General features: G+C 35.6%; 4 protein-coding genes and 1 long non-coding RNA gene across 6 annotated transcripts in view; 4 read left to right on the forward strand and 1 right to left on the reverse strand.

Annotated features, from left to right (window-relative positions):
- The first annotated feature begins 32298 nt into the window (after positions 1-32298).
- Positions 32299-32841, forward strand: LOC115984481. Its single transcript, XM_031107504.1, has 2 exons — positions 32299-32567; positions 32676-32841. Exons 1-2 carry the CDS (start codon positions 32299-32301, stop codon positions 32839-32841), a joined length of 435 nt encoding a protein of 144 aa, XP_030963364.1.
- A 141-nt stretch (positions 32842-32982) lies between these two features.
- LOC115984482 lies at positions 32983-33567 on the forward strand. The gene has a single exon (XM_031107505.1). The coding sequence runs from the start codon at positions 32983-32985 to the stop codon at positions 33565-33567; it is 585 nt and encodes a 194-aa protein (XP_030963365.1).
- Positions 33568-38006: 4439 nt separating this feature from the next.
- On the reverse strand, positions 38007-38816 carry LOC115984483 (protein casc4-like). The gene is made up of 2 exons (XM_031107506.1): positions 38808-38816; positions 38007-38717 (listed from the first exon to the last, which is right to left on the reverse strand). The coding sequence occupies exons 1-2, from the start codon at positions 38814-38816 to the stop codon at positions 38007-38009; spliced, it is 720 nt and encodes a 239-aa protein (XP_030963366.1).
- Positions 38817-55662: 16846 nt separating this feature from the next.
- On the forward strand, positions 55663-58769 carry LOC115987765. The gene is made up of 4 exons (XR_004091212.1): positions 55663-55966; positions 56494-56683; positions 56791-56835; positions 58299-58769. It is a non-coding gene; the product is annotated as an uncharacterized LOC115987765 (long non-coding RNA).
- A 5694-nt stretch (positions 58770-64463) lies between these two features.
- Positions 64464-72089, forward strand: part of LOC115987747 (UPF0481 protein At3g47200-like) — a 13037-nt gene continuing 5411 nt past the window's right edge. The window contains exons 1-2 of one of the 2 annotated variants that reach the window (XM_031111341.1): positions 64464-64546; positions 64634-64782. In XM_031111341.1, coding sequence (XP_030967201.1) covers positions 64714-64782 — 69 coding nt within the window. In that variant the 5' untranslated portion in view covers positions 64464-64546; positions 64634-64713. Of the gene's footprint in view, positions 64547-64595; positions 64783-72089 lie in introns of those variants that run through there. The other variant, XM_031111340.1, reaches the window with a different exon arrangement.

Below are 72089 nucleotides of genomic sequence, written 5' to 3' on the forward strand. Positions count from 1 at the left end.
ATTTGAATGATAAATTCATTTGAACCGTAAATTTCTAATATTTGATTTTTTATGTGGATTGGAATAAAACTATAAAAGTTCAAGAAAATTTATATGTATAATCTTATTATACTTTGGATCCAGGTACATATTGACATAGAAATCAGTTTTTGGGACATACCACTGGTCTATGTACACATGGGTCTAATAATGAGGATATAGCGTAATCAAAATCGTAATCAAAATTATAAAGATGGTTAAAAATATAAATATGATTAGATATGTGAATCGGTTAAAATCAATGAAATTTTTTTAATCTTTTTTTTAACTCATTGCAAATTATAAATTCTGATTTTTTAGAACTCATAGTAAATTATGATTTTTGATGTTTTGAGACTTGATATTTGTAAAACTAATGTCAAATTATATGTTACTTTCCCATCCAACTAAGAAACAATTTCTAAGCTTATATAATTTGATCTTATGTACAATTTATTATTTTGCTTATCTAAATTCTTGATAAGGCCAATTAAACTTTTGGTTACTTATTAAGTTGTCAAGCTCATCCACTTTTTTTCTCAAAAAAAAAAAAAAAAAAAAACAAAGCTCATCCACTTTTCCCCTTCCAAATTTAGATTATGAAGAACACAAAGTTTTGGTACATTCGTTGATGAGATTATGCACATTAAATGAGTTTAGAAATTTGGAATAAGATTGGACTTCTAGTATTTTGAACTTTTTTAAGTATTGTATTTTCAACTCATGAAGTTGAACTTTTTGTTTCTATTGATACTTTGGAGATTTTAGGAAATTGAAATATTGAGATTAGTTTTGGATTTTACTTGATGTAATTTTCTCCTCTTGGAATAGTTACTACTCTATAAGGTGGCTTTACGTACTTGTAAAGTGAAAACTTTATATGTCTTGTTGTCATATGTACCATTCGTAACCTCGATACACCCAAATAACTTTCCCAAACATATATAGAGATTAGGTGCTCAAGTTATTTATGAATGTTATTAAATATTAGTCATATTATACAGGCTTATATAAGCTTAATTAATCAAGTTATTATCGATGATGCTTGGCTAAAAGTCAGCTCCTGTCCACCATCAAGGTGCATGAATAACCCAGCACGAGTCATGACTCATAAGCATTGCATTCAAATGATCCCGAGGGTTGTTTTGTTTGGTAAGAGGAGAATCCTGCTTTCATTGAACATCTTTTTGTAATCAGGCTCAAAATGTATATTATTTTCAGGCCAACTCTACTTTACTCTTCATTCCTCCTTTAATTCAAAGGGACAAATTTAAGCATTTGTGTGAATAAAATATCTATGGTTTTATAATAATAAAAATAAAAATAAAAATAAAAATCACAAGTTCTAGAGAAAGGGAAACCTTCACTCCCAAGGAATTAATCACAGCCCAGGCCATTAATGATTAATGCAACGTGTATTACCATTTAAATTCAATGGTGGGACTTGCCTAAGAGTTTCGTCAAAGGGGCAAGGGCATGCCCCCAAAAAAAAAAAAAAAAAAAAAAAAAAAAAAAAAAAAAAAACAAACAAACAAACACTTCAGAAGAAATTAAAATTTTTAAAAGAAATTGAAAAAAAAAAAATAGTGTGTTATTCCTTCTAGAAGTTGGCTTTGTTTAAGAGGCTTCTGCGTGTTCTATAAGCCTATAAGTTGAAGGCCAGTGTCTAAGTCAACATAAAAACTTCTTTTTTAGTCAAGTCATTCAACGGGGCAAACTTAAGTGTGCATGCATGTTATACCAAAAAAAAAAAAAAAACTTCATGGACGTAAAAGTGTGCATTCTATGACTTATGAGTTATGAGTATTAGAAACTGACCTACCATTTAAAGGCAGCTATTGGCCGGTAAACATGAAAAAGCCAAAAAAATCAGCTAAAAGTTTTCAAACTTCCATGGATAATGATGGTAACAGCGGTTTTGGATTTGCCCATAACGTACAAGAATAATACATGAAACGATTAATTAGCATATTGATTAATTTGATTAATGATATTGATTAATTTTCTATGGAAAAAAAAATTCATATTGATTACTCTAGTTATTAGGGTCAATGAGTAAATTATTCATTTTCAAAATCCTATTTTATTGGGTTTCTTTATTTAAATTTTCATCAATTAGAAGCCTAACAAACATCGATCGCTTCCCAGTCCTCTAATTTTTCTACTTTCTTCAATTTTTAAAATAATAAAAATAAACTTCAAACAATTTCCATTAAAATTTCTTTATCCTCTACCTTTTATTTTTGTCTTCCACCATCACTACAGTTACCATTAAAAGGGTATGATGAATATAAGGAGGATGTGATTAGCAATTAATTTAGGTCACAGTAACATGTTATGGGATTTGGAAAGTTGTTCTGATCTTATCCTCTCATCTCCATGTTCTTGAATTTGTTCTTTCAAAATCCTCATTTAACTAAAAGAGGCTAAGAGTAAAAACTTCACTCTTATTTTTGTATAATTTGAGATTAGGTAATTCAAATTTCAAACTTCATAGGATTGCCTCTTGAAAACCCTACTCTCTCTTTTTTTTTTTTTCTTTTTTTCTTTTTTTCATTATTATTATTATTGTAGGCGCACAGTTTGAGTCCTAAGCCCAAAAAGTAAGTGGATCTAGGCCCAATTAGCCCAATACAATGAATTTGTAGAAAGTTTGTTGGAAAATTAGGTTCTAATGAATTAGGTAATAATTATAATGGATTCAAATGACAATAAAGTAAAAGTGGATTGGTCTTATCTCAAGAAAACCGTACTCGGCACAGTTTGAGAAGATTAGTTCATATATGTATTACCTGAAGTTGGTTACAAATACAGTACTAATGGATACAGTGTTTCTTTCTTAATACTCTGATCCCCTTCTCTCAAGACTTCCCCTCTGTTTTATACTATCTACCCCTTCCATCTATACTATCCACGTGTAGGTTAAATTGTTGGTATTGATTCTTGTCCCATCAGTACTTTTCTGAAGTCTTTGGTTAGTAGCTGTAAGGTTAAAAACTACTGTTCAGGTATCACTTCCTCATTAATGCGACCAGAGAGTTAGTTGCAAAACATTCAATGCGGTGGTAACAGATTTTTCTTAGATATTTTGTAGGTATCCTCTGTCATTTTCCTTCCTGATACTTATCTTCAACCATAAAATGATCTGAAACGTTACTCTTGATGGCAGATTGCACCCTATAACCTCGGCTTTGCCCAGCCAAGAAGGCATTCCTCCTCAGACCGCCATCTTGGATGGTTTTGATTAGACTTCACATCTTCGCTTACTAACATGGATTCCTATGAAAGTGTTTACCAATCCTCGAATTACCTAATGTTTTCGGATTGGGCTCTTGGCCTAATATATACATAGATATGTGCTCCTGGGCCTATCATCCCTACAATTATTATTATTATTATTATTATTATTATTATTATTATTATAGATTCTCTTCGAAACCCTATTTGGTTTAATATTAAATTGATGAGTTTGTCTTCTTCTTCTTTTTTTTCATTTAACCATTTTTTTTTTTAATTAGGACTATGTTAGTGAACCATGACATGAAAAAAACTCTTGACCCCTCGTTCCAATGCCAATTAAGTAGTCTAGATGTATTTGGGTAGTCTAGATGTGCTAGGTACTTAATTAAGTAGTTTCTTTAGAAGATAATTAAGTAGTTGGCTAGACAATTGTGGAAAATTAAGTAATTGTAGAATTTCTAGTAAAGGTTCTATAATTTTGAACTATCCTTAATCTAGTAGTGGCACAGTAGTGATGCCAGGCTCAGTAGTTTTAAGTAAATTAAGTTATCTAATTAAAATTCAATCATGGTTTCATTGACTAATGAATCATATGATTGAATTTAATGATCATTGAAAAAAATGATAATATTTTCATATATTGATCAATTCAACCATATAGTAGAATTTTAATTGAAGAAACTAAGATTTAACACTTTAAGAACTGCACCTAATTTTTGCTCCAAAAAAAATATAATCTTTTGGTTGATAAAAAGCACAAGAAACAAAGTAGTGGGGGCCTGAAACAAATTTTTTCTTGCTATTTCCATCCAATGCTCCTTTTTTGTTAAATCAAAGTGGAAAAAGTCCTTTTACTCAAGCCTGTTCCTTCTCCACCTCTCCTTTCATCATTTATTTCCTTCTTAACCAAATAAACTGTTGGCACATAATTTGTAGATAACATGAAGCCTAAGAGACACTCTATTTCATTCTTCAATTATGATGCATACGCTTTTGCACATGTGTCTCCCTTAATGAGCCAATAGAACAAATAATAGACATGTCTAAACTTTCAACCTTTAATTAAATTAATTTATTATTATGCATCTCCATTGTATAAAAATTCTCAATTTATGCAGAGAATCAAAAAAAAAAAAAAAAAAAAATCACATTTCTGCTTGATCTCAAATTAAAGTTGTGTGAATTTTAATACATTTTTTGTTAAGCTTTTAGATTTTTGTGATTTATTTTGAAGGTTTAAACAAAGCCAATTTATACTAGCCTTTGTATGCACTTGTTAAGCTTTTAGATTTTTGTGATTTATTTTGAAGGTTTAAACAAAGCCAATTTATACTAGCCTTTGTATGCACTCACGCACGTGCTCAAGGCTCTTTCTTATTTGGGTTTATGTTAAAATTTTCCATTCATTTAAATTTGAGGCTTTTATATTTGTCCAGAGGTGTTATGCATTTGCCAATCATTAATATAGCCCAGAGTGATACGATTAGGTTAGCACTAAAAATTGAACACATTCAAACACGAACATTAAATGAAATAATATTTATGCATATGCCAAAATGAATCATTGAAACAATAAATAAATAAATAAATAATTTAACTAATGTACTTCAACACTTGTCAACTAACCCATCCTAAAGAATATATATATATATATATATTAAAGAGTTTTTTTTTTTTTTTTTTTTTTTTAATACATGTGAGTTAGTCATTTTGTAATTTTTGTTCATGATTAAAATTTTACTTATGAATCACATAGAATACATTTTAGTCACTAGATAAACCATAGATGCAACATATGTGACATCTTATGTAATTTTGGTTAATATAAGTATATATTCAGTCAAAAAATAATCTAAAAATTATACGGTAAACGTTTATGTCCTTAACATTTCAATCTTTAACATCTTTGCACTAATGTTATGTAAGTGAATAAATTATTACGTAAAGAAATCGAACTCCAAGTAGTATTAAGTATTCAATCATTGAATAAGATTATATATATATATATATATATATTTATTTATTTATATATATAATTGGGTATTTCTCTCTTTAATTAAAACTCTTATCTTATTTTTTTTTTTTCCCAATATCCTTTTCATTAATAGGGCTTGTGCTGCACAATGATAAAATTGGAAATGTAGAAAAAAAATAAAATTAAGTATTATATTAGGAGGAGAGTCAGGAGACTACAATTCAAATTTCCCTCCTATGTTAGCATTTTTTTTTTTTGTAATTTCTTTCTCTTTAATATGATGGATTTTATTATGTTTTGCAGGAATTTTGGAATTAGGGGACTAGGAAAAACCGAAAGTGGCTTTCAATAGGGTGTGCGCGGTGTGGTTTTCGGCCAAAGGTCGGTTCAATGATGGATTTTATTACCACTTCACCACTTCCGCTCATCATCACCAGAGGTCGGTTCCCCGGCCTCCATCGGTGCGGATTTTGAGCATCAATGCGGCTCGGTTCAGTTGGTCTTTGTAGAACATACCCACAAATCGAAATCCACACATCACAACCATAGATTGAAAACCCACATCCCCAAATCCCATAGAGAAGCAAAGTTTAAAACCACAAAGGAAGACAGTAAGAGCTAATACCTTAACAATCTAATCAAAGGAAAAAGAACCGATTTGAGTGCATCCATATCTCAATAGCGACCAAGATTCAAGAAATACTGACACCAAATTGAGAGCGAGAGATGGCGGTGGTTAGGGTTTGGGTTTGTGAAACAGAGAGCTTGCTATAAAAAAACAAAGATCTTTTACTATAAAAAGGAGTCTGAGAAAGCATTTGTTGTGAAGGGGTTTTTGTTGTTTAAGTGAAAGAGATATTGCTGATTTCATGAGTAATGACCCAAAGGCTGAAGCCCTAGGCCTTAATCCCAATCAAAATTAGTAGAGAAATTTAAGAATAGCCCGTATGGACCAAACTTATAGTCCAACAAACAAAACCCATGTTCGGTTCAGTCGGTCAGCTTGTGGAGCGGTGCGGCTTAGTCGGTTTCAGGACAGAGGATCGGTGCAGTTTGGTACTTGCACACCCTAGCTTTCAACGGTGAAAATTATCTTTCGAAATTTTTGGTATGTGAGTTTTTATTTGAAGCCGCGAAAAATAGATTGGACTAGTATGGAGATTGGACAATGATTAAAGAAATATTTTTTGGTTTGAATATTTAATTTAATTTTTCAATCTGAATTTCAAGAACGAACTTTTAAAAAACAACCGTTTTTAAAAACGATATTTTACACATTGTGGGAAAGATGGTAACCCCAACATTTATGAGTCATCGTTTTTTATTCCTTGAATCCTCTCTTTGGACTTTGATTTGTTAAAGTAGAAGGCTGAAGTGACATAATGATTAAGCATTTAAGCTTGTGGATTGAGTAGGTCACTTGCATGGTTGATTGAGTTTTGTTTTGGCCTTTCTGTTGAAGAAGACTATGACAAAGGTTGGCCTTACTGATAAAAGTTCTGATTCATTTAAAAATAAAAACTATTATTAAGTATCACCATTAATATTTACTGTCATAGAATCGTTAATATTTATTTCTCCATGAGATAAATTCTCTTTTTTCTAATCAAATATTCAAATATTTTGTTTATTATGGAGAATGGGGATGGTGAGTATGACTGTCCAACCCATCTAAAGACCCGACTCACCTGAAGGAACCAACTAGATCTGATTTGACAACCAGCCAACCCGATCATTTCGGCAACTGGCAGTGGGTCATTAGCTCCAAAAATTGACTCTAGCATGTTGGTTTCGGTTTTCCTCTCCCAAAATTTGAAAAACCTGAACCAACCGATGTAAGATTTGCCAGCGAAAATTTTCAGATTCTAGCCAAACATTTTCCAAAGTCTAGCAAAAATTTTCAAATTCTGACAAATTTTTTCCAGATTCTAGCTAAAATTTCCAGATTTCAGATATCGACAACATATCAAGTAGATCTGGTGAGATTTCAATTAGATCTGGCAAAATCTCATCGAATCCGGTGAGATTCAGCCAGATTTAGCGAAATATCACCAACTTTTCGCCATTTTCTCACCGGTATCTTAGATCTTTGACTCCAAACGAACTGCTCAAAATCTATTGCAGGGCTGAACCGCTTGATCTGATTGGTTCTCAATCAGCAGCAGGTTGATGGCTACTCCACCCGATCAGGTAGGGTCAATTGTGGGTTGAGCACAAATCCAACCCAACGGGACCTGTGGACAACTCTAATGGTGAATATGCATACCTAATTGTCTTTGTGGGAGTGTCACAAGGAAAAAGCCAACATAAAAGGAGTGCAATAAATTTTCAATAGGAAAGTTGGACACATCAATTTATAAGTTTAATATAGTAAAATTTGTGATCTATGTTGCAAAATTTGTAATATATGTAGCATTTCACATTTCTAAGATATTTCGATGAATTATTGCTATATATGGTGTAAGGTTTTTTGTTATTATGCATATTAGCACTTTATTGTATTTTTGAAATGGAACACTCCAGCTGAGATGACTCTTTAGAATTTATGTTTTAAGCCAAAGTATCAAATATTATCATTCACTCCCATGGTTATGTTATCCTGTGGGTTCCTTATTTTGTATCACCTTTCATAATTCTTGCTCAAGTAGGCTTGGGAAAAATAGTAAAGTAAGAACTAGCCCAATTAGCCCAATATGAAAATTCCAGTTGTTCAAGATGAAATCAGAAACTTGCTCAAGCGGATTTGGGAAAAATTATAAAAGGATATATTCATTGAGTGAATTGTAGCCAATAGAACAGTGATGGAAGATCAGATAACAATGTGGAGAGTCATGAAGCTCAGGTACATACCGTAAGAGTTGAAGGGACTGGCAAAGTAAAGTCCCTAAAGAAATATCCATCGTTAATTTCTAACAAAAGTAAGCTTACAAGGAGAACTTTAAATTTGATTTGACAATGAGCTCTAGTTTAAATAATACTTCTTCTCCATGTAAGAGTAAGGTGTGTAAGAGTAAGGTGAAGGGTAAGGTGATACGGCGTTACCCTTCTTTTACATATTTTGGTTTATACAAATGTTGAAATATTTTACATTTGCAAGAGTTACTAGGGAGATTGAGTTAAGGCCTTGCCTTCATTAGATCAATTTGACTCCAAACGATTGTATGATGGCTAAGTGACATGCTTTCAAATTGTGGTCGTCTAAAAAGTACATGTATCTGACACTTCACTGATTCAGAAGTTTCACAAAGTTTGATGGCTAGATAACATGTATCTTTTCATAAATGCAGAAGATTGTATTTGCAGTAGTTATCAGTCTTCAATTTAAAAGATCTTCTTTATAAGTAAAAAACTGACAAGGACAGGACCAAGAGAAATAAGGACAAAACAAAGAAAATAATGATCGACAATGGCCAACCAGGAGTGATATGAATGTCAAGAAAGCATAAACAAAATGGTGCCAAAATAGAAGAAACCGTAAATACTAGGAAACAAAGGCATTAATCGTTATACTGATTACTGACAAAGAACAAAAGAGTGAATTGACAATTGCATAAAAGAGAAAGATTCTTCTCAAAAAAAAAAAAAAAAAAAAAAAAAAAAAAAAAAAAAAGAGAGATAGATATTAGTTTTTTTTTTTAAATATATATTAAGAAAGAAATTATTATATGAGGGATAGATTAAAGAAAAAGGAAGTAGATGAGAGGAAACCATTTTAGACATGACAATAACTTAATTGGTATCTCTCTCTCTCTCACTTTGTTCTATATATCAAATATGTTAGAAATTCAAACCTTTAATTTATAATTGGGTTGTATTAACAGGCACCATAAAGTGCCTATTAACAATACATTTTTTAGCAGCTTTTCAGATTTTTTGGCAACTTTTGACAATTTTTTTTATCTATTTTGGTAATTTTTTTGACAATTTTCATTTTTTTAAGTAAAACCCAAAAAGGGAAATTTTTACAAGCATTGTGCAGTACTTGTTAACACTATGTAGCTCTATTTTATCAAAATTAACCATTTTTGCAGACAACAAAAAAAATTATATTTATGTTCAAATTTCACAATTTTTTTTTAGTTCACTTCAGGTACATAACAGATATTACTAACTTATAAGCAAGATATTGTTGTAAACTATCCATAAAATTGGTTTTTGTTTTTAATGAAAAATACATTAGGTTGTTAAAGCTATTAAATTTCTATCTATTATCATGCTAAAAAAAGAATTCTATATATTATATTATAAAAAAGAACTTAAAAATGAAATATTCAAAATTTCTGAGGTTGAGTATGATGACATCATAATAAATCAATAAATAAATAAAATACATCAATTTTATAAAAATGAGCAATATTGGTTGAAAATATATAAAGAAATTAGAAAATTTTCAAACTTATTTTCACAACTTACATTAGAAAAATAGGAAATTATAAAACATAGAACAGACAGTAAATTACCATTAATATTTATAATGAGAAATGCTAAAAATATTTTAGAATTATCAAAGAGTGCAGAGAGTGTAGAAAATAGAGTAGAATGGTGAGTGTAGAGAGTAGAATGCGAAAAATGTGTTTTCTTTTACATTCGTTGCAATGCCCTTCTTTGCTACAGTACTCCTTTCATTTTAGGCGTCAATTTGGCAACAGCTTTTTGTTTGGATATTTGTGGAAATGTATCAACTGTAGCCAAAAAAAAAAAAAAACCCAGACTGCCTATTCATTCAGTTTGTGCATGCTTTTGCTTTTACTTCGATTCTGATTTCTATTTTACTTGAAACATCACCGGCACACACCTCACTTTCTTGGTTATTCGAAAGGGTAACTGACTTGGTTATGTAATGGGTGCCATGTTGTATATGGGGTAATACCCATTGGGAGTTAGGTGTACTAGCATCTATGGTAAATCAAGATCACAGATTTCAGAGATGGTAGAGACTGTGTGGTTTTTTAGCTGACAAGAGGAATCATAGTTAAGGTAAATTTTAGCTTTGAAATTCGGTTGTGGGGTTTCAGAGTGAGAGAAAAAGCACACCATGAAAGACAGCAATAATGCCAATGTTCTTTACAGTTTTTTAAAAGAAACCCTCTTTTGTTTCACGAATTTGGCAACTGGTTGAGTCTGAGTTGCAGGTCAATATTTAGTGCACGCTTGGGTTTGCTGTACATTGGTTATTACCTTTGTTGCTTTGTATAGTCCTAGGGTTTTATATGTGTTCTTTTTTTTTTTTTTTTTTTTGAGAAATGGGTTTTATATGTGTTAAGGCGGGTTTCATGCTGTGTTTTGTTTTAGGTGGAATACAAGTTTCTTACTGATTCAAAAAACAAAAAATAATACTCCTAGCTTGTAACTTTATCATGATTTTTGTAAAAATTTTTGGAAATTTTGATAAAAATTTATTATGGGGCCAGAGAACTTATAACCCGGCCCACTTTCCACTAGGACCTAGGGTCCGTGCCGAGGAAAGTAGTTGCCGAGGACAAGTGGTGAAAGACCAAATAGCCCAGAGACACAGCCGAGGATGACCATGTCCTTGGCATCCCAAGACTTCAAAGGGAAGAGCGACATCTCGTCAAAGGCTGCCTCCAAAATGTCCCCAGAAGAATAGGCGAGTAGAATGGGACCCATATGGGGGTACGGAGTGGGGGTGGTTCAAGGTAAATATGTCACCTCCGCATTGAATGCGCCCATAAACGTCCTAGCCATATTAATGAGAAAAGACGCTTGAACAGTGTAGTTTCGGTTAGTGCAACTAACAAAAGGCAGGGGGAGGTGGCTGATGGGACAGGTATTTGAATAGGCACCTGCCTGATAGACAGGTGGAGGGTCAGGATCAACCGAGAAGGGCTATATAATGTGAAGACTTATGCGCCAAAAGGGGGGCTTCCAGACCATGGAGTCCTAAGGAAGGAGAATAATAAAGATATGAAACTCCTTGGACGAGATCTAAGGACCGGAGCTACTCATGACGTACCGGAATAGATTATTATTAAACACGTCAGGTTCATCCTTGTGCAAATCGCTATGGAAACCCTGACCAACCATCGTTCGGTGACCAAGGTCTACCCTTTCAAACCCACGCTCTACAAATTATATTGTTTAGGCCTTTTAACGTACGAACTCAATATCATTTTGGGGTCGTTACGAATTGAGTCCTTACAATTGGCCCCGTCTGTGGGAAAGGCTTATGCGTTGGCACTCCATCACTTCCAGCGGACCGTTGTTGTGCCCTAATATAAAGTCCCACTAGGGGCTACGCTTCGAAGAGTCAGTAGTGTGGACGATTCTAGGGGCTTCCAACCTCAGATCAACGTCCCGCACCTTAGCCGAGGGGCTAATCCCCCCATACTTAAAGAAATATCTAAGTTTTGGACAGAACCAAGGTATTGCATAGTCCTCGGACTCAAACCTATGGGGAAACCAATTACTTAAAGAAATATCTAAGTTTTGGACAGAACCAAGGTATTGCATAGTCTTCGGACTCAAACCTATGGGGAAACCAACCACCTAAAGAAATATCTAAGTTTTGGATAGAACCAAGGTATTGCATAGTCCTCGAATTCAAACCTATGGGGAAACCAACTATTTAAAAAAATATCTAAGTTTTGGACAGTTCTCGGACTCAAACATATGGGGAAACCAACTACTTAAAGAAATATCTAAGTTTTGGACAGAACCAAGGTATTGCATGGTTCTCGGACTCAAACCTATGGGGAAACCAACCACTTAAAGAAATATCTAAGTTTTGGACAGAACCAAGGTATTGCATGGTCCTCGGACTCAAACCTATAGGGAAACCAATTACTTAAAGAAATATCTAAGTTTTGGACAAAACCAAGGTATTACATGGTCCTCAGACTCAAACCTATGGGGAAACCAACTACTTAAAGAAATATCTAAATTTTGGACAAAACCAAGGTATTGCATAGTCCTCGGACTCAAACCTATGGGAAACCAACTACTTAAAGAAATATCTAAGTTTTGGACAGAACTAAGATATTGCATAGTCCTCAGACTCAAACCTATGAGGAAACCAACTACTTAAAGAAATATCTAAGTTTTGGACATAACCAAGATATTGCATGGTCCTCGAACTCAAACTTATGGGGAAACCAACTACTTAAAGGAAATCTGGATACCAAGTTGGTCCTAACAACACACATGACATCTCGGATGATGCCTGTATCTCCACTGAAGTAGGTTCAGACACGAGTTCAATGCCCTATGGGTGCGAGTGAGCTAGCATTCCGAAACATGATCCTAAATATATCATATGCACAACCATTCATACATATTAAGATAACTAGTTCAAAAATCATAAGGTCTGTAATAATAGTAAGTATCGACGAGGGCAACTAACATGTAATCCAAAGGAAAAAGGAAGGAAAAAATTTCATATATGTGTTCAACAGGTTCAACTACAAGCAAACTATAAAGTTTTCAAAGTAAAAGGGAAACTAGGTAATAATTAAACTAAAAATAAATATGGAGGTTGGCCGGGGCTTCTACTTCTTCAATTTTGTGTCAACCCCTTTTGGGGAATGCTGAGCAGGATCGGTGTCGGTGCTCTTGGGGACCTCAGCAAGGGGAATTGCCTGCAGGGGCTGGGTAAGGATGGCTGGCTCCTCGGCACCAGGAATATGAGCACTGACCGTCAGCTCAGCACCTTCCTTGGGCATCTCGGGATTCAGACCTCTAAGTGTTTTCGTCGCATCAAGAGGCTTTCCTCCATCGGTCGACTCGCCGGAGGGGACGATGATCTGAGCAGCTTCTGACTGAACAGAACTAGCGCATAGCCTCGAAGCTGGCGGAGGCAGTCTCGTGGATGGTTGGAGGGTAAAATTCGCTCTCCGCCTTCCATAGGTCGGACGAAGCCTTCACCCCAACTTGTTTGAGGGCCTCTTTCCAAACCTGAGAGTAGTATAGCCTGCATACACCCGGGATTTGAGCTTTAATAGAGGCCTGGGTTTCAGCTACTCTCGTCTCGTAACCCTCCTCCTCGGCCCTGTCCCTAGCAGCTTCGGCCTCGTTTCTAGCAAACTCAGCCTCTTGCTTGGCCCTCACGGCTTCGTCCCGGGCATACTCTGCCACGCCCTTGGCGTTGTCTGCCATGATCAGTTTCTTCTTCAAGTCACTGATCTACTCCTTAGCTATCTGCAGTTGCTCCTCGGCGGCGAGTAGGCGCTTTGTCTGTTCCTCGGCTTGCGTTTGGGCGCCCTTTAAACCCGCTGGGGCACTATCCCTGTCTCGGGTAGCATCCTTCAAGTCTTCCCTAGCCTTCGCGAGGTCAGTCTCGGAAGCTTTGAAGGTCCACGAAGCATCTATGCGTTTGGTGCATTCAACCTCAGCAGCCTTACTCTGCTTATTAATTTCTTCCTCCATCCTATAGGTGGTCTGGAGAGCCTGTCAAGTGAGATAAATACATCGTGAGTGAAAGTCAGGGAGCAAGAGTTAATAGAGTTTTAGGTTTCAAGAGTCTTACCATACCCAAGTACCTCTTCGCGTTGAGGAAAACCTCCTGCATCCTCATGTTCTTCAACTCTTCCATATCGGTGGGAAGCAGCATGGTTCTCCCTAATGCGTCGGCCACATAACCGCCCTCGCCATCTCCAAGGTCCCTCATGGATACGGTTTCCAGCAGTGGCTCCCCGTGGAGCATGGGGGCGGGAAGCCAAGCACTCGGCTCAGATTGGGCTTCAATCCCTTTCCCCTTACCTTGGGCGGATTGAGCCTCGGTCCCTTTCCCCTTACTTTGGTGCCCAATCTTTAGCTGTTTTTGGGCTCGCGAGGTCTCATCCCTCTCCTGAGAGGATTGGGATTTTCCCCCTTCCATGGGCTCCTTCCCCTCGGGACTCCTCTTTCTCTTTGAGTCTGTGGGCTCCGGCCGAGGAGGCAGAGCTGATTAAGGAGGAGCAGGAAGTTGGGGACGAGGAGACTATGGCTGTGACTTAGTAGACGAGGACCTAGTCTGGATGGGCTGAGGCTAAGGCGGGGGAGTTGGAACACTGGATTATGGTTTTCCCTGTGCACCCTTCCCCAATTGACCCTCAATGAGGTCGAGTAAGCTAGTCGGAGGCTTTCTCTTCAGACCCATCTCGGCTCAGGAGGATATTCCCACTGACAATAGTTCCACTTCGGACAGGTCTGGGTCACCTAGATCACCAGAAGGATCCTCGGATGGGTCGGCTTGGTCAAATGCCCCAAATCCCTCCTCGGACTGACCCAACTCGCCTTCGTCCTCCGCTACTTGGTGAGATGGGGAGGAGTCCACCAATGGGATGCCCTCTGGGACAGAAGATCCTTCGGAGATTAAAAATCCCGATTAAACTACGGTAATTTTTGGAAGCCGAGGATGGTTAGCGTTGATCACGTGCCTTGGGTTGGCAAATGACTTCTGAAGGAGAGCGTACCCTAAGATTTTGTGAGCGGCTCTGACTTGACCATCCTCGTCATTTACAAAAATTGCCGCTTAAAGAACAGTCTCCAAGTCCACCTGGTTAATCAAGTGAAAGTGTCAGTGAAAGGCGTTTGGATCTGCAAGAAAAAGACATGCACATGGTTAGTAACTGAACCACATCAAATTAAAATGGCGCAAAGGATCGGCACCCTTCCATTCTCTATATCTCACCTGGTTCTCTCTCCACCATTGGGCATGGAATGCCATCATGCCATTCATCGGATACGATAAGGAAGTCCTTATTTAACCCCTTGTTGGAATCGGGGAGGCATTGGATTAGTCGAACCCTCTCGTCTCTCGTCTTCATGTAATAGGATTTTCCCTTCAAATTTTGGAGATTATAGCACCAATTCACTTCATGGTGGGTCAATCTTAGCCCCATCTTTTCGTTTAAGGCATCCACACAACCCAAAATCCTAAACATGTTGGCGGCGCACTAGGTGGGGGCTAATTGGAAATGCCTAAGGTAACCCTTCATTACCGACCCCATGGGGATTCTCATGCCCCCCTCTACGAAGGCGAGAATAGGAATTACCACCTCGCCCGTCCTTCTCAGAATGTGCCACTCCCCCATCTTACAGTGCCTCAAACTCACGTTGGGGGGAATCCTATAATCGGCAATGAACTTTTCCATCGCCTCTTCAGTATCAACCAATTTCCTCAGTCTCAATTTAACCATCTCTAAGAGTTACTAAACAAACTCAACCAATGACGGGAGAAGGAGAGGAATAAGAGAAAAATAAACCCGGAAAAGAAAAAGTACGAGTTAGTGAAGGCATAAAACTTACAGAAAAGAGGAAAGGTGCCTCAGACAGGCTTTTTGTGCTGGAGATAAACTTGAATTTGGATGAAAGTTTGGAGGAACCCAGGGTATATGCGCTAAAACTCTTAAGTGCAAAAGTGAAGAGACAAATCAGTTCCAAATATCATTTATACCTCCCATCAAAAGTAACTGCACGAATTTTCCCGCCCATAAAGGCAAAGAGATCTCCACCGTTAGATCACCATCGCGCCATTGAACGTGGGAAGCACAGAACCGCCCGCATTTAATGAGGACACGTTTTGCCTTCCAAAGGTTCCAGGAACGTGTCTCGGGCAGACGAAGAGCCTCAGGAACCGATAGGTGACAAGGATTGACAAGTTTTGATAGAGGCCTGATGTCATCAAAACCCTCCTATCCGGCCGAGGATCCGGACAGCAAGATTTTGAGGAGTTATTGTGAGGCCAGAGAACTTATGACTTGGCCCACTTTCCACTAGGACCTAGGGCCCGTACCGAGGAAAGTAGTTGCCGAGGACAAGTGGTGAAAGACCAAATAGCCCAAAGATGCAGCCAAGGATGACCATGTCCTCGGCATCCCAAGACTTCAAAGGAAAGAGCGACAACTCGTCAAAGACTGCCTCCAAAATGCCCCCAGAAGAAGAGGCGAGTAGAATGGGACCCACATGGGGGTACGGAGTGGGGGTGGTTCAAGGTAAATATGTCACCTCCGCATTGAATGTGCCCACAAACGTCCTAACCATATTAATGAGAAAAGACGCCTGAACAGTGTGGTTTCGGTTAGTGCAACTAACAAAAGGCAGGGGGAGGCGGCTGATGGGACAGGTATTTGAATAGGCACCTGCCTGATAAATAGGTGGAGGGTCAGGATCAACCGAGAAGGGCTATATAATGTGAAGACTTATGCACCAAAAGTAGGGCTTCCAGACCATAGAGTCCTAAGGAAGAAGAATAATAAAGACATGAAGCTCCTTAGACGAGGTCTAAAGACCAGAGCCACTCATGACGTACCGGAATAGATTATTATTAAATACGTCAGGTTCATCCTTGTGCAAATCGCTATGGAAACCCTGATCAACCATCGTCCGGTGACCAAGGCCTAGCCTTTCAAACCCACGCTCTACAAATTATATTGTTTAGGCCTTTTAACGTACGAACCCAATATTATTTTGGGGTCGTTACGAATTGAGTCCTTACATTTATAATATAGTTTTTTTTTTTTTGAAAAAAAAAAAAAAGATGTAAATGAATACAAGGATGAATGTCCCTAGGCAATAAGGCTACTGGTTACTGGTTACTTATCATATAAGTGAAAGCTTAAAGTGATATTTATCATAATTCTCTTAATTATTCAAAAGTATAGCGTTACATAACTAAAAATGTATCATATCATCAAATATTAGTTTTTTTTTTTAAACTTTAAATTTTGAAACTTTAAATAAAAAATTCAATCACCCTTCAAACTTTAGTGGCGTGTTTTTTTTTTGCACTTTTGTTGTTTTAATTTGGTTTTTGGAACTATATTTTGTGCTAAACTATAGTATATATTAGTTTAAAGTAATTATATACCCCAGCAGTGTATTCGGCAATAATGCCAATGTTCTTTTCTGTTTTCTCCTCATTTGTTTCACGAATTTGTCAACTGGGTCTATAAGCTCATTGGCTTGTGTCAGCCCTAACATCTCTTATCACCTGCTGTTGATTTGTCTTTGTCAATCATCTTTTACTTGATCATATTTTAGCCAGGGTTTTATTAAGACATACATTCATAGATTATTTTTTAAAACTTTTTTTTGGAAAAATAAAAAAATTGACTAATTTTTTTTTACAACTTTTCAATTTATCATAAAAAATTTCTTAAAATAAATATTTAACATGTGATTTAGCAACACATTAACAGAACCCTTTTAGCAAAAAAATGATAAAATGGAGTATTATCAACCAAAAAATAGATAAGCCCAAAGGGTAATTGACTTCTTTTTTTTTTATTTGGAATAGGGGAAGGGAAAACCTAAACTCAATGCTTAGCGGAATGGAATAAGGACTTAAACTCACACGCCACTTGATTATATAGAGGGTGCCATTTTGTATATGGGGTAATACCCAAAGTGGGTTGTTATTACTTATTACAAGTCAAGTTTAGGTGTACTAGCATCTATTATAATAAAGTAGTTGTGAGGATTCAATCACAGCGGGTTCTTTGTTGTCTGTTGGGTAAGTTCAATTGACCATTGTAAGAGCATCCATAGTAGTGAATCTATAATTTTAGCTATTTAACTTCACCAAAACTTACTTTATCTATTTTACCTACATATATGCTGCAGTAGTGAATCTATTTTATCTTTCAACACAATAAAATAATATATCCAACTACAAAAAAAAAACCAACCACAAACACCTCTACTATCAGCCACAGCCACAACCACCGCCAACACCACCACCGGTCCACAGCAGGAATAAATAAAAAAATTTAAAAAAAAAAACCGAAATCTCCAATCTTTTTCCACAGCCACAATCACCACCAACACCACTAGCAGTCCACAGCAGCAAAAAAAAAAAAAAAAAAAAAAAAAAAAAAAAAAAAAACCACCAATCTCTAATCTTTTCCTCAATCACGGCCACAACCCAGCCACCACCACCCCACAGTAGGAGAAAAAAAAAAAATCCCAATCTCCAATCTTTTTCCACAGCCACAACCACCACTAGCAGTCCACAACACAAAAAAAAAAAAAAAAAAAAAAAAAAAAAAAAAAAAACCCACGAGGAGTAAGCACCAATCACGTCAGCGAGCTGGGTTAGCAGAAGGGGTGGATCGGCGGCTTGGGTGATTGGAGTTGAGTGAGAGATCGGAGTGACAGAGCGGCAACTTGGGTGATCAGAGTTAAGAGAGTGAGAGATCGGAGTGAGAGAGTGAGAGGCCGGAGTGCAAGAGTGAGAGACCAGAGTGAGGGAGTGAGAGGCCGGAGTCAAGGTTATGAAACCCGGACCGGACCGTACGGTCCGACCGGAAAAACCTCGAACCGCTCAGTTTTGCGGTTCTTTTAGCATCAAGAACCGTTCTAGAGGACAAAAGCAGGAACCCGTGTGAACCGCGGTCGGACCTCACGGTTCTCAGAACCGTGATCGAACCGTTTCTCACGGTTCCTGCTTCCCTTTGAATCTGCAGCTTAAAAAAAAACACACACACACACAGAAAAACAGAAGAAAAAAAACACAACTGCTGGAAGTACATCATGTTTTCATAAACACTGCCACAGCCATCTCCAGAAAAAAAACAACATGTCTTCATGTTTCTTTTTCTTCTCTCTTCAGAGTACATCACGCAGCTCCCTCTCTTCAAAAACTCTTCTCTTGGGCGAATCAAGCTTTAAATTCCGGCTTTGTTCTCCCCCGGTAATGTGTGTGTTACACGGTGAGAGTATAAGAGAAAGAGGATGAGACAGAGAGAGCTAGAGATGAAGAAAGAAAAATAAAACAGAGAAGACGCTGTGGACAGTAGAGGAAGAGTCTAGAAAAATAAAACCATGATGAGACTTGAGAGGAGTGGGTCAGTGGGGATGGGGATACGTGTGTGGATGAAAAAAAAAAAAAAAAAAAAAAAAAAAAAAAAAAAAAAAACAAAACAAAAACGTATGGACAGAAAGAAAGTAAAAAGAATAAAAAATCACAATTAATTGGTATTATAATATTTTCACAATATTTCACAATAAATATTAAGTAATAGGTTGTTATTAGTTAATATTGATGAGTAAAAAAATAATTTTAATGGTGAATTTAAATTGGAATTAGTAATAATTTTTTATATAAATTTTATTGTGAAAATATTGCTAAAAATATTGTAGACTTTTTCACTGCATCCGGAGCCTTCTTTGTTGCTGCGTGCTTCAGTTATTTGCTGCCACAATATAATGCTTGCCTGCTGTCAAGCACTTCTCCTTGGGTTTTGTTATTTATTTAACTTTAACATAAATGCATGGAGTCAGATCTAACTTTTGATATTTTTTTTCTTAATTCTTGATAAATGATGAACAGTGACTATTCAAATGGGCTTAAAAAATATATATATATCCACAGTCAAATGGGCTTGGTTATGAGTAAATAAACTAATTTACCTCTTAACTATTTTATTGGGTTTCATAAAATAAAAATTATTGGGTGCTAAAGTATGCTTTGTCATGACTTAAAAATAATTTAAAAACTCAATAGCTATTTATGTTTTTTTAGAATTTAATAATTTTTATTTGTATTATGAAAGTTATGTTATAAAAAATACTATCTATACTTGTTTTGGACTATTTTAGTCAATTTTTCTATTTTTTTATTAATTTAATGTTTTATATATATTTAAAATAATTATTAAATTAATTATGACATCATCACGGTTCGACCACGGTTCGACCTCGGTTCGACCTTAAAAACCTTGAACCTCTTCCTTTTATGGTTCAATGAACGGTCCGGGTCTGAAAACCTTGGCCGGAGTGAGGCAATGAGAGACCGGATTGAGAGAGAGAGTGATGTTCAAAGATGAATGAGAGAGAGAGAGAGAGTGGCATTATTTTAATCCACCAAATGATTAAAATAATAAATTTTTTTTTTTGCTCCTCATGAATAGTGAAGCTAAAATTTTTAGATTTAGCTCCATTGTTGGAGCATCATTTTAGCAGCAGTGTAACTAAAATATAGCAATATAACAATATTGCTACACTACTGCAAATACTCTAAACATTGATTCATCTCTTTTCTTGTAATATGTGTAAATATTGTGTAGTTGATATTCAATACAAACGATTGCTGATTCATTGAAGAAGAAAAAACGTAATTATTGACTTTTTATATATAGTTATCATCTCTTCCAAAAATCCTTTTAATTTTTCTAATTTCTGCCATCTTTTTTGTAAGCATGTAAAATGATAAAATCCATATATAGGATTATTTACAAATATTACTCAATTATTTAGGATTATTAATTTGTCATTTGGCTTATGTATCACTATACAGTATACATGCCCGATTTCATTCTTCTATTATGATTCATACTTTTCTGCACATTAGAACAAATAATTTAATTTTTAGTTATACATCTCCTCTGTAACTTTCCCACCATTAATAGCTGACTGTGTTTTGTTGTACTTTGTAGCCGTTGGCCAATGAATGTTGGGGAGCCTTAAGTGTGGACAAAAGATTAAAGAGTTGCACAGAGTTGCACAAGCGTTCTGGAGAGAAGATAACCACCTGCACAACACAAAGTGTCAAACTTGCCAAATTTATGAAACAGTGGGGGGTTTGCCTTTTTTAAATAGTAAAGAAGAGTAGCATTATTTCCGAATAAGTGTATATATATATTGAAAAAAAAAAAAAACCTACTACATACATAGGTCTCTTGTAATTTTTGTTCATGATTAAAATTTTACTTATAATTCACATAAAATAATTTTTAGTCACTATATCTGTCGGTTTGGCAAGATTATTTTTACCAACTTATTCTACTATTAAGTTTATTTTTATTACTATTTATGAGTCATATTATACTTTTTGGTACTATTCATAGGAGTCACTTTTATTTACAATACACAAAAAATTTTCAGTTTCAATTTCAACAAAATTTTCATTTACCTAAATAAAATTTAGACACAACATATGTGACATTTTATGTAATTTTGGTTAATATAATAATATAACTTATATAATTTTCAGTCAAAAAATAATCTAAAATTTTACAGTAAACATTTATTTCCTTAACATTTCAATCTTTAACATTTATGCACTAATGTTATGTAGGTGAATAAATTTTCTATCACTGAATAATAGTTTATATATATAAATTGGAGGAGACTATAATTCAAATTTCCCTCCTAGACCATAGTTTTACCGCCCCATAAATGGGCCATCAGTGCTTGTGTACTGAGGTGGGTAATTGAGAGTCTTGAGACTCGAGAGGAGGTTTTTTTTTTTTTTTTTTTTTTTTTACAAGATTTAATCTAAGTGCATATGTGTATGAAACCCCTTTTTGGAGACTTGAACTCCAGCCCTTGTCCCCACACCTCATAAGCATTTATACTTCTAAAGTGATCACCGCACCAAGGATGCGCAGTAGTGAGACTTGAGAGGAGTTGATGCATAATTGTAAAGAAGAGTGTAGAGAGGGAAAATTCCCGACCTATCACAAGCTGACACATCACATTACCAAGTCCACAAAATACAACCAATTACAAAGCACCACATACTGCTACTGGGTTTTGCTATCACTATGTAGAAGCTAACAGAAATTTGCCAAGTGTCATGCAAAAATCAATCACGCATTAGCGCACGTGTAAGCGATGACACAAGCAGTTTCGCACGTGTAAGCAATGACACAAGCAGTCCAGCACGTGTAAGCGATGACATAAGCGGACCAATCAAGCTGTGACATGTGTCACCAATCAGACTCCGCCACGTGTTGCTCACCCACCTCCAAACTCCTATAAGTAGAAGCCTTTCTAAGACATTTAGGAGGACCAAGATTCAGAAGTGAAAAAACTCTGCTGGAATCAAGCCCTGAAGCCTCCAGGAACTTCAAGAACTTCAACCCCAAAATCAGAGAACATTCGAAGCAGAATCATCTAAACCATCTACCTAGATCCAAAAGTTTGCGAGAATCAAGCTCAAAGGTCCGAAAACATCATCAAATCACAAATCGATGAAGCTCTACAGATTCAAGCCTCCAAAGCCCTGAAGAACTTCCACCACAAACCTTCAAATACAAAGAACATTCGAAGAGGAATCATCCAAATTATCTTCTTAGATCTCAAAGTTCACTGAAATCAAGCTCAAAAGCCTCCAGAAATCTCAAGAAATCACAAATCAGTGAAGCTCAACGAATTCAAGCCTCTAAAGCACCGAAAAACTTCCACCACAAACCTTCGAAGACAAAGAACACACGAAGAACGTGAAAAACAAGGGATTTCCAACAAGCTCATAGCAAGAGATTCATTGTAATTCTGTTCCAAAGATCTTCGATTCATTCTTCAGCCAAATTGAAGTACATTGGATGTTCAAATCAAAACTACATTACTACAAATCCAATCAACAAGTCTTTTAAGGAGATCGAATCAGAGGATAACTCTTTTGTAATTACAGAGAATTGTACCACACAATCATCAATACAAATTCGCATTTGTGAAACTATTTCACTTGTTTGACTTATTTCGAAACGAGAAATTTAGTCGCTTACAAAGAGTTTTAATGAAAAATTAAAAAGGAAGAGTCCAAATGATGAGAGAGCCTTTTGTGCGAAAGAGAAAATAGAAGAGAGCTCTTTCTATAAATAGTCCTAGAAACTCTTCCATTCTACAGCTACATCATCACTCTCTTTTCATTTTTTTTTTTTCCCTTTTTCCTTTCTTGTTCTTTTCCCTAACTCTCACTCTCTCTCTCTCTCTCTCTCTCTCCTCCTCCTCCTTAATCCTTAGCTAGAATTGTTCTCTGTTCCTGCTCCACGGCCTGTCTTTCATGGCCAAGCCTCTATAGCTAGTTCTTAGTCCTTACCGACTCTTTCCTAGTCCCCCAATCTCTTAACCATATATTGGCAGTTATTTCCTTTGATTCGAAATCTTTTATTGATTAACTTCTATGCTTGCATGTTACAACAAATATTGCATCCTATATATTAAAATTTAGTTTTCTTTTAAACAAAGGTCGTTGTTTTTATTCGGAATCATATAAAAGTATTTGCTAGTATATTAACTGAATGTATATAATATCTTCATTGATAAGTTTTTTAATATATCAGTATGTATTAGTTTAGTATCTTTAGACAACTCTTGTTTTATTCAGCCCAAAAAAAAAAAAAAAAAAAAAAAAGATTACTCTTGTTTTAAGAGAAAATGAGAAGGTGAAATATAAGCTTTAAGTAAAAAATAAAATAAAATAAAAGGATCAATGGCTATTGATTAGTAATTTTTTTTGGAAAACATTAATTTTTGAGGAAAGAATGTTTTGGGAAAAACATTTTTGGGTGAGAGAGAGATTTTGACAAAAGAGAAAAAAGTTTTAGAAAACTAACTTCATCATTTTTGACAAAAGAATTAAAATAGAATTTTATTCTTGGAAGGACGTATTTATCAGGTTGTTAAGACAGATCATTCACATGAAGGAAGAGGCAAGGCCACTATAAAGGTGGAGCTTTGTGTCATTGAAAGTGGAAACAAAGTGTCTCAACGTTTGGGTACCGACGAGAGTGTTGAAAGAGTATTTGTTCAAGAGAAAACTTACATGTATATGTGCACCGATTGCAATGGCACTATAGTCCTAATGGACGTTAAAACGTTTGATCAGCTGGAAGTGTCCCAGGAGTTGTTTGGCAAAGATGCGAAGTATTTACAAGGTGAATAAATATCTAGGACTGAGCATTATATAGTTCATGATATACACCATGATATGAATTGAAAAATTCTAGAGTTGGTCAGAATTTAATTGATTTGATAATAACTCTAGTACTCTATCCCAAAAATAACCTCTATGAAAGCAGGAAATGGGTGTAAAAATTCACTTTACATGAATTCATGAAAATTGGTTTATAGTTCTTATCTGCACTGGGCTCTTCATGTCAACACATGGCCAAACTAACTTATGTTCCCATGTAGCTCCACCATTGTATGTCACCGCATGACCAATAAGTCACTGCTAGTATCACGACTCCTGCATTACTGGTACTTCAGTATTTCATAATCACTAGTCCCATTATTTGGCATCGTCAACCTGCTTAACTCACTTCAACACACTCACTGTATATATTTCAGATTTATTTTGCACATGCTTATTGCTACCTTTGTTGCTACCTTATTTACTGGTTAACGATGGTATTAAATTGACTCTTCCTTTTAATTTTTTTTTTTTTTTTTTGGTCCGTGAATTTGGCCACCAAAAAGCACGCTGTAGTAGTTAGTTTCCATATGTTTTGATGCTTCAGGAACATGTGTTTTTCTATATCAATTCATCATTTCTTGAGTTTCGTGCTTCCAGCCAAATATAACCCAATGATATTCCTCAAGATTTTGTCTTCTCTTATTAGGAATAGCAATCATTTTAAAGTGATTGTTTATAATTTAGTAATGAGTAAACATTTTGTGAAGTTATAGTAGTTGATGATTTTCTATCATGTTAACTATTGTTCTAATAAAAATTCTTGGAAATGCATATTATGCTCCATTTGTTTTGGTGTAAAATGTTTTACAGAAAACATTGTTAGCATTTTACAATGTTTGTTTTGTTATAAAATGTTGGTTAAAGCTGAAAACATTTAAAGTTCACCGCAAAAACCCCTCTGTAAAATTTTGTAAAACATTTTACCTAAAAAAAAATCATCTATTCTTCAGTTTTTATTCCTTAAATACTCTCTTTGGACTTTGACTTGTTATAGTAAAAGACTGAGGTGGATTTTATAGTTGTCTGAGCTTTGTTTGCTAGTAAAAAGTTTTGATTCATTAAAAAAGAAAATATCTATTAAGTGTGTCTTTGGGTTAAGATTAAAAATAAAAATAATTTCACTATTTAGCTTATTTTGCTATTATTTATGGGTCTCATTGCACTTTTTTGCACTATTTATAGGCACCATTGTACTATTTCAACTAACTTTTACTTTTATCTATAATATTGTTAGTAATAATTTTTCAATTTCAGCAAAAAAAACAGTATCCAAACACGCTCGTTAATATCTACTGTGTCTAATGTTTTAATATTTAATTTTTGATTTTTATTAATAATTTTTTATTTCTAATATTTTACTTAGCAAATGCAGGAAATAAAAAAATAAAAAAATTGTACCATAAAAATTTACAACTGAATTAAATGACGAGGGTTTAGCTCTTTGAAAGCTGAAGAATGTACAAAAACACGGCAAGTTTATGTATGGTGATACTTACGTTAATAGCAGCACTAATGTTTTAATCCATCTTTGAAGCTCCTGGAGGAATTAATAGTCAGGGCCAACCAGTATTTTTGGGAAGACCATTACTTTTAATGTTTTCAATATCTGATTCAGCATCATTTTTTTCCTCATGCACATCAACCCTTATATTTTTGAGGATTTTGACCTCAAGGTATTGGTAAAAAGACTTTTTAGAGTCTTTGCCAAGAAAATGATTTTTGGACTTGTTTTATTATTCATCTCCATCGCTGCCGTGATGGTGTCATTTGCCTCTGCTTTTTTTCCTAGTGATGAAACCAAGCAGTCAATTGATTCTAGTGACGTCTCTAGCATGTTTTACAGTTTTAGCTTTTCTTTGGGTTGGATTTCCGCTGATTTATGCCAAGGTAAAATCAACATGGTTTTTTCCAATTTTCATTCGGAAAGTTGGAGGTAAAAATTTTAGTTGTTTTATATGATGTGGTATGTAGAACTTTGTTTTGTTTATATATATTAAATGTAATATTGCTACACGATGTAATATTTGACATATTAGTTGACCCGTCCTGTACTCTCTGCAACTCAGGGGAAGAAACAGCACCCACCTTTTCTTTGAATGCAATTTTGCCAGAGCTCTTTGGGTATCACCTTTTCATTTGAACTAATAGCTCTTTGGGCTATTCGTTCAAATAAAGACATCATCAAATTCATTATGACACCTCCAAACTCACCATTCCCAGCTCATGAGCAATGGACTATCTCCCTTAAAATGGCCCTCATCGTTGATGAAATATGGCAAACTAGAAACCACATTCAGTTCCAAGATGGCAAAGCCGATGTCCTCAACGCCAAGCAGAATGTCCAAAAAAGGTTCATTGAGATTTTAAAGGTGTATTCTCCAATCATTCTCCCCCCACAGAAGCAAGTCTCTGTAAAATGGTCCCCACCTCCTCAATGTTGGATTAAAATCAATGTGGACGCCGCATTAAACAGCTCCAGAGTGCTAGCGGCTGTGGATAGGGACCATCATGGCGAAGTCCTTTTCTTGTGGGGAACAAGACATCAATTATGCAGTCCGGCCCAAGCAGAAGATGATGCCCTCCTGTGGGCAGTGAAACTAGCTATACATGGACAGTGGAGCTCAGTCATTTTTGAAGGAGATGCTAAAAACTGCTTCGATGTGGTGCCAAACCCTGAGCATATCCCCGATTGGCATTCGAGCACTACCATCAGTAATATCTGTTGTTTTTCTTCTCGTTTTGTTTCGGTCAAGTTCTGTTGGGTTCGGAGAAATGGTAATTCAGCAGCCCATGAGGCTGCTAAATTTGCCTTGAACTCCAATTTAGACTTTTGTTTCAATAATGGAAATCTCCACCAACACCCCCCCCCCCCCCCCCCCCCCCCTTCCCTTGAGGCTGTTTGTAGGGGAGACTCCTCAGTTTGTACCTTTCTGATTAATGGATATGTTGTTTTCAAAATAATAATAATAATAATAATAATAATATTTGACATATTAGCACTTTTTTGTTGTGAAAATCCCTTTGAACTTTTCTTAGAACTTTTTTTGTTTATATATATTAGATATTGCTACATGATGTAATATTAGCACAGTGAAAATCTCATGGGTTTTTAAATTTGGTAAAATTCCCTAGAAGGGATTTGATAAAACTATAATGAGCTTTTAATTTGAACATTTTTCAAAAATTAAAAGGGTAAAAATTCTTATGAGTTTTGATTTTTATGAAGGATCCGGTTAATGTGTGCCCTAAGGACACACATTAACAAATCCATTTTTAGAAAAAATTTATCAAGAATTGAAAAGGTTGTTAAAATTTTTTCAATTCTCAATAAAACTTTTTCCTAAAATGGTATATTATTGTGTGCACACATTAGTAAAATCCTTTTAGGAAAATCCCAAAAAGGAAAATGATGAAAATCTCATGGGTTTTGTATTTTTATGTTGGAAAATTCCTTAAGAGGGTAAAGGATGAACATCCCATGAGTTTTAATTTGAAAAGCCTTAAAATTTGGTGAAAAAGCTCTTTGGAAATAATATATTTGGAGAAAACATTTTGAAAACTTATTTTAAAAATAACAAAATTTAAGTACAATACACAATTGCTGTTTTTTTTAGTTTCCGATTCAGCTATGTGAATTTTTTTTTCATGATATGAAAGTGTATATTTATTTTAGTGCTACCACATGGCTAAATCTTAAGAAAAGAATCTAAAGAATAATATCTAAGTAAAGTACTGTAACTAAATTTTGTCCTTTAAAAAATATGCTATATTCCCAAGCCATTTTACTTCAAGACTATGTATTTATGACATTAACTATAGAGCTAATGCATAAATCCCTACATAGGGTCCAAAAAAGGGGATTCGCAGACACATGACCAACGAGATGTAAATGACAAATTAAGATACATCATTAAATCTAACGGATCAAAAATAGAGCAACACACTATGTAAACCAAAAAAATGACCTAAGCATGGAAAAGACATATTGGGATGGTGAATTCCTCATCTCACATTCATGGTGAATTCCATTGATTAGATTCATGATAGAATCTACAATAAATGTAAGAAGAAGGAACACAATGTCATCATGCTACAAAAACACCTAATAATTTTCCGTCTAGCATAAGGATGTCATCATCTTTTTATAGATACTTGACACATTTTGAAGCAGGAACAAAAAAAAAATTATCACTTTAAATTATATATTGTTTTAAAAAAACCACTTTATATTTCAAAGGCTAATATTGATCATGCACTAAAGTTTGGCAATAAATAATGTATTTCATCTTTCTTTTATTATTATTATTTTTGGGGGGGGGGGGGATTTTAATTGCAAAATCCACTTTAAATTAGAGTTAGTGTTTTCACTTTTCACTAAAAATTTTAAGATCTTGTAATTTACAACCTAATTTGGACAAAATTATCAGATTACACCCACTCTTCAATTGATATTTTGAAGTCAATTGACAAATTTTCCCTTTAAAAATTAAAATGACTTCTTGTATGATTTGTGATTAGTTGTATCAACATATATTGAAGGGTGGCAATTCCGACCACCCACACAATGTAGGCCGAAACATAGATATCATCATCAACTGAGGGTTGTGCTTGAGGTTTTATTCAAAGACTAGCCTCACCCTGCCAATGAGGATTGGAGGAAACTCCATTATGATCTTTTGCTTATGATTCGGCAGCAAGAGTAAGAAACTCTTGGCCGTATCTAAGTGTATACGTATTTGAAACTCCTTCTTAGAGAATTAACCTTGACCTTTGCTTTTCCCCACCCCACAAAAACTTGTACTTGTGGAGTGACAATCATACTAAGGAAGCGCCTTGCACATTGGTACAAATCCTTACATTCAACCCACTTAGCTGTTAATTAATTTCTTATCTATTAAAGGGCATACATGTTAGTTTAGCTTCAAATGCACATCAGCACATGGCCATTAATGTTAATGGGCAACTAAAAATAGTGGGGCTGTAAGCGTTCACGATTTGATAATTTTGCCCAAATTAGAGTGTTAATCACTTAATTGTAAGTTTTTATGCCAAACCAACTAGAGTTGGGTTCAAGTTACGTATGGTATAAATTTAAGTAATGTTACACAACTAAATAACCTTTACTATTCTATCAAAAAAAAAAAAAAAAAACCTTTCCAGATTTTATATTTTGAAAATCTCATCGTTGGATTACATCTATGCTATATATAAGATAATTCCTCTTTTTCAACTGAACTTTTATGTGATTCAAAAATACCCACATTAATGAAGGGTAACTTCATTTAGAAATATGGTTATAAATGTCAAATAACAAATTTCATTTTGAATTCGAAAAGAGAATTCCTAAAATTTAGGATTTTTTCCCTTCACGTTCAAAAAAGAAATTACAGTTACTGCTTATCTCTAGTGTTCTATATATTCTTAACATGTGTGTCAAATTTTGTGCTAAACATGTGTTGTAAGGACACGATTCGTGGCGGACCGTAACAGTGTCGGGTTCGCACGTAAAAAGACCCAAACAATATGATTTGTAGAGCGTGGGTGTAAAGAACTAGGTTAACTGTGGTATCTCCCTCAAAGATTTCCCCTCAAGCCCGTTTAGGGTTTCAAGTTGGTATAACGAACGTCTTTCTTTAGTGACTAGTACAACTCTCTCTCTCTCCTCTTACTTTCTTCTCTCTCGTTTATGTCTGTTTCTTTCCCTTTCTTTTTCTGTCCGATCCTCCTCTTCATGTTCTTCTTTTAGTTTATATACTTCCCTTTGCGCTCCATCCTCGCCGCACACGTGCAGGTTGTGTTCGGAGGATTTCTTTCTGTCCCATCTGGCACCTCCTGGAACTTCTTATGGGCAGCTGTAAGGCTGCTTCCCCACTGTTCAGGTATCACCTCCACATTAATGCGGCCAGAGAGTTGGTTAAGAGGTCATTAATGCGGAGGTAGCTGTAGTTTCAGATATTTGTTTGCCTTATCTCTTTCATCTTTAGTCGGCTACTCTACCCTTTGAGATGACCAAATTCTAAGATCTGGTCGCAGCGAGACCACGTCCTGATCGTCCTCGGACGCGATCGTCCTCGGACGCGTTCTGCCGAGGATCATGGTGTCCTCGGACGGGTATACGGCCTCGGATGGGCCACTGGCCCAACAATTCTGAACCAATTCTGAATCCTATGAGCCTATTAATCGAACGATCCCCACATGTGTTATTTACTATTTGATTCATAAAATCATCTTTTCTGCATAATTTTAAGGGTAAAATACTATTTTGGTCTCTAAATTTTAATAAAAGTTTGCTTTTCATCCTTAAATTTTAAAAAATTATTTTTTTATCCCTAAACTTTGTAAAGAGTTTTTTCAATAGTTTAAAGACAAAAATAAGGATGAAAAAAGAAATTTTTTCAATAGTTTATGGATGAAAAACAAACTTTTAGTAAAGTTTAAGAACATAAATAAAGTATTTTTAATAGTTTAGAGATGAAAAATGAACTTTTCAATAGTTTAAAAATGAAAAATGAATTTCTTAAAGTTTAAGGATGAAAAAAAAAATTAGTAAAGTTTAGGGACCAAAATAGTATTTTACCCTAATTTTAAATTACAAAAACTTGAAATTTAAATACATGATTGATGACAAAGCTATTTATCTTTAATTATCTTAAAATTTTGCAAGTATAAAGGATAACCAAAAAAAAAAAAAAAAAAAAATTGTATTCCAACAGTGAATTTTTCAAAATTTATATCTAATGAAAAAATATATTAAGTAATATAACATTATTTAAAGTTACATTGGGTGTAAATTGAACTAAGTCCAACAATAAATATTCTTTTACATCACTTTACCCACACTCTTTAGTACTGTAGGGATGAAATTCCCAAAACTAACAGTGGGCCTAGGAACCCACACGAAGCCCAACCACGACCCAACGGGGAATAGGGGCCCAAATGACTTCCGGCCCAACCCTGTTGAGCCTGGTTCGTTTTAGAAGACGTCCGAGGAGGAATGCCTCCTCGGACACGTAAACATGGGCCCAATAAGCGTCCCCTCCATAGTGAAGAACCCATCCAGGCGAACGTGGGTAGGAGGGTAAGCCTCACGCAGCAGGAAAAAGGAAAATGTAAGGCATCAGGGAGAAGCCATAACTGCCGCATTAAATGCAAGAAAGCTACCTTTTCAGCCGCATTAATGTGGAGAAGACAGGCGAACAGTGTTACATTGGCCAGTGCAACTCACAGAAGGATAAGGGAGATGTCCGATGGGACAGGCACTCAAGTGAAAGTCCAAATGGCTAACAAGTGTAAGGTTCTTATCAATTCAAGGAGGCTATATAAGAGAAGGAGGTCTCCATGAAGAGGGGATCGGGAAATTAAGAAAAAAAAAAAGAGAGAAAGGTGAAAGAACTCTATAAGTCTGTAAACAGAGCAAAAGGTACACATATACGTCTCCTCGGACCGGTATCCTATTAAACGTAAATGGAACATTCTCACGTTCAACATGTTGCATGGCGTACATCTAACTGATGTTCACTTCATCTAGACCTAGCTCTGTAATCCACTCTCTACAAATTCGTTGTCTGGGAACTTTTGGGCCAGAACCACTCACTTGCTGGGCTTGGGCCCCAAAAACCGCCCCTACAATTGGCGCCATCTGTGGGGAGAACTTGTGTCTCGACAAGTGAAACAGTAAGAGATGGAAGGATCAGGTCCACGCCAAACCGGACGTGCAGAATCTCAACGACAGGACAACTTTTTAAATCTCGAACTAGGGAAGGACCAAGATAATCAACGAGAGGGCAGTGTGAACACCTCTCACACGAGTAGGAGCCGCTCAAAAGGGAAAGATCATGCATCCCATAAGCAGAACAAGCGAAAGGCTCTACAGCAAGAGATTGATGATTTGAAGGAGAAGCTGCATCGAGCGCAGCGAAAACGTCCTTCACCTGGCTTGGACACTAGCAATGATAAAGATGGCGAATACAGGCGAAGGTCAAGAACCCCTCCGAGTGAGACTTTTTCCTATGAGGAAGAGCGGCCTCGCAAACGCGGCCAAAAAAGCCCGTCTTACCAAGGCCTAGCCAATGATGCCATAAGCAAGGCCCTGGATCACATCTCCTAGTCGCCATTCACGCGTAGGATAGAGAGGGCAGTACTTCCTCGGCGGTTCAATCAACCGACGTTCGCCATATACAATGGTCGAACTGACCCAGTGGAACATGTAAGCCAATTCAACCAGAGGATGGCCGTCCACTCCAGGGATGAGGCGCTAATGTGTAAGGTGTTTCCATCCAGCTTGGGACCCATGGCGATGAGATGGTTTGATGCCCTCCAGCCGAATTCCATAGATTCTTTTAAACAGCTGACACAGGCCTTTGGTTCCCACTTCATCACCAGCACTAGAGTCCCTAGGCCCCTCGATTCACTCTTATCCTTGTCCATGCGGGAAGGAGAAACGCTGAAGGCCTACTCCGACAGATACTGGGAGATGTACAACGAGATAGAAGGAAATTACGATGACGTCGCCATTAGTACGTTCAAAAGGGGCCTGCCGACAGAGCATGGCTTGAGAAAGTCCCTCACTGGGAAGCCGGTCACCAGCGTGCGCCAATTCATGGACAGAATAGACAAGTACAAAAGGGTCGAAGAGGACCGGCAAATGGGGAAGGGTAAAGCGAAGGTTGTCCCTCAGGAGAGGAGGGACTTCAGGTAAGACCGCTATAACAGCAGTAACAGGCCGAGAAGAGACTATGTGGAACAGTCCGGACCTACTGGGGCTCAGGCAGTCCACGCTCTGTTCTGAGAACCATTGCACAGAATCCTGGAGAAGGTGAAGTGCGAACCCTTCTTTCTATGGCCAAACAGGATGGCAGGCGATCCCTCAAAACGCAATCAGAATCTGTACTGCACGTACCATCAGGAGCCCGGTCACACCACCGACGAATGCAGGAATCTGAAAAACCATTTGGATCGGCTTGTCTGAGAAGGAAAGCTGAGGCATCTATTGCACCGCCCTGAACAGTCAAATGTCGAAACCAGACAAGGCACATTGAAGCAACCCATTGGCATAATAAATGTCATTCTTGCCGCACCTGGGAGGACCGGTTCCAGCCCTTTCAGAGTGATGTCAGTGGGCAGGTTCCCGAAGGAGCCAGACGAAAGGGAATCCAAGAGAGCCAGAGTGAGTACCACGCCATTAATTGGGTTCACGGAGGAGGACAAGCAAGGAACTATTCAACCCCATGATGATGCCCTAGTCGTGACGCTCAGAATAGGAGGTTATGACGTGAAAAGGGTGTTAGTTGATCAAGGCAGCGCAGTGGAAGTAATGTACCCGGATTTGTATAAGGGGCTGAACTTGAAGCAGGAAGACCTGTCGCCATACGATTCCCCTCTGGTCAGTTTTGAAGGAAAGATCGTCATCCCGAAAGGCATGATTAGGCTGCCTGTGCAAACTGACTCGGACATGGTAGAGGTGAACTTCATTGTCGTAGATGCATACTCCCCCTACACAGCTATTGTGGCCCGGCCGTGGCTTCACGCACTGGGGGCTATGTCACCAACCTTGCACCAGAAAGTGAAGTATCCGTCAGGAGGTCAAGTTAAAGAAATAATAGGGAATCAAGGAATGGCTAGGCAATGCATGGTGTCGGCAATCTCACGACAACCAAATAGGGAACCTTCCACTTCAGTTGAGAGCGGCTTATAGCAATCAATGACCCCAGTCCAAACTGCGGGTAGTGGAGGACCGGCCATGGAGGTGGACTGTGAAGAGCTGGAGAAAGTACTTGTCGGATCAGACCCTGAGAGGTTTTTTCAGATCGGCTCAGAATTACCAGCATAGGAGAAGTCAGCGCTAGTTGATTTTCTTCGACGGAATAAGGACGTATTCGCTTGGGATCCCTATGAAGCCCCCGGGGTTGACTCAGATCTCATATGCCATCACCTCAATGTTAACCCGGCCATAACACCAAAGAAGCAACCTCCTCAACTGCCGTCAAAAGAACATGCAGACGCCGTGAGAGAAGAAGTCGCAAAATTGAAGAAAGCTGGGATAATCAAGGAAGTATTCTACCCCGAATGGTTAGCAAACACAGTCGTGGTAAAGAAGAAGAGCGGGAAATGGCGGGTCTGCGTAGACTTCACGAACCTAAACAAGGCCTGCCCGAAGGATCCTTTCCCAATGCCACGGATAGACCGATTGGTAGATGCGACTGTCGGACACCCCCGAATGAGTTTTTTGGACGCTTTCCAGGGCTACCATCAAATATCCCTGGCTGCCGAAGACCAAGAAAAAACCGCTTTTGTCACCCCAGTTGGCAACTATCATTATAAGGTGATGCCCTTTGGCCTGAAGAATGCCGGGTCGACCTATCAAAGGATGATGACTAGGATGTTTGAACAGCAGATGGGGAAAACCGGTGAAGTATATATAGATGACATGGTAGTAAAGAGTAAATTGGTGGCTGACCACATCAGAGACCTCGGAGAAGTGTTTCGAATTCTGAGAAAGTACAAGCTACGACTGAACGCATCCAAATGTTCATTTGGGGTGTGATCAGGAAAGTTCTTGGACTATATGGTGACCCATCGAGGAATAGAAGTTAACCCTGACCAAATAAGAGCCATTCATAGCTTGCAACCTCCTCGGAATCCCAAAGAGGTCCAGAAGCTTACCGGTATGATAGCTGCTTTAAACCGTTTCATCTCCCGCTCAGCAGACAGATGCAGGCCTTTCTTCCTCCTATTGCACAAGTGGAAGGGCTTCGAGTGGACTGAGGAGTGTGCTTTAGCTTTCCAACACCTCAAGGAATACCTCGCCCGGCCACCAATCATGTCCAGTCCCGATGCCGACGAGGTGTTGTTCGCATACATCGCAGTAGCCTCTCATGCGGTAAGCCTAGTGCTAATCTGAGAGGACAATAGCACGTATCGACCCGTGTACTACGTAAGCAAATCGCTGCAGGAGGCAGAGACCCGGTATCTCCCCCTCGAAAAAGCTATATTGGCCGTCGTACAAGCCACGAGGAAGCTCCCCCACTATTTTCAGGCACATACAGTAGTTGTGCTAACTCAGCTTCCACTGAAATCAGTCCTCCGCAACGCCAACTACACAGGTAGAATAGCTAAGTGGGGAACAATCCTGGACGCCTTCGACATTAGATACATGCCTCGCACCGCCATAAAAGGTCAGGTTCTCGCTGATCTAGTAGCTGAATTTGCGGAGCCCACCATAGAAGGGATGGAAATGTTGGGGTCACCAAGTGCTGATGGGAAACTAATCAGCACGGTCTCTCAGCGTGAACACAATTGATGGAGAGCACACATCGATGGTGCAGCAAACCAAAGGGGCTCAGGGGTGAGGCTCGTTCTAGTCTCTCCCGAAGGGATAACCATAGAAAAGTCGTTGAGGCTCGGATTCTCTGCCACGAATAACGAAGCCGAGTATGAGGCACTGTTGGAAGGGATGTCAATGATCCGGAGATTGGGTGGAAAATGCACAAGCATATCTTCGGATTCGAAACTCATTGTGGGACAAGTAAATGGGGAGTTGGAGGCGAAGGATGAGAGAATGCAAGGGTACCTAGCCCGGGCCAAACACCTGCAGGCCCATTTCGATGACTTCCGTTTAACGCATATACCCAGGAGTGGGAACACCCATGCTGATTCTCTCGCAACACTGGCCACCTTCTCGGCTCAGCCCCTCCCGCAGGTTATTTTAGTTGAAGATCTCTGCCACCCAACAACAGAGAAGGCCAATGGTATTCGGGTACACAACGTCGAGGCAGGACCTAGCTGGATGGACCCTCTGGTGCTGTTCTTAAAACACGACACCCTACCGGACGATAAGGTTGAGGCTGACAAAATCAGGAGGAAAGCTTCTCGATTCTGGCTATCCGAGGACTCCAAACTTTACAGACGTTCGTTCTCGGGGCCATACTTACTGTGTGTGCACCCAGGGGCTACAGAACTCGTCCTGGAGGAGTTACATAAAGGGATTTGTGGAAGCCATACGGGGGGCAGGTCCCTCTCCCACAGGGCCATGACGTTGGGTTACTAGTGGCCGAGCATGCATAAAGAGGCTCTGGAATATGTGAAGAAGTGCAACCAATGCCAAAGGTTCGCTCCGAACATACATCAGCCGGGCGGAGAACTTAACACGTTGTCCAGCCCTTGGCCATTCGCACAATGGGGCCTAGACATACTAGGGCCGTTCCCCAAAGCGGCTGGGAACAAGAAATTTCTTCTCGTCGACACCGATTACTTCACAAAGTGGGTCGAAACTGAGGCGCTGGCAAACATCAGGGACGTTGATGTCAAGAAATTTGTCTGGAAAAATATTATCACTAGGTTCGGGACCCCGCACACCCTGATCTCGGACAACGGCCTCCAATTTGACAGCAAAGTCTTTAGAGAATACTGTAATGAGCTGGGAATTATCAACCAATACTCCACACCGGCCTACCCACAGGGTAATGGACAGGCGGAGGCCATCAACAAAACCATAGTGAATGGACTGAAGAAGAGGTTGGACGACGCGAAAGGGAGGTGGGTTGAAGAGCTAGCCCACGTCTTGTGGACATACCACACCACGCCTCGCAGGTCCACGGGGGAAACCCCCTTCTCATTGACCTATGGAGCCGAGGCTGTCATCCCACTGGAGATAAACTTCCCAACCCAGAGGACTTCTGCCTTCGACCCCATTGCTAATAACAGCCTTCTGGAAAAAAACCTGGATCTCCTCGAAGAAAAAAGGGAAAGTGCAATGGTTCACCTAGCACACTATCAGCAAAAGCTCAAACAGGGCTATGACGCCAAGGTGAAGTCAAGGCCCTTGACGCCCGGGGATCTAGTGCTGAGGAAAGTCCTGGGCACCGCGAGGAACCCTGCATGGGGAAAGCTTGGACCAAACTGGGAGGGCCCATACCGTATCACCTCCGTAGCCGGCATTGGAGCATACTTTTTGGAAGATTTAGATGAACATGTAGTACCACGTCCATGGAATGTAAATAACCTGAAAAGATACTGTTATTAATGAAAGACACCATATTTGACGTCGAGCTACTATACAGCTACTTGGGATAAGTGTTAAACAGAACCCAAATCCTGCATGGCTCCTCGGACCACAGACTTGGGGGAAATTAACCTCGCAACGATTCTCAGTAAGTGTTAAACAGAACCCAAGTCCTGCATGGCTCCTCGGACCACAGACTTGGGGGAAATTAACCTCACAACGACTTTCAATAAGTGTTAAACAGAACCCAAGTCCTGCATGCCTCCTCGGACCACAGACTTGGGGGAAATTAACCTCACAACGACTCTCAATAAGTGTTAAACAGAACCCAAGTCTTGCATGGCTCCTCGGACCACAGACTTGGGGGAAATTAACCTCGCAATGACTCTCAATAAGTGTTAAACAGAACCCAAGTCCTGCATGGCTCTTCGGACCACAGACTTGGGGGAAATTAACCTCGCAACGATTCTCACTAAGTGTTAAACAGAACCCAAGTCCTGCATGGCTCCTCGGACCACAGACTTGGGGGAAATTAACCTCGCAATGACTTTCAATAAGCGTTAAACAGAACCCAAGTCCTGCATGGCTCCTCGGACCACAGACTTGGGAGAAATTAACCTCGCAATGATTCTCACTAAGTGTTAAACAGAACCCAAGTCCTGCATGGCTCCTCGGACCACAGACTTGGGGGAAATTAACCTCGCAACGACTTTCAATAAGTGTTAAACAGAACTCAAGTTCTGCATTGCTCATCGGACCACAGACTTGGGGGAAATTAACCTCGCAACGATTCTCACTAAGTGTTAAACAGAACCCAAGTCCTACATGGCTCCTCGGAACACAGACTCGGGGGAAGTTAGCCTCTTAGCGATTCTGTTTAAATTATTGACCATCATTCTTTACACATTCATTCATTCACGATTGGTTTTCAACAGTTAATGGCAGAATAAACATCCATTTATGATAAAAACAGAAGAGAAAGTAAAACAACAAGAATAAAAGGAAACGACATCATTCATTGAAATCCCCAAAAGCGATCCTTTTACAACCCTTAAACAGAACAAAATATGAAAAGTCTAAACAAGGAAAATCCTACACTACTTTCCTAAATCTGATCCCTGAGCAGGCCCGGGCTAGCCGTTTGCTGGCTGTGGCCCCGAAACAGTCTCCTTAGCCTGTGCAACAACCTCCCTGATTGAAAGACTGTCCTCGGGCAACTTGTCCTTCACGGCCGGCTGCGCATCCTCAGTTTCAGGCATAGCAGAGTCCGAGGATAAAGCCTTCCTTAGGAGAGGCTCTTCAGTCACGACCTCGTCGGGGATCTCACGAACTTCCTCAGGAAAAAAGATATTCTCAGCTTTCTTGAGATTGGAATCCGCTGGGACTGCCGCCCGATCCAAAGCTACACCCCAAGACAGGGTAATGTATTCCCTGCATACAGTAGCCACCTCCTCGGCCAGCCTGACCTCGGTATCCTTGACCCCGCGCTCATAAAAGGTTGCCACTGCCTTCTCGGCCGCCTCCTTGGCCAAGCGGGCCTCCCCCTTAACCTTTGTAAGCTCGGCCTTGAGATCTGAAACCGCCTGCTTCTCTGTCCTAAGATTTTCCTCGAACTGGCGGAGCTGTAGGCGCATATCATTAGCCTGCTTAGTGGCATTTTTTAGGCCGGCTTCCGCGCTGTCCCGCCCCTTCTTTGCCTCCTTTACTTCATGGCTCAGGCTATCGTTTTCCTTCTTGAGGTCACCAATAGCCCTCTCGGCAATGCGGCGGGACTGAGCCTCATTATGAAGGTCCTCACGTGCCTTTTTGGCCCACTCCTCAGCAACGAAGATTTGCTGAGTGACCTGCGCCAGAAAAATAAAAGCTTAATCAAAGAGAATGGTGAATAAATGGATGCGTAATAAGAGAACGAGATAGTAAAAGTTTTCGCTTACCATTGCCATGTCCCTCTTCAGCGACATGAAGAGTTCTGGTTACTAGGTATCTCGGAGCCCCTTCATGTCGCGAGGCAAAAGAAGAGGCTGCTGCAGGGCCTCAGCCAAGAACGACGCCTCCCGTCGTTGGGATTCCCACAAGGTTGCATCCCAGGAAATTGGAGCGCCGTCCAGTTCGAGCTGCGGCTACCATATTCGTTGTTCCCTCCAAATAGCTGCTTCGTCTCGGCTATCAATGGACTTGGTCCTCTTCTCTTTGGGCTCCTTGGTCTCTTTGCCCTTCTTCTGAGGTTTGGCTTTTTCTTGGCCAACCTCACCCTCCTCCAACTCCCCCACAGGCCTTTTTCGCCTTAAATTGGGCATAGGCTGCAGCGCCACATCCGATGTGGGAGGAGGAGGAAGAGGAGCCTTAGAGGTCAGCTGCTCCTTTGGGGCATCCTTGGAAGACTGCCCTTTGTTCCTATTGGCAAGGAGGCCCCTGAGGCCAGACCTTTGTCTCAGGTCCATTCCTTCTTCTTCTTCAAACTCTTGGCTGGTACCAACTTGTGCGGTTACTAAACCCAAGTCAGGGGCTGCCGAGGCGCGGTCCAGATCTGAATCAGAATCCGAGAGCTCTACTACCCTGGCCGACACCTCTCCCTCCTCGGCAAAGTGAAACTGGTCTATCTGATCCTCCAAAGACGAGTGCGAGGAACCGGCTTCTTCCTCTGGGATAACTACTGCGAGAAAGGCACACTGAGCAAGCAGCTGGACGGGGGGTAAATCTCTCGAAGCAAGAAAGCCTGGTACGGAGACGTCTATCCGTGCTAATCGCAGACTACCTGCCCTAATTGCTTGGTCGGGCTCCACTAGGGCACGAGTAAGGGGCACGTAGTCCAAAATCAAAGGCGCAGATCGCAATTGCCCGTCTGTACTCACGTAAATCTCAGACCTTAGAAGGAAGTTGAGTGCCTGGACGTTGACCAAACTAAGCCGAGGAGTCGTATGCTTCTTGTCTGCAAGATCCGAGGAGGCAAACAAGTAAAGTCAGAATCGAAATAAAAAAAAAAAAAGGGGGAAAAGATCAAAACTAAGATCCTTCCCAAGGGATCTAACTCTATGGTGCCCCACCTGGTTCTCCTGCCTTGACTGGGCAGTGAAGACCGTCGTGCCACCGTCCGGAGACGATCAAAAGGTCATCCTTCAAGCCTTTGTTGGACTTGAGAAGGCAGGATATCAACCTCACCTCATCGAACCTGGACTTCAAGTAATATGAGTCGCCGAGGCTGTGCAGTTCATATAAATGAACCACGTCATGCCATGTAAGGCCGAGGTTCATCTGATTGTTTAGGACCTCTATGCACCCCAAGATCCGGAACATATTCGCGACGCATTGGTGAGGGGCCAACCTATGACCACGCAAATAATCCCTAGTTATCCTCCCCATAGGGATGGTCATTCCTCCTTCCACAAAGGCTATCACTGGAATGGCGACCTCCCCCGTTTTCCTCTTGATTATGACCTCCTCCAGAGGACAATACTCTAAATTTACCTCCGGCGGAATACGGTATTTGGCCCTGAAGCCCTCCATACCGGCCGGGGAATTTACCAATTTGTCAAGTTTACCCATCCCCCTAATCCTAGGTGACGCAAAGACGATTTATTTAAGGAGTAATGCGGGAAAAAGGCAATGGAGAAGGAACGTACACTTACGGGTGAGGAATTTGCAGGAAATCTTCAAGGGGACGACTGCGAGGGCTTGAGCGCTTTAAAAGGGAGAGTGCGAGAGTGCTCTGTGTGCGTGAGTGATTGTCCAAAAATGAGAAGGGAATGCTTTTTGAAAATCTTATGTATCCAGGAGAAGCCGGACAGACATACTCCCGCCTAGGGAAACGGAAATTGTCTCAACCGTTGATCTAGCGTCCAACCGTCAGATCAAAATATATAAAACCGCTAAAAGCAATAATTAGCGCCGCATGGGTCATCAACCACCCCCGTCATAAATGAGGCACGTGAGAAGCATACTTCCGCGCAAGTGAAGCAGGGACCCACAGTAAATAATCCTATGAATGTCAAAATCCCGCCTTTCCTTCTCGGACAAAAAAGAAGGAGCCGGAATTTTGAGGGGCTATTGTAGGGATGAAATTCCCAAAACTAACAGTGGGCCTAGGAACCCACACGAAGCCCAACCACGACCCAACGGGGAATAGGGGCCCAAATGACTTCCGGCCCAACCCTATTGAGCCTGGTTCGTTTTAGAAGACGTCCGAGGAGGAATGCCTCCTCGGACACACAAATATGGGCCCAGTAAGCATCCCCTCCACAGTGAAGAACCCATCCAGGCGAACGTGGGTAGGAGGGTGAGCCTCACGCAGCAGAAAAGAGAAAAATGTAAGGCATCAGGGAGAAGCCACAACTGCCGCATTAAATGCAAGAAAGCTACCTTTTCAGCCACATTAATGTGGAGAAGACAGGCGAACAGTGTTACATTGGCCAGTGCAACTCACAGAAGGATAAGGGAGATGTCCGATGGGACAGGCACTCAAGTGAAGGTCCAGATGGCTAACAAGTGTAAGGTTCTTATCAATTCAAGGAGGCTATATAAGAGAAGGAGGTCTCCATGAAGAGGGGATCGGGAAATTAAGAAAAAAAGAGAGAGAGAAAGGTGAAAGAACTCTATAAGTCTGTATACAGAGCAAGAGGTACACATATACGTCTCCTCGAACCGGTATCCTATTAAATGTAAATGGAACATTCTCACGTTCAACATGTTGCATGGCGTACATCTAACTGATGTTCACTTCGTCTAGACCTAGCTCTGTAACCCACTCTCTACAAATTCATTGTCTGGGAACTTTTGGGCCAAAACCACTCACTTGCTGGGCCTGGGCCCCAAAAACCGCCCCTACAAGTACAATATCCACAATTATACTCGAAATCTGAACGTGATCATGTGATTGGGGTGAATTTATGCAAATAACCTCCTCCTTTTTATTTATTTTTATGAATGTAGGAATTGACTTCTCCCGGATCTGATTGGGTTCTCAACATACCAATGGAACCGGAACTAAGATCCTCTCTGGGCGATATGGGCTACCCAAAAAAAAAACACAAAGTAAATCCAACGGAAGTCACTTTTCCAAAAGTCCCATTAGCGCTGCATGGAAACCCAAGAAGCAAGTACTACTTTGATCCCACGGTTATTTCTTTCGGTCCTTATCATCATCGCAAAAGTCAATCCCAGGAAATAGACACGATCAAAACTGAGGCCATGCTCAAGTTTATTAAAGAATCTGGCAAATCGTTTCCGGAATTTTACTATAAGGTACGTGACATGAATAACGACACTAGAGCTTGTTACGTTGATTGTTAGAAGGAAAACTATAGTGATGATGAGCTTGCATTGATTATGCTCTGAGATGGGTGTTTGATTCATATTTATTGGACATCTTGGTACATAAGAGGTGGCGCAAGGTAGTTGAGCTATTTGTTAATTATGGAAGCTTCTTGGGATATACTTCTGTAATTAGGGACATGATTTTGTTGGAGAACCAAATTCCATTAGCAGTTTTGAAACTTTTGATGAGCCTTAGATACAATGATGAAAAAGATGTAGCAAAAATGATCAAGCAAGTCATTTATCAAGTATTTTGGTGCGTATCTCGCGAGGATGTTCCGGAAGACAAGGATGAGTGGTCATTTGATCGTTTTCCCTTCTATGTATACAAAAAGAATTCTCCAAAGATGTTCATCGAAAGAAAGAACGTACCCTCTGTTTCAATCTTGGATCTTGTTTAAGGAATCTATTTGCAAATACCTCAAAAAAGGAGGACGATCTTGCAAGTGAATATCCATCATATCGTTCCCTTAGCGAACTTAAAGCTAAGGGGATCTATTTCAAGGCTATAAATTCTAGTCTTCGTACAATTTCTTTTAATGATGTTGAATTCATTCTTGGCTTTTTCTATGCACAGCTTAAGCTTCCCGATCCTTGATTATGATAGAATAATATTGTGGAACAACTTGATAGCCTTTGAATTGAGTGCTGCATGTGAGCCAGAGAATGTTGTTATTACATCTTACATCAATTTCCTGAAAGCACTCATTGTCAATCCTGACGATGTCAAAGAGCTGCACTTAAAGCATATAGTTCTCAACTATGTAGGCAATGATGAAGAGATGTTTGAATTTTTCAAAGAGATATCCACAGGCTCGTTTCAAGAAGTCTCTCAATTTACAGTAATATTAGAAATGAAATTGAAAGGCACCGTAGGAGCAAGATAAGGACCTGGGTGGCTGAAATAATTTACAAATATTTTACAAACCCATGGTCTGCTCTTGGTTTATTTGCTGCTATTGCTGTCCTTGTTTTAAGTTTTTTGCAGACTTACTTCACTATCTATCCTGGAAAAGATTAGTGCATGGAATCCATTTGCAGCTACCTCAAAAAACAGCAGATCAAAAATGATTAGCATATACTGCTTCCTCAAAATGGAAAGATGATATCTACCTATGCCTCCAGTTACTTGTGATATTAATAAAAGATGATTTTTTTTTTTTTCAATTTATTGGGCTTCTAAAGACGCTTTGAATTTTACACACTACTTCAATTTAAATTGTAATTGGACCTATTTTTTCTCAATTAATTGAGCACATTTACATTGTGTTGTAATTTGTAATAGTGTAGTGGTGTTATTAAGTTCCATTTATGGCACTTCTAGTAATTACATCAACCTTGCTTAGTGTTTTTTCTTTGAATAAAATTTGACTAAAAAACAAACCAAGAAAAAAAAAAAACTAAAGCAAATACAACTTGTCTTGTGCCTTTTAGATTATTATAGTATTATGGGTTTGTTTAATGTATGCCTTTAACGCATATATTAATCATCCATTTTAAAAAAGATTTATGAGAAACTAGAAAAAATGTCAAAAAAGTTAGTAATTTTTTTTAATTTTTCCATAAAAAGTTTCATAAAATAGTTTACTAATAGAGCAAAACTTAGATACGGTACTTACGTGCTGTCCTTAGGTTTCCTTTCTTAAAATTCTACCATGTAGATTTTTTCACATGGGATGAAAATATATTTTCAATTAAATAGTCACGTGGCTGAATTTTAAAAGGAAAACCTAAGAAACAGTACCTAAGGTACTATACCTAAGTTTTCTCCATACTAATATATGCCCCATAGGTATAAGTTAATGAAACCCTAGTATTATTATTATTTTTCTTTATATTTTGGGTTGTTATTTCTGTGCGTTTCTATCCATTCATTTGTATCATTTCACAACAATATCTTCTCAAAAAACTTGTGCCTTCTTCCTTTTTCTCACAACTGATCTATTCCGGTTTTCTATAGAATGGAATTCCTTCACTTGATAGCCCTTTTTTTTTTTTACTCATTCATTGGCTAAGTTAGCTAGAAATGTGACAGAGGAAGATTAGAAGTATCCCCTCCTCCAACCATGGCTGCTTGGTATTGATTCTCAAAAAATCTTTTTTAATGATATAACTTCAACCTCACCTCCACGCATCTTTGGCGTGATAATCACTTCACAAATACAAAATCCTTTTAGGGTTAGAAGGGGGCAAAAGTCAGGGTTCAAGTCTCTAGGATAAAACTCCACACACATATACACACCTAGATTAGGTTAGAATAAAATTTTTATCTTGTATAAAAAATAAATCAATGGTAAACAAATTCTATGATGAGACTCATCAATGATTTTTTTTTTTTTTTTTTTTTCTCAAAGATGAGTGAATAACATATGCATTCTGGATTCGTTTTTGTTACAATCAAAAGTTTTTTTTTTTTTTTTTTTTTTTTTTTTTTTTTTTTTTTTTTTACATTATGCTTGTCAGTAGAAAGTAGAGACCTATATGGGATTCATTGGATATGAATCCATCCCCCTTTAATTTTATCATCGCAAGTCCTCGAAGCTACTGCCACAAAATAGTAAGAAAATCAAAATAAAATTATAAGTATGAACGGAACTAGAAATCTTTCTTTTTTAGGGACAATCTCTATTATCAAAATAAAATAGTATGAAAATCAAATCATGCAAAATTTTATATATATATATATATATATATATATATATTAGGAATCACAATTAATAATTCAAACAGTCATTACTAACTACTTGTTGCCCACCGTTTAAGACACCGACAAGCCAAGGTTGCCAATACCAACCTCTCTCTCTCTCTCTCTCTCTCTCTCTCTCTCACAAATATTATATTTAAGGAGTTAATTATTAAAATTTAAAAGGACACATAAAAATCCAAAATAATTATAACCCATTAATTAAAAATGATAAATTTTAGTTGTTTTTTAATATTTAAATAATAAATTATATATTAGAGTATTTATTTAACTTTTTTATATTATATATTATTGTTTTAAAAAATTTCATGTTATTTTAAGATGCAAATTTGCTAATTAAGTTTTTAATTTATTTTATTAACATATCTTTTACAATATTTTGAGAAATTTATGGTCAATGATTCTTTGACACGCTCATAACTTGGGAAATAATTTAGAATTTCAATTAGGTTGAATTTTTAGTAATTCAATATTTAGGAGAATTGGTTAAATAATTTAGAGTTTCAATTGGGTTAATTTTTTATTAATTCAATATTTTGGAAAGCATTCTCAAAGATGGAAAAATAAATACAAAATTCACAAATATTTTTTTTTCTATTAGGAAAATTAATAATCATTCTACAAGTTTATCACCACTTTGTATAATTTTGAGTGAGCAGTATCGTTTTGTTTTTATTATTTTATTTTTAAATCACATTCTGACCTAAAAATTTGTTTTGTTCAAATGGGTCAGTCACGTCTATTCTATATCTATATAAGAAAATATCTATATATTTATATCTATATAATTAATCTATATAATAACAAATAGTCTAAACATTTAACTTTTTGTTGATTACACCTCATTGCGCCACGTGAAGTACACAAATTATTGACCTGTTTACATTTTAAAACAACAAAACATTGTGCATTTTCATTTAGTGGTTTATGTGAAACGTTTTACTCTTAAACAGTAGTTATAGAAATTGAAAAAAGAAAAACACTTCTTTTAAAAACGTGACAAATCAACAAATAAGTCTTTTTTATTTTTCGAAAAACAACCAACAAATGACCCAAATCAAATATTTTATATTTTAGCCTCACTCTCACACACATTCACCAAAATTTTACTCCCTAAAAAAAAAATATATATATATATATATATATATTATTAAAAAAAACACACACACACACCCACCCCGTTTCATTGTCTCTTTTTATATATTCAACTTCACTTCAATTTTGCTTCTACCCATTTTTCCTCTGCGAGAAGAAACTGTGAAGAGAGAGAGGATATAGGATTGTTTCCACTAGCCTGCCGCCATCACACAATGGAACCGCTGCCGGTGAAATTGTCTTCTTTAGTTTTTCCCTTTCAGTCCATTATCAAGCATAGAACCTCTACCCTCTACCCCTCTCTCAAACGCAAACCCAAGTTATTTCGCAGCAAGCTTGCAAGGGCAATAGGGCATGACCATGGGTACAAACGTTTTCAATCTCCGAATCGTTCTCCATATTAGACCGTTCTCTCTCAGTTTTTATCAGGTTTTCCTTTATTGGCGTTTTTTATTGGCTTACTTTTGTATGCAATTTTGTTAATCAAATGGTTTGATAAAAGCGTATGTTTTCATAGTGGGTTTGTGTAATTGTGTCTGAAATTGTAATTTAAGACGGATTTGCTTGATTTTTATTGCTTGAATTTATTTGTTAAAAAGAATTTTCCACAATGATATTTTTTGGGGTTAGTGATATATGAATTTTGGTAGAATTTCATAGTGAGGTTGTGTTTGAAATTTTAAATTTCAATTCGACTTGCTTGATTTTGATTGCTGAAACTTCTTTCTTCTCCACATTCCCCTTCTTCCCCCGCTCTCTGTACTTTATTTCCTGCAACAACAACTTTTACATATAAGTTTTACGCTATTCGCAAGCAAAGCCCCAAAGCAAGAAAAGCATCTGTAGGGCACATCGAAAAGAAAGAGAGATAAGTCTGAGGGCTGCTAGCATTGTTAGGCCAGCAACCACTTTCAGGCGGCATCCCGCCACTGTAATACCACGTACCACAATAGTAAAGGTATTTTCTTATAAACAAATATTTTGGCATTAAATATGATTTAGGTATGGTTGTTATGGACTACTTAGTTTTGATTTAGGTATCTAGCCTAGATTTCGTTTTGATAAAGGTTTACGTGTTGTGGCCTATCAGTGAAGAACCAGTTATGAGGAGACGTAAGGAATATAGAGATTGTGGCTCATGTTGATCCTAGAAAGATATCATTGGTTGATTCTATTTTAAACAAGCAAAGGTAATAACTCCTTAATGATTTTCCTCTGCATAATTTGCCACATTGATTAGTTATACTGAAATTTTTCTAAGAAAATTGATTTCCATCTAGACTAGAGGGTGGCAATCAATCATAGGGTTACAAAGTATTACACAAGTATCCAACTACAAGTTGTCTCTGTTACTCTTTGTTCACTATTGTGAACCCCGTGTATTTTTCTTGCTATTCGTTTTTTTTAAATATTTTCTTCTTACCTTTAAAAAAAAAAAAAAGTGGTCTCTGTTAGCCTCAAACTGAAAACCTAATAAAGACCCACGATACACAGGAAAATCTTACGATTCAATTGCTTCCTTCTCTACCAGATCGCTTGCTATTAGGTATGTTTCTTCTCCTCCTCCTCTTTTCTCTGAAGGAAAATCTTACGATTCAATTGCTTCCTTCTCTACCAGATCGCTTGCTATTAGGTATGTTTCTTCTCCTCCTCCTCTTTTCTCTGAATTTATTTATTTATTTATGCTATGTTTGGAAGTTTTGAGAGAGAGGAGAGTAGAGGGAAGGAGAGTAGTGAAGAAGAGAGTAGAGGGGAATAGTTATCCTCCACCTTGTTAAATTAAGTAGGGAGGAAGGGAATAATTAGTCTTTTCATTTATAATTTTGTTAATATAGTAAGGGCAAATTTGGTAATTCGTTTGGTCAAGCATTTTTATACTCCACTCTCCCTCCAAATCTCTCCAATTTGGGGAATTAAAAATGAGGGGTTAGGAGTAGTTCAAACCCCTCCAAATCCCTCCTTCTCTTTCCTTAAAAAACATCCAAACAAGGTAATTTAATTACTCTATATCCCTCTACTCTACCCCCCTCCTTTTTCCAACATCCAAACATAGCATTAGTTTTGTTTTACCACTGATTTCAAGATTAGGTATTAAATTTAAGGATCTCTTGCTTCTATTTTTTCCTTTTTGATTGATTTCACATAGTCCCAAAAAACTTCCCGCAAAATCCCCTAAGCAGAAGCCAAGGGCTGTCTTTTTCAAGTGGGTATGTATTTCTTATTCGAATATCAATTGTGGGAATTATTGTTGGTTGAAGATTGGTCATAAGCATTGGTTTCTAGGATCATTTATGAGACCCAAATAGATTTTTTGTTGTGTTTTGTTTGATTTTTTGTTTTGTTTAATTTGTGTTGAGTTAAGGAATTATTTTAGTTTCTCTATTAATGCTTTGGGATATCATATAAACTTCATTTTTTTTTTCTTTTGGCTTATGAATATTGATATAGGAAAAAACTGCCAATTAATGAGGAAAAACAAGGCAAAGGTGATGTTGTAAGAAAATGTGGGTGTGGTCATAAGACTCTGCCCTCTTCTACTACACTCCAATATCTAACCCAAGTATAATTTTTTTGTTATCTTTTTTATTACCTGATTTGTTTTTAAAAAAATTTCCGGTAGCAATTTAAGTGGTATTACTTGGCATTTTTGCATCTACATAAGTTTAAAGCCTATACATGTGTTGGGATAATAGTATAGATGAACTGTCATAAACTATCTGATGATTACTCACTAAGTTCTGCATTTATGTTTAATATCTTAGACATTGTTACATTCTGCTTTATGCTGATTGGGGATGTGCTGACTTGGGTTTGAATACTAGAAATTTAATTGTTTGGACTATTTGATGTGCTTATTCCCACTCCTTTTAATTTATGTTAGGATTGTGCATTTTTGGTTTTATGTTATATTCTAATGTTGAAATTTTCTTTATAAATAGATATAAATCATGTCAGATGTCAAAACTCGTGCAAATTAGTCCTCAAGCCTCGGTTGCAGCTTAACTGTAATGAGGAGTTGGCAAGTCAGTTGGTTTACATGGTTTTTCTGCAATTGATAGGTCATGATCCAATTTGCATATAAGCATGCGACAATGGAGTTAGGATTTCACCTGAGGCAGTTCGGTTTTATTAATATAGCACTTCATTGCAACATATTTGGATTTAGAAAAATGCAAGGGTGTTTAGTGGCAAAGTATTATAAGAGGAGGCTACATTGTATTTGTTCAATTGTAATGTGTTCAGTTTGTCATGGGAATAATTTTTGGGTGGATTCATGTTAGTCATTTTAATACTATTTTATCAAAAAGTTGTTCTCTTTCCAAGTTTCTGTTTTCTTTTCATATTAAGTCATGTTTTCTCTTTATAATGTTAGGAATAAAGAAAAAGGCAAATGAAATCCTACTACAAGTCTCTAATATGCCAATAGACCTTCGCATTGCTATGCTTTTTGTTGTTGCTCTTTGGAATCATCATTTAACTTTGCCTTGACTTAAAAAATCACATTACATCATACAAAAATACAATTCATCTATAAATTAGTTTGTGTAATATAAATTTTAGGTTATTTATGATGGATAGGATTTAAAACTGTAGCGGTCATTGATTTGGGCATAGAACAGAGCCTTGAAGTTGAGTTTTAATTATATGTTTTCAATTAGGTTTTCTATCAATTTATGGATTTCAATTGCTAACTCTTTTTCCTCTCTAATTTTTTTTTTTTTTGGTTGTTGTTGAAGTCAAGGAAACACTCATAGAAAATCCAGTAAGAAAATATTGTGGATATGGAAGGGTTTCGTAGTGGAGATAGTATCGATTTAATGGTTTTTTTTTTGGTTTGTGTGTTTTTGAAAGGCCTAAGAGTCGGCCTAGTAATTAATTTATTTAGCTGAAGAATTAATTTATATTGATGTAGATTGTGGTTTCAGAATTTTCAATGATATATATGGGCTGTTTGTTGCAGATAGTTTTGTTTATGAGGTTAAATAAAAATTTTAAGCACAGTTGATTTGATGCTAAATAGTTATTGGGTTTTGTTTTAGAAAATCTTTAGGTTTTTTGTTGTTATTGTGATTGAATTCTTCTTTTTTCCTTTCGGTTGATGTTGATTACTATCTTGATTTAATTGATGAAGTCTTGAAACACACATATTTTTACTTAGTGAGGTGTTATACTGATAGCATATATTATTGATAAAGCACTGGGCTTGCAGCACGATCTAGAGATAGTAATGGTCAATGGGTTAACATTGTGGGGTAACTGCCAAATCTCCCACTTGGGCCTTTAAGGGAGCCTTTGAGTTGACTGCACTGAAACAGTCAGATGTTGCTATCATCGATAATGCAGATCTGGTATGCAGCATGACTAACCTTTTTCAGTTTCCCTTTTTAAGTAATTTTGCTTCAATGGACATTGCTCATTTTGATCAACATGTATTTAGTTACTTGAATTCTGTCAAATGCAAACTTACATTTAAAACATAATTGGTATGCTGTTGAAATAATTAAGATTGAAGTTTAATCTTGGGTTTGAGACACAGTCATATCTATGCAGATAATCTTTTACTCTAATTTTTCCCCCTAATAATAAAGCAGCATTTTTGCAGTTTTGCATGTGTAAATTTTACGTTATTTATGATGGATAAGATTTAAAAATGTAGTGGTCATTGATCTGAGCATTTGTTTGATATGAGTAGGAGGTTTAAAATTTTAGAACTTTTACCCTGGTCTTTTCATAATTTTGCTAGGAATCAAAGTGGTATGCGGTTACTTTTGAGAATATTATTTCCTTAGGAATTTCTAGATATTGATGTGAAAGCTATTTTAGTAGTTGTATCTCTATTTAATGCTGCTTTTATCTGCTTATATCCCACTTTGAACACCATTTTTTTTTTTAATTATTAGTTTACTAGTTTATTATTGGTTTTAAAACGAATGCTTGACAGTTAGTTTTATGTCATTAGTGTGTTACCTAAGCTTTTGATGATAGATGTTTCTATTTTTACTAACAGTTTCTAATGGATAATAGAGTATACTTGGATTAGCAACCTATATACTTCTCTTTATATTGTTGTGATTGGTGCCATTAAGTAACAACCATATTTTAACATCAATTATATACTATTTTGTTCTACCAAATAAAATTATTGATTTGAGTCTTTCTTTGTGTTTGTGATTTTGGGAGATCTCAATCCCCTGTGATGGTAGAGGAAGAGGATCCCTCACCTGTTGAGGTGAATGGGGATGAGGATGAGGATGCAAAAGGAAAAAGGAAGTGTATCTCAGATGTCTGGGATCATTTTAAAAGAAAGAAAGTTAATGGGAAATTTAAATCTCAATGGAATCACTATCACAAGTATTTCTTGTGTGATCCTAAACAAGGCACAAGTCATTTGCGTGGTCATATAGGGAGATGTCCACGGCTGAAGTTTAAAGGTATAGGAGATATGCGACAACAATTGTATTTATGGAGTGAAATAAAGGGTTCATATTTGTATTTATAAAATGAAATCAAAATTTTATTCTTATATTTTTCTGACTATAATTTGATCAAGTTTATTCCTTTTTTTTTAATTCATTTTTGTTGTGGGTTCTTCACCTATGCTAGAAGATTCTGCAATTCAAACAATTCTTGATAACTTCTTGTAAAGCTTGTAATGATCCTAGACTTGTGGGATTTATTTGGTAGCATTTTGAACATTTAACTTGATATAATTATCCTAATGGATATCATATTTGGACTAGGTTACTAGGTTTTTTTTTAAATCTTGTTAAGAACTATTGTTAATTTTATGTTTATCATGTGAACTTAGCTTATGTTTTGTTTTGTTTTTTTTTTTTTTTTTTTTTTTTTTTTTTTTTTTTTTTTTCAAAATGAATGTTTATGATTGAAAAACAGCGGCTGGGATGAAAAATATTATTTACTAGTTTTATTATTAAAAATGAATTTTTATTATTTATTTTCCCAGTTTATGTTTTATTTGTTTTGTATGAGCTGGATTTCAAATTTCAAAATTGGGCCATACTTCATGGACTTTAGAAAACATAATATTTTTTAAAAGAAAAAATTTTGGAGGGACAAGGAAGGGCCTGTAGGGGCAGGTATGGGTTCAAAAAAAAAGACTCATTTAGTTAATGGGGCGGTTCAGGTTACGGGTGGCAAGTCAAGCTTGAATATAAAGAAACCCATCCCAAATCTGAGCAGTTGCCATTCCTACTTTTTGTTGAAGAAGGCTACGACCAAAGTTGGCCTTACAAATAAAAGTTCTAATTCATTTAAAAATTAAAACTACTATTAAGTATCAATGTTAATATTTACTCTGTCATAAAATCATTAATATTTATTTCTCCATGAGATAAAATTCTCTTTTTTCTAATCAAATATTCAAATATTTTGTTTTACGAATGCAAGATATTATGGAGAATGGGAATGGTGAGTAGGGTTGTCCAACCCATCTGAAGACCTGACTCACCTGAAGGAACCAACAAGATCCAATCCAACAACCAGCCAACCCGATCATTTCATCGGTAGACAGTGGGCCATTAGCTCTAAAAACCAACTCTGGCGGGTCGGTTTCAGTTTTCCTCTCCCAAAACCCAAAAAACCTAAACCGACCAACATACTAAGATTTTCCAACAAAAAAATTTATGATTCTTTCAAAACATTTTCTAGTTTCAAGCAAAAAAACCTAGATTTCAACAAAACTTTTTCAAATTCTGGCTAAAATTTCTAGATTCCAGATTTTAGCAACATATCAAGTAGATCTGGTGATATTCGACTGGATCTAGCTAAATTTCATCAAATCCAGTGAGATTTCAACCAGAACTAGTGAAATATCACTGACTTTTTACTGTTTTCTCACTAGTATCTTAGGTCTTTGACTCCAACCGACTCGCCCCAAAACCTGTTGTAGGGCTGAACCGCCCGATCCGATTGTTTTCTCAGTCGGCAGTAGGTTGATGGCTGCTCCACTTGATTAGGTAAGGTCGATTACAAGTTGAGCACAAACCCGACCCAACCCAACCCATGAACAACCCTAATGGTGAGTATGCATGGTGAATATGCAGACCTAATTACCTTTGTGGGGATGTCACATGGAAAAAGCCAACATAAAAGGAATGTAATAAATTTTCAATAGGAAAGTTGGACACATCAATTTGTAAGTTTAATGTAATAAAATTTGTAATGTAATAAAATTTGTAATTTATGTTGCAAAATTTGTAATATATGCAGCATTGCACATTTCTAAGATATTTAGATGTATTATTGCTATATGGTGTTAGGTTTTTTCGTTAGTATGCATATTAGCACTTTATTGTATTTTTGAAATGGGACACTCCAGCTGAGACGCCCCTTTAGAATTTATGTTTTAAGTCAAAGTATCAAATATTATCATTCACTCCCATGGTTATGTTGTCATGTGAGTTAGGTAGGTGGCCTTATTTTGTATCACCTTACGTAATTTTTGCTCAAGTGGGCTTGGGAAAAATAGTAAAGTAAGAACTGGCCCAATATGAAAATTCCAGTAGTTCAAGATCATGTGGCAACTATATTGCAACCATGTTTTTGACTTTGTTTGGACATGCTCGTCCCTCCCCTGGTCAGTGGGTGAGTGTTCTAGATACCAACCTGTCATTTAGCATGTAATTAACCAACGTAAGAACGATATTAGATGAGAAGCTAATAATTTCCTCATGCTCATGGGTTAGCAGTCTGGACCTGCTTTGTTTTTACCCAGAGGCCCAAACCCATCTCCTAATACTAATGTGGGTCTTCTTCTCTCCCAAAGTAGATGGGCTGAGCCTGATTCTCTATAGTAATGTTCTGATAAAATAGTGTATTCGAATTTGGAAGACCCAATCCCACTCTTGGGCTTAGTGTACTCGACTTTTGTAAAAAATATTAAGGTGTTCGCCTTTATAATTTTTGTTTGTAAGGGAAAATCAAATTAGAGCACTCACAGCAGTGGAGCTAAATAGTTCTATCAAAACACAAAAAATCACCATCTAGCAGTGGAGTTATAGCTTTTTTTTTTTAGCTTCATTGCTACAGTGCACATCTATAAATAGATGTGCACTGTAGCTGAGATCTAAAAATAATAATAATATTTTATTAAATTTCTCTCCTCTTTCATTTAAAAAATATTTTCTCTTTCTTTCTTTTTCTCTCTCCGGCTTTTTTTTTTTTCTCTCTCCCTCATCTACTCTATGCTTTGCCGATTTGCTTCACTACTGCCAGCCCACCCCCACGCTACCGACCCACGCCACCGGCACACCGCAGACCCCCGCCAACCCATCAGTGGATATATTACCTATTGAGAAATGGAGTAGATCAACATCGGTGGTTGTGTGTGTGGCTATGATGGTTGTATGTAGTGAATATATTATTTTATTGTAGTGAGATGGTTTATTTTATTATAGTAGATATATTATTTTATTGTGATGTTTAAATTATTTTATTGTGATGTTTATATTATTTTATTGTGTTGAAAGCTAAAATAAATCCACTACTGTAGCATATGTGTAGGTAAAATAGATAAAGTAACTTTGGTGAAACTAAATAACTAAATTTTTAGCTCCACTGCTGTGCATGTTCTTAGAAATAAAAACTATTTTATTTTTAAATGTAATTATGTGGATAAGAAAAATGGTGTTTGCTTTACTAAGGACAAGCTCAGGTCTAATTACATCATGAAAAGGTGTAAGATACCCTTGTGTACTAAGTGCGTCCATCAGTCTTTACAGAGCAAGTAATGGCAATCAAATTTTTAATTAATTATTTACTGGACATATTATTATTCAAATTACAGTAATAATTTTATTATGGTATGCGTATGCATTCAAATAGTCAATTCTTCTAAGTTGTTATTTGGACATTAGAAGTAAAACTATTTTGGTTTTGGATATCATTTGTTAAGAAACTTTAGGATCATGATTTGAAAAAGAGAAAAAGCTAGCTTCATCCAGTTACTTATTTTGTATAAAATTATATACAATGCAATCCTTGTTTAACATACACAAGCACAGTAGATTTCGTAAAATATTTTCCCCATTATCAAATAAGATTATTTTAATATGATGTGATGAGTTGAATGGATCTAAAATACCTATATAAGATACAAACTTCATCATGGTTTAACTAACTCTACGCCTACATTCATTGACAACGCTAATCAAATATCCACTCTAATATTTACATTACACTCACTTAACTAATTTCGAAATAAAAAAACAGACTTTCATGAAAATTAACATATGAGACACTTTTTATAATCTCAATACATTTAATTGTTATTTTCTATTTAAATAATAGACAAGCTCTTAAACACACAAGTTAGATGTAGAATATCAATTCTCTCTCCAATATTTGATAATCTAAAAGATAAGCTCTTAAACGCAAGTATTAGTTCAACTGATAAAGTCTCTGATAATTAAATAAGACATCTAAGAGTTGTTTGGTACATCCACTCAAACACATATTTTTAGTTTTTAAACAACATTACATCTATTTTTACACATTTTTTTATCCACACATCATTTCAAACATATTTTCCAACAACAAAATACATGTTTTTAAATGCATGTACCAAGTTAAATCCGTTAAAAACTCTCTCAAAAAAAAAAAATATATATATATATATATATATATATATATAAATAAAGCGTGAATGAAGTTATCTACAACTCAAAACACAACTCAGTGGCTCACCATTACTCCCTCTTATCTTCTTCATTCTCCACGTACCATTTTTTTCTTCTCTCTTCTTCCTCCCAAACCACCAATGTGTCTGTGATTTTAACTCCTTTATAGCCTAGCCTCAACACGGATCTCTCTATACTAATCTAGATCAAAGAAAGATTTGGAACTCAAGAACATTTTCTGCCGATCTGCATGAGAAGAGCCATAAATAAAAATGGAGCTTAAGAGCTCAAACGCTATTTGTGATCTCTATGGGTTGGTGGATGTGCGAGAGATAGACGGTTGCAGGTTTTTTACTCTGTTCTATTTACTTATTTTTGGTTTCTGGTACTACAAAATCATGGTTGCTGGGAAAATTGGGGACAATTGGAAAGAAACGGAAGAAAATTGAGGATTTTTGCTTTTTGCTTTCAGAATCGAAAATTCAGATCTCAGTTCTCCGAAAATACTGATATTTAAGTTTTTGTATGCATGTTTGTGTTAAAGTTTGGTTTTTTATTCAAATTGGTCAGAATATTTTGCGTTATATTTAGATTATATGAATGAAAAGTTTGGATAATTTGTAGTCCAATTATTTGAATTTGTGTTGTGTTTGCTATTTGTAGACTGTAGGTGTTCTTCTTTGCAATTATCTTTGCGCGTGAGATTGAAAGTTTGGATTTTACTCAGATTAGATAATTTTTGTGTGTTAATATTTGCTATTAGGTGTTCTTTTGTCATATCATGTATGTAATTATGTATGTATGTATATGAATGAAAGTTTGGTTTTTTTTTTTTTTTTTTTTAATAATATCCTATATATTTTGTGTATGCAGGCATTCATTTGGTTTTTTCATAAATGAATCACTGTAATCTGTAATCTTTAATAGAATGCCTTTTTGGTTGTTGGAGGTAAAGAGATTAGAGGCTCTATCTCTGATCTAAAGGGGCCCTATGGTTTACCCCAAGCCTCAGTGAGTCATGGTTTTGGCCAACAATCCACTATGGTCCTTGAGATGGCACGAGGTAAACAAAATTTATGACCTATTCTTTATATTTTCACGGTTCTATTGAATGTCATAGGCTTTTGAGGATTTTAGATTTTTATGGTTTTTTTCTGTTCACACTGACAGTCATCAAGTAGAGGTTTGTGATTCCAAGGCTGCAGCAGAGCAAGGGTGAGTTGTATTATTTGTGCTTACTTTGGTTTCAAGCTTAAATGCTTAAAACTTTCAATATATGAAAAAGGGGCTTGGTTTTTTTTTTTTTTTTAAATTTTATTTTATAACTAATTGTTTAAATTTTATTTGATATGAGTAGGCATGACTTTGTGTAATTGAACAATCATCTTGATTCAACCAATGGATGAATTATTGTCTCTTTGGTTTATTTGATAAGGTATTATGTGAAAAAAAATTATGAAATTATTTTGAGGTTTTATATATATTTTTATATATATAAAAATATATGTTATGTGGTAACTGATTAAGAACAAGGTATTGAGCAATTTCTTCAAGTTTTTTTTTTAATATAAATAAAACGTTAGAAGCAGCGTGTTTTGTATTTGATTTGTTAATTTATTTTGATGTCTAAGTGAGTGTAGTACATCTGAATAGTTCTTTGAGATTATGTTTGTAGTTTGCACAAATGCGGTGGTGAATTTTTTTTGTAATTGAACAGTTATCTATAAAGATTTTGTTGTGAGAGACGTTAGTTAGATACTTAATATCTTTGTGATAATTTGGGGTTTTAAATGAGTACTTGGATTGAAAAGGCTTATCATTGAGATAATTAGATAATGTTACAAGCATTTTAACCTGATAGTTGTCGATTATATTATAGAAAATTCAATCTGTAAAAATTATGCTATAGAAAAACAGCTTTTTCATATATATATATATATATGAATTTATTAGATCCTTCAAATTTTGTTTTTTTTTATTCTTCTTTTAAAAAAAAAATTGTGTACTTGATTAATAATATGCCTTCGTCATGATTTACTAAATTGTGAGAACAATATGATATTTTTCTTTTCCTTTTAAGGATTGTTCTTGAGAAGTTAGATGTTTTAAGGAGTTGAAGACCAACATTACCAAAGAGCTCAACTCTAGGCACAAAAGGGTTCTAATTTTTCTTTGATATTTTTTTCCTTGTATTTAAAACTCAACAGACCCCAAAACTAAATGAAACCTAAATTTGTCACACTTCTTTTGCTAAAAATTTGTATATTACCCTTATTTTGATTGATCAGAAACCTCTTCATGTAATTGTGGCTAAGCAAATATGATCATTGTTTTATTGTTTATCTTTATAGCTTTGTTTGTAGTTGTATATTCCTGTTGTTTATACCTTTTACTCCCCACTGTCTCAATTTTTTTTTTTTTTTTTTTTTAATATTTTTGTTATATGAGTTAGCGGTTTTCTGTGACTCCCACTAAAGGATATGTCACTTTTGTCAAATAAAGGTAAAATAGTACTGTCATTACAATTTCTAGGTTGTTCACTAAAGGATATATGTTATTTCTTATTTCATCAATTTTTGAATGGGCGTCAAGTGTTTGCTTGATTTTTGAATTAATCAAACGTGTTGTTACTCTTAAACTTTTAAGTTTCAACTCTCTAATTCTTTCCCCCTTTCCAGGCTGTTGCTTTGGTTAAACCAATCTAGGAGCCGGAACAAGTAGCAAAGAGGTTGATGTAAGAAGCATATTAAAGAGTTTGTGCAAGATCAAGGAGAATCTTTTCACAGTAGATGTGGAAGCACCCTTCCTTAGCTTGATACCAAGGTTTGGTTTTCTGCAAGAGTGGAAGATGAAGTGCAATAAAATCAAGTGGTTCACAATGATAGAAATCGTAGTGTTCTGCTAGATATAAATAAACTCATTAGAATATGAATGTGTATTACGTACTATCACCTTCTAGCATAGAGCTATATTTGAAAGCTTAGTTTCTATATTGATTCAATTTAGCTAGAAAACATGCCTTGTTTGATTTGGTAAAGAACCATTGGCTGTGATCATTTACAAGGTAGACATAGCACTTGGTACTTTGGTAGTGGATGTGTATTATATTTGGTAGTGATACTTTGACAAGGTAGAATCATGTTTTCTTCTTTTGTGGGGTCTTTGGGTTTATACAACATAGATTATTATGGGATTTTAAGAACTTGTTTTTGCTACATATATTGCTAATACAAATGGATCAAAATGTTATTTTGGATTGGTTAGTTGCCCGTTACACTTTTGAATTTTTACACTAATATAGACAATGGGATGGAAATTAAAATTTTAACACCAAAATAAGATGGTAACTTTAAATTTTAAAGTTCAGGATATATACAAATGCTCAATGTATTGGCAAGTGCAGCCCACACTAGTTTTTTTTTTTTTTTAAATAAATAAATAAAAAGAGGCTGATTCATTCACAGCTTTGTTAATTTCTCATAATTCCAAACACTTCCATGAACAAAAATTTTCCATTGACAAAAGCAGTCGCCAAATAGAACAGTTCTATATTCTTTTTTTGATCTCTTGCCAAATAGAACAGTTCTATATTCTTTTTTTGATCTCTTGGGAGTTTCTAATAGGAAAGAAACCACAAATAGGAATTTATGCAAAAAAAAATTATGTGGGAAAGTGATTAGTTTCAGCATCTTTCCTACTAATTTGAGCAAAAATGGTCGTTTGGGAAAAAAAATGATCAGTTGACACCAGTCAAGAATCAGTCAATAACAGTCAAAGTTCAATATGCGTAGAGAGTGACAGGGCTGAGCGAGAGAGAGAGAGAGAACTTACCAAAACCATTGCGAGAGGTTTTTGAGCTGTGGTTTGTTTATAATGATTTGATGAATATGTGACGTTCCACAAGCTTTTTCGCACTTAAAAAATAAATTAATTAATTAATTAAAATTTTTTTTTTTTTAAAAAGCCAAAAACTTTTTAAGATAGAAAAAAGCTTTTTCCTCTATTAGCAATAACCAGAGAAAATATTTTCCATTGACTTCCATTGTCCAAAACTTTAATGAGATATAGTTTGAGGTGTAAAGCCAAAGCTTTGTTTGTCCTTTATTCTATTTTGGGATGTCCAAAAATATTGTTTTATTTCTAAAAATAAAAATTATTAGTTTACTAATGTTTATGCCCCTATTTATTTTCAAAACTAGCTAATATTTAAAAAAAAAAAAATCAATTTAATTGGAGCACCTTTTTAGTTACCTCATTAATAATAAGTCTTTTTTTAAAAAGATGATAAATTTATTTAAGGGTAGTTTTGTAAACTTATACATTTTTATGAGGCAGACAAGATAGTAAATGATATTCCCTTAAAAAGTTTGACATTTTAAACAGAATAAACAAATTGAGACAGAGAGAGTATCTTTTATACTTTAACTATCAATTAAATAATACTCCTTCCGTCCCCATTTGTTTATTCTGTTTGAAAAGTCAAACTTTTTAAGGAAACATCATTTATTGTCTTGTCTGTCTTATAAAAATGTATAAGTTTATAAAATTACCCTTGAATAAATTTATCAGCTTTTTTTTAAAAAGAGTTATTCTTAATGAGGCAAATAAAAAGATGCCCCAATTAGATTAATTTTTTAAATATTTATTAATTTTCTTTTCAAATAGTTTTGAAAATAAAGTAGGGGAATAATAAGAATATTAGTAAATTAATAACTTTTATTTTTAGAAATATGACAATATTTTGAGACATCCCAAAATAGAATAGAGGACAAACAGAGTGGGACGGAGGTAGTACTAATTTAAGTTTCTACATTATAAGTTTTTTATTATTTAAAATTTATTATTCTTTTTTTTTTTTGTGATGCAAAAATTAATGATTAAATTTTTCTATTTAAGTTAGGGAGAGTTAGAGAGCACACATCCCATGCTTTATTTTTAGTATTGTTTTTTCATTTTGGGTAAAGTCAGTAATAGATTCATAATTTTGGGACTTTTGACTGATCTAATGACCTAAATTTTCTAAACAGACCTATGACGCAAAGAATTTATACCAAACTTTCTGTGTTAATAAAGACTTTCATTCATTTAATATTTTTAAATTTGTGACAAAAAATTAAAAATTAACTTTAAAAAAAATTGTTTGTTAATTTTTTTTTAAATCTGAGATTAAAAAAAAAAAAACTAAAATCTTTTATCCTCTAGCGTGCTAATCGGATACTTTTTGGGATCCTACCAAAAAAAATGGTACGATAATAAAGGGCTCAATTGTTATTTATAGACCAATTAGTATGTGGGCATTTATTTCTATTAAAAAAAAAAATTTATGTGGGCATTCATTAAAAAAAAGGTATTTGGGAAAATAGTTTGGTTCTTGTCGTGCCCAACTGCCCATGCATAACTTTATTTCATGGAACAATTTCTACTTCAATAAAAGTGTGTACATTTGATTCCAAACTTGATATATGAATAAAGTTGAATTAGGATTCTAGCTCAAGTTTCTATATTTGCTCAGTATAAAGTTAAGTGCTTAAACAATAATGTGATCACAACAAATCAACAATAGTTACCTTTCTTAGAGGGTCAAGGGTGAGTATAGTTTAGACTTTTGATACTGAAAAGGTGACGGATTTAAAAAATATGATATGAAATTGGAATTTTCAAAAAAACAGAATGTTTGATAAAAACGGTTAAAAAGTGTTTTTTTTCAAAAATCTAAATGTTTGACTAGCACTTACAAAAATAGCAATTTGAGTTGTAAATTATCAAAAAATGACAAAATGTATATACAAAGGAGTTTATTTCATAATTAGTATCAACTTCTTAATAATAATAATTACTTCATGTCAGGGGCGGCACATTGAGGCCAAGGTGGTCACAGGACCACCCTAACCTGAAAAAAAAATTATAAATTATAAATAATAATTTAAAATTTTATATTTATCTACCCTTAAAAAAATATTTGTGACCACCCTATATTTTTTTTATGTCCAATAAAATTAAACTTTAGTTCATAATTTGGTTCACTTAACAGCAAAATTCGGAGCAGGCGACGTCGACAGCGAGATCAGGAAATAAGAACCTCAGCCTTCAACGTACCGCTGCTCCTGAAATCAAGAACACTGTTTCCACAGTCCTTGACTTGATAGTTATGACTTTGCTGCTCCGCTACATCCTAAGTATAGCTTGGACTGTGAAAACAGTGTTCTTGATTTTTTAAGCTCATCTTTGACACCCCAGAGTGATCCAATCTCTTGGAAAGTCTTAGAGGCCAAAATTTTCAATCATTTTTTCTGTGCAAGACCAAAGAGGATTGCTTCGGCCATTTCTTGGTAGTAGCTGAAAGGAACGCTTAAAGAGAGAAATGAATGCTGGCTAGAAGTGATGGAAGTGTGTGAGTAAATGTAATGCTGCAGTGAAGGGAGACTGAGTTTTAATGTGGACGAATGTCATCGATATCATTCATTTTCTATGGTCATTTTCTTGGTACAAATGGATGGCCATGGGTAGGGTATGGATCGAGTATATCCATACCCTACCCGAAATGTTAGCCCATGAATACTCGAATACCAATACCCATTAATATTCATACCCGATCCTTACCCGAATGTATTATTCATGGATATCCATACCCTACCCAAAACCCATTTTAAAAAAAATGCATAGAATATCATACACCTACAGACCTACCAATCAATAAAGCAAAAAATAAATACAAATCTACATATTATCAAAATTTTGCTTAAAAAAAAAAAAAAAGATGAAAAAAAAAGAAGATACCATTGTATCTCACTCAGCTTGCTCAGCAAGACTAGCCAAGTAAACCAAATCTTCTCTCTTTCTCCATAGCTTCATTTCTCAGTTTTTCTATCTCTTTTGGAAGCCTTGTGATTTCACCAATTGCTTTATGTGAAATGCGGTACGAGGCAGAGAACCAAATGTGTCTCTCTCTGAAGACCATGGCTTTGTGTCTTAAGAACCAGATGCCGAAACTATAACCGCCATCAACATCAGCTTCGCAACAAGCTCGCATAATGGAGAAAGCTGAGTTAAGTTTGATCGACCATGACCCACTCCAATCACCTTCTTTCGCTGCTCAGGTACATCACAGAAAGCTCCGATCCTATTCTCTCTCACGATTTGAAGATTGATTGCCTTCTCTCTCTCTAATCATGTTCTCTCTCATGGCTGTTGATCTGGGTTGATTGAGGTTTTTTTTTTTTTTTTTTTGAATGGGTTTGATCTGATTGTGTTTGTGTGTTTGAGAAGAGGAAAAGAGCTTTGAAAGAGAAATTTAGGTTTTTTAGTATGGGTCAAGTTTGGGTAATATCTATACCCTCCCTGCAAAATTCGGGTAATATCCAAACCCTATCTGATTACCTTTACCTATGAAAAATCGGGTATAATCTGGAATATTGGATATCCATTATCCAATGATATGGCCATCCTTACCGTACAATCATGCAGAAAAAGAGCAACCAAAAGAAAACAAGTGGGACAGAGGCTTAGTTGGAAATTTCATATAGTAGCTGGAAAATTATTGTGCCAGTCATACCATCATTATAACGGTAGACCGTGTCCAAAAGTTGGGCCCCCTCGTTTTCTATGGTCGTTTTCTTGGTACAATCATGCAGAGAAAAAGCAACCAAAAGAAAACAAGTGGAACAGAGGCTTAGTTGGAAATTTTATATAGTAGTTGGAAAATTATTGTGCCAGTCATACCATCATTATAATGGTTGACCGTGCCCAAAAGTTGGCTCGGACAATAATTTTCCAACTACTTTCCAACTACTCGGACAATAATTTTCCAACTACTATGTGACACAATAGTAAAATCCTAAATGTATAAAGGATACTGATAATGTAAGATTTGGGACAACCGTTAGTAAAATTTATATATAAAAGATTGTGTTAACGGACACCGTAAGATGCCTCTTAATAACACACTTTTGGATAATTTTTTCAACTGTTAGCTGTTTTCAGTTTTTGGCAATTCTTTTTTTTATCTCTTTTTGCAATTTTTTTGACTTTTTTTTCCTTTTTTAAATGAAACACAAAAAATGAAATGTTAATAAGCACATGCTTGTTAACATTTCCCAATATAAAATATGTAATTGTGTTGAATCTATTGATTAGCTCTTGTCTCTTGAATGGGGGGTGGATGGTGCGTGGCATTGAATATTTGAATTGGGGTAGTGGTCCACTTAAAAGTAAGTGAATAAACACTGGACAAGACATTATAAAAGATTAAAAAAATAAAATTAAAAGAAGTGGGTTTAGCCGTGTTTTTTGGTTGGTATTTTTGTCAATATATGAATTATTTCTTAAGGATCACCTTAAAAATAATTTTTGGAGCTGCCATTACTTCAAGTTAATAATAAATGACTCTCTTAATAAAAAATTTTGTAAAAAAGTATTGGACTTTAGCATTTCTTTTTTTAGGAAGCCTTACGTCTACAATATTTTCGCAATATTTTTACAACAAATCTTATATGGTAAGTTGTTATTAGTTCTAATTTCAGTCTATCACTTAAATTACTTTTTTTCTCGTCAATAACAACTAATAACAATATGTCATTTAGAATTTATTATAAAAATATTATGAAAATATTGTGAAAATAACATTTTTCTTTTTCATGAAGAATACAAAATTATTATCTTAAATGTTGAAACCCAATAATTATGGTAAAATTAATCTCTGTAAAATAAAATTTTATTAACACTTATCTTTTAAACAAGTTGTTTTAAAATTACAAACTATTTTACAATTTTTTTTGTTACGCTAAGGCATGACAGGCTATAAATGAATATTTTTCACTTATACTTATACCCACAATTTTTTTCACCACCACATTCTCCACAACGTCACAATCGTGAACAAAAAAAAGGTGAAATGATTTGTGTTCGTACTTCTAATACAGCCACACAGGTTTATCTTCTTATTTATTTTCCTTTTCTTTTACTTTCCTCCACACAAAGCCACACACACAGCTCTCTCTCTCTCTCTCTCTCGCAGGAATCCTTTGAGCTGGAAAACGCACTTTTGGCCACTTAAAGTTGAACCAAACGGGCACGAAAGTCTGTGTCATTGTCGTAATGGCGCACGTTATTTCAATGGAGCAGTCTCTTCCGACAAAGGATGAAAGCAAAAACGATGGTGAAATAGTAAGTAAATTTTGTCTTTTCTTGTCTATTTTATGGTTCAATTTTCATTATATTGATTAAATTTTCCTTAATTTAATTAACATGTGCATTTTAATGTCATATATATTGCCAGTGTAATATAGTAAATTTTTTCATAAAAAGTGTATTATACTAATAAAACTATAAAAATCGGCTCTTAAATTGTTTCTCAATGTTTTTATTTAAAAATTTATTTTGTATTTAGGAATAATGATATATCACAACATTTTCACTATATTATCATAAATTTTAGATAGCAAGTTATTACTGGTTATATAATTTGAGTTCATCATTGACATTATTTTTTTTTTCCTTCCCTCCCTCTCTTTCTCTTTGTGTTTGGGTAGAAGCTGAAAATAGGTGTAAGTGGTTTGAAGGAGAAATAGAAGTATAAACTATTTTACTCTTCAAGCCTTGATATTTTACAGTACATTGGAAATGATTTTTCTGTTTGACTACGTTTTCTAGCCAACCCAAAAACTTCTCATGGTGTAAAATATTTTCCATATTCTTCTCACACTCTAAACAAACACAATCTAAGACTCAAATATATACATGTAAAGTGCTCGTATATGTCAATACATAAAAAACATGACCCTTACACATTTACACATATATACAAACCTTAACGGGGAGTATCATTTTTAGATAGGTTCTTGGGGAATGACATTTCATGAAATCTTAAGGGAGCTTAGTGTTATTTATCCAAAAATGAAATATAACATGTTAAGAAAAAATAAGGTAAAAATAATTACTAAAAAAATATATAGCAAAGTTACAAAAGAATGCGAAGGCAAGTGATTGTACAATAATCATTGGTGTAATCAGAGTCATTGCCAATGTCATGTTTTTGAAGAGGTGCTTAGGACCTTCACAAAGGTCTAATTGTTGTAATTTATTGCCAATACATACAATTTATATTGTTGCCCCTTGAACTTTAGCCCATAAATGATTTTAGTATTTTTAGTTTTTAACAAACTTAAAGTGATCTTTTTAAATCTATAATGCGTCTAATATAAGTAATTATTAGATGCTCTTTCATCTCACATTCATGGTGAATTCCACTGACTAGATTCATGGTGGAATCTACAATGAATGTAAGAAGGATCATGATGTCATCATGCTACAAAAACATAATTTTCCATCTAACATAAAGATGATCATTCTGTTATAGATATTTGACACATTTTGATGAAGAACAAAAAATTATCACTTTAAATTATATATGGTTTTGAAAAAAACCACTTTATATTTCAAAGACTAAAATTGATCATACTCTAAAGTTTGGCAATAAACAATGTATTTCATCTCTCTCTTTTCTTTTTCTTTTTTTTTGGGGGGGGGGGGGGTGGTTAATTGCAAAATCTACTTTAAATTATAGGGAGGGTTTTCACTTTTCACTAAAAAATTTTAGAACTTGTAATTTACAACCTAAATTGGACAAAATTATCAGATTACACCCTACTTTACAATTGACATTTTGACCCATAGCATGAAGGATGTGGGCTCTTGGGCTTCATCATTTCCCTTTATTCCCTCATGGGCTCGGACAATGTGTTGGTAGAAGTCCCTGCCCACGCAACTCACTAGGCTTTTGCCCCTATTGTTTCTTTTCTTAGCCATGTCTGTGGGCTTGTTGGTTGCCACTCCTACCATGCTAGCCTATTGGGTTTATGACCTCTTTCCTTGGACTTCTCTGGCCCATTTGGCTTTACTTTTACCTCTTAATATGCCCATGGGCCTACTGGTGGCCATTCTTGCCATGTAGGCCCACTAGGGTTGCTACCTCTTTCTTTTGGCTTCTCCGAACCATTTTCCTTTGCCTTTACCTCTTAATGTGCCCATAGGTTTGCTGGCTGCCATTCCAACCATGTGGGCCCACTGGGTTTGTTACCTTTTTCCTTAGGCTTCCCCCGCCTATTTTGCTTTACTTTAACCTTTTAATGGGCTCATGGGCCTGCTAGCTGCCTTGTCATGCTGGCTCATTGGGCTTATTACCTCTTTTCTTGAGTTTTTTTTCGATCCATTTGTTTTATTTTTACCTCTTAATGAGCCCGTGGACTTGCTAGCTACCATTCTTGCCACACTGGCCCATTAGGTTTATTACCTCTTTTCTTGGGTTTCCTTGGCCTATTTATTTTACTTTTACCTCTTCTACTCCCTTTTTCTTTCACCTTTCCTTATTGTTGAGCTTCTTCTACGGTTAGGCCTTTTTGTCAAAAAATGGGCATCAATAGGTATAAATTTAAGTAATGTTACACAACTAAATAACCTTATACTGATTTTATATTTTGAAAATCTTATTATTAGATTACATGTTTTATATGTTTTTAACATTTATGTCAAATTTTATGCTAAGAGCATCCACATTGGTGGAGCCATAAATTTAGTTATTTGGTACCACAAAAAACTATTTTATCTATTTTACTTTCTCACTTTACAAAGCATCCAATATTAGTGATTTTATTTTAGTTTTCAACATAATAAAATAATATAAACAACACTATAAAATAATATATCAACTATAATAAACAAGCATCACAACCACTACCACCACAATTGCCATTGCCACTGCCATTGCCACCACAACCGCCACCACCACTCAGGTGTCCTACTAGGACGATAATTACAATTTTTAATTGAATGGTTGTGGAGATGGTCATGTCTTTTTTTCTTTTTCTTTTTTCAATATTAAACTTAATTAGTTTTACAATTTAAGTCAAATTAATATTTTAACTTAACTTAAAGATAAAAAAGTCATAAAAAAAATTATTTTTTTTGCTAAAAAAAAATGCAATCACATTGATTAAAAGATAGAAAATATTAAATAAAATAACAATAGATTTGAACCAAACATCAACATTTTATTATATAAGATTTAAAAAAAAAAAAAAAACATTTATTTCCCCAAGACCCTCCTTTCCGAAGTTAAATCTACACCACATATTCTTTAATAAATCTATAAATGGACTTCTTCCCCTCTTTTTCTTCTTCTTCAGCTCATTTTCCTTTCATTTGTTTCCTCACTGCAATTTCCAAGTTCGCAGTTTGCATCATTTTTTTCATTTCTTTCGGTTTACACATGCAACAATAAAGACAGGTGAGTCCATTTCTCAACAATTTCTTTCGTTCTCTCTCAGCTCACTCCCTCTTTTCTACATCCAGTCTCTCTCTCCTTTGTCCCACTTAGACTCCTCTCTCTGCCCTCTCTGGCATCGGGTTTTTGGTGGCGGTTCCTATCTTGAGTTTCGGTGGCCATGGGTTTTCGGTGACGGTGCCAATCTTGAGTTTTGGTTGGTTTTGGGTTTTGAGTTGCGGTCGATCTTGAGTTTTGGTGGCGATGCTAATCTTGATTTTCTGTTGGTTTTGGGTGTCAGTCTCTCTCTCTCTCTCTCTCTCTCATTCGTCTCTGGCCGTGGGATTTTGGTTTTGGTGTCTGGTTTTGAGTTTCGGCGGAAGGGGTGGGGAGATCGGCGAGGGAGATTGGCGCTGGGGTGGATCGGAGCTTGGTTGGCGATTGGGCAGCGAGTCGGCGAGGTGGGTCTATCCGTCTATGGCAGCTGGGCAGCAGATCAGCTTGGTGGAGAAGAGAGATAATGAGGAAGAGATGCCGAGTGAGTCTGAGGAGAGAGACGGCAACGGGAAGAATGGGAAGGAAGAGAAAAAATAAGAAAAAAATTATTTAAATATTACTATATATATATATATATACTAGTATTATATGCATGGTTTAATTAAAAATTATATGTAATTTAAATAAAATATAACAACAATTAAGTTTTTGTATTTACCTAAAAATTGATAGAGGTATATAGAAAAAATCAATAAGAATAATTATAATTTTGCTATCTATGAGGTGTTTAAAAAAAATAAAAAATAGAATTAAAGGTTGATATTAGTAGTTGAATATGTGTATTATGAATTTTTTTTTTTAATTAATGTTGTAATGAACCATTAGTGTGAAACCAAAAAAAAATTATATATATTTATAAAAATTTAACAAAATTTCTACAATTTGGTGAAATCTCGTGACACAATCACGACTTCTAAACTCAACTTTTATTATATAGTATATGATATGTAATGTCCGTGCGTTGCACAGTTTTATGTTAAAACTTGTAGAATATATATAATTATTATAACCAAATAATTAATTAGTATAACGAAAGGAATAAGTTGCATTTGTATAACAACCATCAAATATAAAATGTAGCACCTTAATACAAAATTATCTTCTAACATACCAATTGTGCTATAACATCATTTGTAGTTACATGTATCAAACTATTCGCATATGAATTTTATATCTAATGAATCTACAATATAAGTGATTTGCAGTATTGTTAACAATAATATTAATAATTAAAATCTTTAGACAAAGTAACATAAAATTGACCACTTTTTAAAGATAGAACTATTCGAGGAATAAAACCTTTGTTCTAATAAAATAAAAAAAAATAAAAAAATTGCATAGCTCTACATCTAGATTGCAAACCTTTCTTAGGATGCTTGAAATCCTTTTTGACAAACCTAAAAAGAAAAAAGAAATCAAGAAGAAAATTAAACAGAGTTAAAAAAACAAAGTATCATATAGATTGCAAAATTGTATGTAAATTTAACAGTCTATGATTGGAATTTACTATGACAACTTACATATATATTGGACAACAAAATAATTAAATTCGATCAAACCATTAACATATGAAGTAGATCAAACATAAGGAAATTACCCACTCAAAAAAAGAAAAAAAAAATATGGAAATTAACATAAACAAAAGGCAACAAATACATAAAACGTATTTAATTGATTATAATAAAAAAATTAGAGTAAAAAATACATACCTACATGATTGTGGGTAGAAAAACTACACCAACTAACGGTGTATATATATACATACTCCACCTAGAAAAGGAGTCCAAGTAAAAATCAAATACTCTATACTCCTTGAAGTTACCTAATCAAGAAGTTTAGGTTAATTACATAATAGTTTTTTTTTTTTTAAATACTTTATCCCAAAAAAATAGTTAACATTATTAGAGTGATTGTTATTAGTTTTTTATTTTTATTTTTTTGTTTATGTTAAAGTTAATACAAAAAAACAAAAAACTTACGAGAAGCAGTATTTTTTTTTTTTTTTTATAAGAGATACACTTACTTTATGATAACAATGAATTAGAGATCATAATGAATTAGAGTCCTAATTTTTTGAATTTGAGATATGAATGAATTAAAGTCCTGATTAATCTAATATTAATCTACAGTTTTTTATTTCATTTTTTTTTTAGAGATACACATACTTTATAATAACAATGAATTAGAGATTAAAAAAAAAAATTCTAATATTAATTTACCTACAATCTTACATGAAGCAGTTAAAAAAAAAAAAAAAATCAAAGATGTAAGGAACAAAACACAAAAGGGAGCTTCTTTACCACTCCAATGGTAATCACATTCAAACAAAGAAAAAGCAAGAAAATCTTCCCAGCCTTCATCTTCATACTCTCATGCAAACTCCTCAACAATATATAATAACAAAGGAATTTTAGAATAACCGATCATCAGTCAATAAACAAAGAGTCACACACCCATGTAAATTCAAGAAATACCCAGATCAAATTTATCGCATAAAACCTCACACACACAATCAAACTCACATAATTATTAGAAATAAACCAATTTGGGGAATACCCATTTACAAAATCAGCATATAAAAACATGGGTTATTTTCACATTGTTAGAATACTCACTTCACTTGCACAAAAAATTTCACAAAAGAATCATTCTATCCAAACAAAAAACCCAACAAAAGACAAACGAAACTATATAGAGAGAGAGAGAGAAACTCATAGATAGAAACTAGCTTTTGGGTTCAGCTTCGATTGGAATAGGAACACGTGAGTCTATCTTAGTAATGTCAGTTAAATAGATATACTCTGAGGACTGAGAAGTAGTAGTAGATTAGTATCAAGATTATTCAGCTAAAAAAAATTGTAAAAAATTAATAATAATATCTGTATATATTTTTATTAATTTAATATTAATCTATACATACAATCTTACATGAAGCAGACATGAAGTAGTTTTTTATATTTTTATTTTTTATTTAAAGAGATAAACTACTTGATGATAAAAATGAATTAGAGTCCTGATAGTATATTATTCCTTTTTAGTTTTTTAAAAATCTAAAAATTTAATAAAATTTCTACAATTTGGTGAAGCGTAACCACAGCGTCTAAGCCCAACTTTTATTATATATAATACTAGTCACGAACCCGTGCGATACATGAAAAGGTTCTTAGAAATACTAAAATTTTCCAATTAAGAAGTGGTCAATTCAGTAAAGTTCTTAGAAATACTAAAATTTTCCAATTAAGGAGTGGTCAATCCAGTGAGAAAATGAATGTCACTATTAATGTTTTTGGAGGGTTGAGAGAAATTTAGTTAAGATAAATGGACCTTTTCGCTGCAGATTTTAAGGAATAAGTCACACAAATGGTTAATTACAACACTAATATTCAAAGGAATACACATAATTCATTAGAATGTAAAGGATTTGAGTTGGTGAGCCAAGGTGTGTGTGTGTGTATAGTGATCTTGTCTCATATTTCTTAGTCTACCGACAAAATTCTGAAAAATAATATGATGTTTAAACATTGGTTATTGCTTGCACAACAAAAAGGGTAAAATTTCAAATCAAAATATTACATATCACATCTAAAAGAAACAATAACAAAAAGTAAAAATATACGACATGCACTAATAACAAAATTTTATAATATTTGAAGAATTTTGCAAATCAACTCAACAAAAGCTTATTAAATTGGTCAGGGGCAGCTTCACTAACTTTATTTTATCAATATAAATAACCATCTTCATAAGACTTTTGCTTAAATTATCATACTAAATATGAGAAAACAGTTGCAAGCATATTGTTGTTGACTCTGCATTGCATCCCAAAGAGTTTCTCTTGAATTGCTTCGTTCTTCTCTCTGGCTTTACAACTAAAGCGCCCCCATCATAATGTTCCTGCCTTGTAAAACTTTGCAGACAAAGGCAGAATTACTCCACCTTTGTTTTTCTCTCAATAATTAAGAGAGATGGCTAACTTACACATTTCTAGAATTTTCATTTTCTACTTTTGCAGCCCCCAAAGAAAGTTGTCTTGATTTTATCAAAAGCTTGCCTACCATTAGTATTAAAATTCTTAGTATATACACCATTAGCATAGATACAAATTAATTCAAGAGTAGCCTTGTTTTAAAAAGGCCATAAAGCTCAAATATCACCA

Source organism: Quercus lobata, chromosome 4, assembly GCF_001633185.2.
Source record: "Quercus lobata isolate SW786 chromosome 4, ValleyOak3.0 Primary Assembly, whole genome shotgun sequence".
Classification (NCBI taxonomy): domain Eukaryota; kingdom Viridiplantae; phylum Streptophyta; class Magnoliopsida; order Fagales; family Fagaceae; genus Quercus; species Quercus lobata.

Excerpts from the sequence above, each read along its gene's own strand:
- LOC115984481 (XM_031107504.1), top strand. The coding sequence starts at position 32,299 with ATGCGGGAAGGAGAAACGCTGAAGGCCTACTCCGACAGATACTGGGAG. Across the intron at positions 32,568-32,675 it reads CAGGAGAGGAGGGACTTCAG|AATCCTGGAGAAGGTGAAGT; the intron begins GTAAGACCGCTA and ends ACCATTGCACAG.
- LOC115984482 (XM_031107505.1), top strand. The coding sequence starts at position 32,983 with ATGTCAGTGGGCAGGTTCCCGAAGGAGCCAGACGAAAGGGAATCCAAG.